Source organism: Hevea brasiliensis, chromosome 18 (genome assembly GCF_030052815.1).
Source record: "Hevea brasiliensis isolate MT/VB/25A 57/8 chromosome 18, ASM3005281v1, whole genome shotgun sequence".
NCBI lineage: Eukaryota > Viridiplantae > Streptophyta > Magnoliopsida > Malpighiales > Euphorbiaceae > Hevea > Hevea brasiliensis.
This window is the reverse complement of record NC_079510.1, coordinates 1,645,571-1,717,659: the sequence shown is the minus strand read 5'-3', so window position 1 is coordinate 1,717,659 and position 72,089 is coordinate 1,645,571. Positions and strand designations below refer to the sequence as shown.

At 32.1% G+C, this 72,089-nt stretch overlaps 4 protein-coding genes across 9 annotated transcripts in view; 3 read left to right on the top strand and 1 right to left on the bottom strand.

Moving 5' to 3' along the window:
- Positions 1–14,991, top strand: part of LOC131176076 (WAT1-related protein At4g19185-like) — a 16,671-nt gene extending 1,680 nt beyond the window's left edge. Inside the window, exons 1-7 of the mRNA XM_058141187.1 lie at positions 1–1,303; positions 10,385–10,631; positions 11,150–11,212; positions 11,326–11,442; positions 11,584–11,866; positions 14,655–14,810; positions 14,971–14,991. The exon at positions 1–1,303 is cut by the window's left edge and continues 1,680 nt beyond it. Coding sequence (XP_057997170.1) covers positions 10,414–10,631; positions 11,150–11,212; positions 11,326–11,442; positions 11,584–11,866; positions 14,655–14,810; positions 14,971–14,991 — 858 coding nt within the window. The 5' untranslated portion in view covers positions 1–1,303; positions 10,385–10,413. The remainder of the gene's footprint in view (positions 1,304–10,384; positions 10,632–11,149; positions 11,213–11,325; positions 11,443–11,583; positions 11,867–14,654; positions 14,811–14,970) is intronic.
- A 1,587-nt stretch (positions 14,992–16,578) lies between these two features.
- LOC131176075 (pentatricopeptide repeat-containing protein At4g20090-like) lies at positions 16,579–19,523 on the top strand. The gene is made up of 2 exons (XM_058141186.1): positions 16,579–16,715; positions 18,660–19,523. The coding sequence occupies exons 1-2, from the start codon at positions 16,579–16,581 to the stop codon at positions 19,423–19,425; spliced, it is 903 nt and encodes a 300-aa protein (XP_057997169.1). The 3' UTR covers positions 19,426–19,523.
- A 9,953-nt stretch (positions 19,524–29,476) lies between these two features.
- On the top strand, positions 29,477–44,812 carry LOC110671025 (WAT1-related protein At4g19185). 5 transcript variants are annotated; one of them, XM_058140331.1, is made up of 8 exons: positions 29,482–29,692; positions 29,788–30,026; positions 30,545–30,607; positions 30,721–30,837; positions 30,986–31,268; positions 34,449–34,604; positions 43,991–44,142; positions 44,380–44,812. In XM_058140331.1, exons 1-8 carry the CDS (start codon positions 29,648–29,650, stop codon positions 44,585–44,587), a joined length of 1,263 nt encoding a protein of 420 aa, XP_057996314.1. In that variant the 5' UTR covers positions 29,482–29,647; the 3' UTR covers positions 44,588–44,812. The 5 variants fall into 5 exon arrangements, with proteins under 5 accessions (XP_057996316.1, XP_057996314.1, XP_057996315.1 ...); XM_058140332.1 differs by having other exon boundaries at positions 29,487–29,688; XM_021833381.2 differs by having other exon boundaries at positions 29,487–29,688; positions 29,780–30,026.
- Positions 44,813–66,794: 21,982 nt separating this feature from the next.
- LOC110647617 (arabinosyltransferase XEG113) overlaps positions 66,795–72,089 on the bottom strand; it is a 12,997-nt gene continuing 7,702 nt past the window's right edge. Inside the window, exons 10-14 of one of the 2 annotated variants that reach the window (XM_058140428.1) lie at positions 71,643–71,756; positions 71,050–71,148; positions 70,296–70,415; positions 67,893–67,979; positions 66,795–67,371 (exon numbers count right to left, since the gene is read on the bottom strand). In XM_058140428.1, the coding sequence (XP_057996411.1) occupies positions 67,204–67,371; positions 67,893–67,979; positions 70,296–70,415; positions 71,050–71,148; positions 71,643–71,756 (588 nt within the window). In that variant the 3' untranslated portion in view covers positions 66,795–67,203. Of the gene's footprint in view, positions 67,372–67,892; positions 69,940–70,232; positions 70,416–71,049; positions 71,149–71,642; positions 71,757–72,089 lie in introns of those variants that run through there. The other variant, XM_058140429.1, reaches the window with a different exon arrangement.

Genomic DNA, 72,089 nt, shown 5'->3' with positions numbered 1-72,089 from the left:
CTACTCGTCTAACTAGAGAAGTTATACTCGATTTTATTTTGTCAAAAATTATAGATATGTGGCAGTCATAACATTTTATGCGGCTGTTTATTCTGCATCTCCTTACCTTTGTCTTGTTCATGCTGTATAGGTAATGCGCTATTTTAATTCATAGTTTTACCTCTATATACTGATAATTATCAGCCATAGCAGTGGTCTTTGTCTTCCATCCTTTCATGCATCCATCCCTTCATTTTTGTTGTTGTGATACTTGCAACAAAGGGATTGGGGAAACACAAGATTAAAGACAGCACGTTGAGAATAATTGCCCTGATTTAATATGGGGTTTACTTGATCTAGATTTACATATCTGACTTTAGTTTCAGCTTTGCTGGAAAATTTATCTTGATGTCTTTAGCCTTTAGGGGTCTTAATTTTTGTTCGAGTTTTAATTTTAGTCCTTGATGGTCTAGGATAATAGTATTTCTTCTTGTTCCTTTTTTTTTTTTTGGAGTGGGGCAATCTAAGGCTCCATATTGTAGTTGGGAGGCCAAAATACTAGTTTGAAATTGGTTTTTAGAAAAGCATCCATTTAGATGCTTTTGAAAAAACTGTTTGAAAAAATTATTTTGCTGATTTGAAATTTTTATGATTAAAATATGTCAAATTTAAATTGAAATTAAAGGCCCTTAATAAACATTTCTGAGATAGTGTTTTTCTCAACAATAGCTCAAATAGCAATGCTAAACAGACCTAAATCCTTAGATGATTAGTTGTGAAGTCTTTGCTTAAAGTTAAAGTTTTGGGATTAGTTTCAGTCAATAAATAAAATACCAATGATTATAATGCTCATAATGCAGTTTTGTTATTGAAAAAAATACCAGCAGTTATGTTTCGTGGATTGTGTGATGCAACTCTACCTTAAGATGTGATGCCCAAGGAAGTTTAGGTGCTAAAGCCTAAACTCGTTTATTTTGTCTGTTCTAGTGTTACCATGAACAGCCCTACAACCCTTTAATCCTTGTTTAATAAAGTAGTCCACCTAAATTCCTACTCATTTTGACCTTTAAGTAGCCTCAATACTCATTCATGCAAACTGTCTTATTGTCATGCTGATTGTGGGTTTCTTGGATTCTTTATCATTTCCAATATCAACTGTTTATGATTGCTAGCATAAATTCAGATTTCTGATCAAAGGTATGCAAAAGGAAGCTTATTTTTAATGAATTTATGGAGCTGTTGTTACACGATGGTAAAATCTCTATCATCCTGGCATATTGATCCAATGGGCAGTGAAGTAGTGAAATCACTGCTAATTTATGAGGTATGTTCATGAGTACCTATGGTTTGGGTTTTTCCCTTTTTTTTTTTTTTAGAGATTTGAAATTTTTTAAATATTTGAAATACTTCACATTTTAATTATAATATTTTATTCATTAAATTTTTAATTTTTTTCCAGTTATGTTTTTTCTATTATTCTAAGTGATTGAGGATTTTTAATTATTAAATGCTAGGTAAATTCTTTAATTAATTTTTTTTATAAATAATTTTTCTTTTGGCTTTAGTTTTATCAACTTGAATAGAGACTCATGGAAGAAGATAAAATTTTATTGGCTTTAGTTTTAATGATTAAGCCTTTATTTATTTCATAAAAAATAATTTATATGTAAAAAATATTTTTCGTAGATTTTTTTTTATGAAAATATTTTTAATAAAAATTTTTTTTTTTTGTCAAAGATAAATTATAAGCATACACAAGTTAGTGATAAAAATGAATCACTGTTAAAATCATAGCAATATTAATATAATTATTGTTCTCATATAATTCATGTTCACGCATTCTACAACCAATATAGGATTTCAAATGACTAGTTCACTGACAGATGGATCTGTCACTGTTTATTATTTGGTTGTTAATGATATGTATTTATATTATGTATGCATTAATGTTTTTATATTTTAATAAAATTTAAGGAAAATATTTTTTATTGATAATTTTTTAAGTGCTTATATTTTTTCAGAAAAATATTTTTCAAAACAAATGGAGTTTAAAGCTCAAAGATATTATTTTGCTAATGAATTAATTTCTCCTTTTATAATTAGTTCAATTTGCCATTAGTTAAAGGGAAAAATGAATATCTCTTTGCCCTTGGTCCTCCATGGACACATCATCCTCTTTCTTCCTTCAAACAAAATTATTCGCTAATTGAATCTAAACGTCTAATTATGCTTAAATTCCTTCTCCCTAAAAAAAAAAACCTGAAATTTCAATAACATGCTTAGTTGCTTACCTTTCATCCTTATATAAGCAGGAGGGCACTACTTTCACACAAATGATAATGAATCCCTAACTTGCACGCAACGGAATCAAAGAAAACAAATTGGATTCCTTTAGAACATGCAAGCCATGGACTTTTTTGTTTTTTTGGAGATTTTTTTTTTTAACCTAAATGATGTTGATTTGGGATTTTGAGAATCAAGTGTTTTGAAAAAGAAAGGATAAATTATCAAAAAATTTACGGTATTCATGGGTAGATTTAGCATGGGGCAATGGTGGCACTTGCTCCTATTGTCCCCATGAAATGCTTCATATCGTTAGCTTATTTTAAATGTTGGTGTATTCTATAGTCACTTGATTTAAAATAAAATAAATTTATTTTGTTATAAAAAATAAGGTAATTTAATAAAATTTTATAATTTATTTTATTAATTTTTTATAAAATAATACTTTTTTTTTTCGTAAAGTCATTAATTATAAAAAATTTATTAACTTAATAAAAAAAATTTCACATAAAGAAACATATAATTTTAATAATGTTAAAAAATTATAAATAAAGTTAAATAAAGTATACTTATTTAGCATTTTACATTTAACATCTTAATTAAAATTTAAAATGTTGAGAAAAATATAATAATTTAATATGTTGAAGAAATTTTATTTTTTTCTGATAAGTTAATAAATTTTTTATAATCTATTACTTTACGAAAAAAATTATTTTATAAAAATTTAATGAGATAAATTATAAAATTTTATTAAATTATTTTATTTTTTGTAACAAAATAGTTTTATTATAAAGTAACTATATAATTCACTTTTAATGTTGCTCCAATTAAATCTATTAATTTTGCTCTCATAATTAACTTTTTTTTTTTAAGTTGCTTATTTATTGTACTTAAAAGAAATATGAATCATTATTTTAATTTTAATTTAAATGCTATTAAAAATTAAAAAAAATAAATAGAATTATCACTAAATTAGATTAATTTATTCACTATAATAATTCAATTCATTAGTGACAATTCCCATCCTTAATTGAGAAAAGAAACTTGAAAAAAAAAAAACAATACTGTTAAATTCACTATGACATGATAATTTAAACAGTTAATTACAAAAACAATGATTAGCTTATTAGGTATATATGGTGGAATCAATAAACTGAAAATTTAATAATTTATAAAATATATAAAAAATTTCATAAAATTTATTATTTTTATTTTTAATATTTTTAATGTTTATTTTTATTCAAATACGCGTGTATATATAGTATCATAAGCTAAAATTTCTAGATCTCGCTGGGTATATTGATCCAATTTTCCATCTTCAAGATCTAATTAACCTAACATTTGTGTTTAATTGAACTTCAATGTCTAAGATGAGCGAACAAATTAATCTTTTTTTCTGAAAAAGAATAAATTTTGAGGATTTTTTTATTGTGGATTTTAGTTTAACGTGAGAAAAAAAAATTCAGTTAAAAAGAAATTTGTGATTAGATGACCTGCCAAACCAACATTTTTTTTTTCATTTGTTTGAGCTGCCAAACCAACATTATGTATTGATTTCAGAGGTCCCAATATAAAGATTGTTCTTAAGATCCTTGTTTGTCTTTTCTCACCCGTTAGGAAAAGAAGCGGCTCTATTTTCTCTAAATTCTAACTTCTGACGGGAGATTTCATAATGGTACTATCGTAGGGGGTCTACTTTATCGTGGCATGTATATGAGGTTATCTGAGGTTGGTATTCGGTTCAAATTAAATTAAATTTAATTATTAAAATTAAATTAAGTAAATTATTATATTTTAAAATTAAATTAAAATAAATAAAAAATTAAATCGAATTAAATCATTTTATTTTGATCGATTAAAATTATTCGGTTCGGTTTGAATCGGTTGATTTTGGGGATTTGATGAATTATTTAATTTATATTTTATTTTAAGTTATTTGATCTGATTTTGACATTGGTTTGAATTTAATAACTACTAATCAATGAAATTAAACAAAAAATATATATAATTACATATAATTTATAAATTTCCTATAAAATAAATTAATTTAAAAATTAATAAAATAATTCAATTCGATTCAATTCAATTGATTTTGATTCAGTTCAATAATTTTTTCTTCTCAAAAATCGAATCGAACTGAAATAATAGAAATTTTTAAAATATAAAATCAAATCAAACTGAATTATCTTAAAATTTAAATCAAATTATTGAATTAAAGCTGTTTAAACCAAATAATGTTCACCCCTATAGTTTTCCATAAACAGCTACTCTCTATACCTACCACCATGCATGGCAGCTAGACATGATTATTGAAGGAGAAAATCACCTTGTATATATCTTGGGGCATATTTGCATTACTGTTGGAGCTATTATTGAGAAAATTATTTTTTTAAATACATTAGTTAGGTTGTAACACCCCAAAATTTTATTATTTATGAGTATTTTTGGTATTTTAATTTTATTTTTTTTTTTTAATTTTTTTTTTTTTTTTTTTTTTTTTTTTTTTTTTTTTTTTTTTATATAATTTAAAAAAAAAATAAAAAAAAAAAAAAATTTTTTTTTTTTTTTTTTTTTTTTTTTTTTTTTTTTTTTTTTTTTTTTTTTTTTTTTTTTTTTATTTTTTTTTTGAAATAAAAAAATTTTTATTTCAAATCAAATCGGATCGACCGATCGGATTCGATTTCTTCCTTCTCTTTTTTCTTTTTCTCTCTCTCTTTTTTTCTCTTTCCTTTCTCTCTCTTTCTCTTCTTCTCTCTCTCTCTCCTCTTCTCTTCTCTCTCTCTGCGCGCGCCTCAGCCCTCCAACGCGCCGCACGCGCCCGGCCGGCCACCGCGCGCGGCCAAAAAAAGCGCGCGTGCCAACGCTTGCGCGCAGCCGCAAACTCCCCGCCAAATCGCGCCCATCCCCCGTCCATCCCCATCCCTTCCCTTGTCCACTGTCATCCTCTCGGTGAATCCTCCATATCCACCGACCATCGTGAGAGATTCCATGTTCAGATTTTTTTTTTTTTTTTTTGTTTTTTATTTTTTTTTTTTTTTTTTTTATTATTTTTGAAGCAAAATTAAGGAATCCCATCCAGCCACGAAACCGAACCGAAAGTGCCAATTTTAATTTTTCCATTTTTTTTTTTTAAATTTTTTTTTTCTTTTGGTTTTTTTTTTAATTTTTTAAGAAATGTTAGAAAAAAAAAAAAAAAAAATTAATAAAAAAAAAAAAAATAAATGAAAATTATATGTTCGATTCTTCGATAAATCGATCCTGGAGGTTTCGGCAATTTTCGAATCATGGACCTGGCGCATAAAAGTCTCCGAATTGACCGGGGACGGCTCTGGCCCCCCCAGCCCGGAGGCTAGGCCGCCTCAAGCTTTCCGGCAAAGGTAAACCAAAACCCTTTTTAAAATTTTTTTTGTGCTTTTCTTAAAAAAATTTTAAAAAAAATAAAATTAAATAAAAAAAAACAAAAATAAAAAAATTCTTTAAATTAATAATTAGTAATAAGCTTGCAAATATATAAGTTTTTTTTTTTTTCTTTTATTTTTATTGTTTTTTTTTTTCAAAAAATTCAATAAAAATTAAAAAATAATTTTTAAATTGATGGATTGATGATTGTGATGGATGATGGATTTGATGTGTGTGATATGATTTGTGATATGATATATATATTGTGATATATATTGTTTTTTTTTTTTTTTTTTTTTTTGAGGTAGTAGGGTAGGAGTCCTGTATAGGGGATTTTTGATTTTAGATTTTACGAGATTTTTTTTTATTTTTTTTTTTTTTTTTTTTATATTTTATATTTATATTTATTAAAATTGAAATAATGTAAAATTGTGAGCTTCTTCTTCCTCCTCCTTCCGCCCCGCAAATAATTTGTGTATCAGTAAATTTAATATTAATTAATTTATTAATATATTATTATATATTATTATATATGCATTATATCCATGCATATATTATATGCATATATATATGTAGTTAAAGTTAAGGCATGTTGCATTCATATTCATGCAATCATTAATCATGTTGTTGTTGTGTGTGTTGTTGAGTGTTGGCGCGCGTGTGCGCGTGTGTGTGTGTGGTGTATGGTATGGACTGGGGAGTCACAGCAGAGTCTTCAGTTGGGTTTTCCTTCGAGGGGTAGTCAGTGGTCAGTTCTTTTCTTCTTTCCCTCGATTTGGTTTTTTATTTAAAAGAAGTGCTTGTTCTTTTTTTGGCATTTGTGGATTTTTAAGAGAGTATGGGGATCGGCTCCTTTGAATTTTAATTTTTTAATTGAGATTTTTTTGAGAGAAAAATTTAATTTTTTTTTTTTTTTTTTTCCGTGGAAAATTGAATTTAAAATTTTATTTTGAGAATTAAAAAATTTATAAAATGATTTTTTTTTATTTTTTATTTTTATTTATGGGAATTTTAATCGTCCTCTTGGTTTCTCAATTCCGACCGGAAAGCGAAAGTAATCAATAAAATCGATTTCGAAATCGATCTACTGGAAACTTCTTCTCATTATTAGGCGCTTTCGTCCCTTCTCCTTCTTCTCTTCTCAACCTTCTCTCGCTTCTTCTCCTCTCTTTGATTTCTCCCGCTTCTTTTCAAATTTCTCAAAAAATTAAAGTTAAACCTAAAAATTATAAAAATTTGAAAATTAATTATTTTAAAACGCAATTTAAATACAAGAAAAATATATATCGCTAATTTTATTTTAAGTTTTTTTAAAATTTTCAAGTTTTGACTAAGATCAATAAAAAAAAACAAATTCCATTGGAAATTGAATGAAAGATGATTGGATGATTTGATTGATTTGCGAGCATGAGATGATGTGATTGATTGATTGGATTTTAGATTTTTTTTGCGTTTTATTTTATATTTTTTTTTTTTCTCGAGAGAACTGAGAAAGAGAGGAGGCAGGAGATTCGCGATTTTTTTTAGACTTTTTTTTTTATTTTTTTTTTTTTTTTTTTTTTTTAAATTTTTTTAAAATTAATTAATATAATTATAGCGTAAATGGATTGAAAATTTAATTAAATCGTCCAAAATAAAAATTTGTCGTCTAATTATTAATGTTAAATATTATTTTGTATTGAATATTTGATTAATATATTTTATTGAATTATATATATTATATTAACGAACATAAATCTGAAATATTAATATATTGCCGCATTCATTTTCATATGTTGTCTAATGCCATGAGTGTTGTTCGTATAAAAAGTGTAAGCAGCGCCTTGCTTTTCGTGTGTGTTTTGTGTGTAAAAAGGATTAAAAAAAAATGAAATAAGTAGGGTATTATTTTTGATCGATTTTTTTGAGGCTATTCTTTAGCTAGGCTTCGCGGGGGGAAGTTTATTTTTTTTTTTTTTAAAGCTTGAAGAAGTTTTGCAAAAATGATCAATAATAAAGATTACTAGAAATTTTCAAATATTGTGATGGATGATTGATTGATGCTACGGTGTGTGAGTGCTCCAAATTACCTTTTGATGCTATGATGTGAATATGATGTTGATGTTGCATTTCACTCTGAGGTGCATTAGTTATTCAGATAGTTATAGAGATTATGGTTAAAATTGATATTTTACTCTCGAGTCAAACGCTCCTGTTCAAAAATTTTGCCACGGGAGGATATTGGAGGATATTTTGTTCTGAGTTAACCTGCCTTTCTATCTCGCAGGTTGTTTATTAATATTTGTGTAATTTTAATTACTCCTAGAATTTTCGCATGTGTTAGCAGTAATTATTTGAATTTGGTCTGTAATATTATTATCATGTTGGACATGTAAACTTAATATTTTAAGTCTGTTTTGATGGATTGGATGAGGGAGCTGAGCTCCCATTTATTATTATGTTGATGAGTATGTGGAGGGTGAGCTGAGCTCCCCAATGGATTGTTTATATTGTTATGTCAGTCGGGTGAGTCAAAAACTCCCCGTTGGTAAGTCCATTTTATGGCGGACTGTCATCCGTTTGTTTTCTTGAAATTGGGCCCAAATGGGCCTCAGCATTGGGTAAATGAACAGTTAGGCTTACTACGGGCCTCGGGGGCTTTAGGCTGGCCCAGGTCCTAGTGCCGGTCCGGCCCATAGGTTGGGTCGTGACATAGGTAATATTAAAAAATAATTTAAAATTAAATTTGATAAGTTTTAGTTATAAGAATACTAAAAAAATAAAATAATTTTTTTTTAAACTGTTTTTTTACACAATATTTAAAATTATGCTTTTTATTCAGAAAAATAATTTTAAACCTTCAAACGCAATGCTAAACAGACACTAATTTCCTGAGCCTCGTTTACTATCCAACACACAAATAATGCAACATTAACATTTATTAATAGAAATTTTGTTTTTATTATAATTTAATTTCATTATTTTAAGTTCAAATTAATTAATAAATTTACAGTTGTATTTACTTTTGATACATTTCATTTAAAAAAAAAATTAACGCAAAAACACATTTACAAATTGAATATAACTATTGTAATAAATTATTATAATGAAATTGTAGTATACAAATCAATTTTATTATATAATTTTCCTTTATTTAAAGGTGAAAAGTTATACTAAACTCTAGTTAGTGTCATGTGTCTCTTTTTTTTTATAAGTAGATAGATACACACATGACTCGATTGTGTACAGCGTGCATGTGTGGTTTATATACGAACAAAGATCTTTTTAAAATTGTCATGTTTTTAATAAGCATTCATTTCCGTTATTGAGTTATGTGTATGCGTTTTCTATCTACTAACAAAAAATGGCATTTTTGAGTGAAAGCAAAAGTTCAGGCTGAATGTGCCAGTGTGGCTTCGCTTGAGGTCCATGAGTGAGTCAGGTGTGTCCAGTGGTTAGTCTTTCGAAATCCTACATCATGTGCGTATGTAACTTATATAAAAATAAAGACCTTGTTAAAAAAAAAAAAAATTGCCACGTGTCTCTTACAGCTTCCTCGAACCTAGTACTTTTTATCTTATACAATTAAAATCGAGACTTGATGAAAGTAAACTATCATCTCAATATACATCCTTATCTTATCTTATCTTTTAAGGACTTACCAGAAAATATAAATTTATTTAGTACGTTTAATAATATTAATGGATATGAATTATAATTTAAAAGTAAAAAAATATGTGAAAAAATTATTAAAATGAATAAAAAATTGAAAATAAAAGTCATGTCAATGTTTTTATTATATATAAACTTATTTTATAAATATATATCATTTTTGAAAGTCATAATTATTTTTTATGTTATTTACAATTATTTTGTCTTAAATAATTAAAAATTTTCATTTGTTAGGTCTTCAATTTGAGATGAAATGATGAAAAATATGTGAATTAGTAGTATAAGTAAGAATGGAAATTTTAAAAATTAAGATAATAATGTTAGATATATTATCTAATTATTGAATATTTTTTTATCAATATAATGTTTGCTAAAATTATTGAAAAATATTATAAATCATTGAAAAATTAATAAAAATAAAAAAATGGACTAAATTTGATAATAAGGGAAAATATTTAAATTATTTTTATTAATCGATGAATTTAATTATTTTAATTAAATTTATTACTAAAATTAAAATTAATATAAAAGGCTTAAGACATATTAGTAAAATTAAAAATTTTGAACAAAAAATATTGATGAAAATTTATTATTATTATTATTATTATTATTTTCATTTAACTTTTCTTTAAGTGCAAATTGCATTATAAAGCCAATGACAACATTATAAAAATAGTAGATGGCAATTCTATAAGGGTAAATTATTATTGGGTAGTTTAATTAAAATTTAATTATTTAGGGTTCGCGAAAGAACTAAAAACGTTGACTATGGGCTAAACCCAATTATTTTTCTTGCGAACTAGAAATGACCTAAAAATAATTTACCCGGAGAGATATGATATTTTTATATAGTAATAGATGGTGTTGAAATGAGTGGCCCAGCAGTTGGCTTGTAAATTAAGGATACCCAGATGGATATTGCCTTTTGTTACTGTTTTTGATGCAATCCCAACGCCAAACTCACCTTCTATTTGGACTTTGGTTGGTTGGTTCTTCTTTCCTTCTAATCTTCTGTTTCTTTGTTTCTTTCTTTTATATATAAATTTTCTTTCTTTGCTCTCCCAATCGCTAGTAATACAGTCTTTGGAGAGGAAGAAAGGGATGGCAGCATCTGCTGGAGGTGGTAGTGGAGGAGCAGCTCCGGATAAAGAGGCTGGGAAGGCTCATGTGGCCATGGCGATGGTGCAGCTATTCAATGGAGGATATCACGTTATTACCACAGTGGCTCTTAATGATGGGGTCAATCAGCTCGTTTTCTGTGTCTTTCGTGATCTGCTAGCTCTCTTAATCCTCGCCCCCGTGGCCTATATCCGTGAAAAGTAATCCAATTTTTTTGCCTTTTCCCCCCCTCTTCTGGGTTTGTCTTTATTTGTCACGCTTTGCCTTTGTATCTGTCTATCCATTTCTATACATGTTAGGAGAATTCTGACGAATGCAATAGTGATTCCAGTTTTGGTCTTTAATTTTTCAATTATAATTTTGGGATTTTGTTTTCTCAGTTGTCTTTAACTCTTGAAGACTTTTTGGTTTTTTGCCAATCATGGTTGGCCAACAAGTTCATGTGATAATTTTACATATTTTATATTATGCCACTCTACATACTGTTGCTCCTTCGCACTTTTGCAGTACAGTTTCAATGATGGTAGATAATATGGCTAGAACAAATCAAAATACCTATTTTATTACTGGACATTTGCTTCTTTTCCCCTTTGTTTTTTTACTTGTCAGATGGACGGCACAAGTTACATAATTTTTATGTTTTTCCTTCTGGTTGATAATTTCATATATGGATTGAAATGATGCAAATTCTTAAGACATTATGTTTTCCTTTTTGTAGAAGGATTCGACCTCCTATGACCAAACGCCTACTATTGTCATTCTTCTTCCTTGGGTTAACAGGGTGTGTTTATCTGAATCCATCTTTATTGATCTAGTTATAATATAAATCATTAATATTAATAGACTAGATACAACATCCTAGTAATCAATTTATTTGGTTTTGTTGTTTGGTAGGATATTTGGCAACCAGCTGTTATTTCTTCTTGGCCTTAGCTACACAAATCCAACTTATGCTGCTGCAATACAGCCTTCAATTCCTGTTTTTACTTTTGTCTTGGCTGTGATGATGGGGTAAGTCCAACAAATTCTCCCATGTGTATTTGTGGGTGTGTGATTTAGTTGTTGTTTTTGTGCTAAGTATGAATATGTGCAATGTATATTGTTTGTATGAATGCTTTTTGTTCAGTTTCTTATATGAACTTGTTCTTGCAGTACAGAAAGAGTGAATTTGTTAAGACTTGAAGGTCAAGTGAAGGTTGGGGGCACCCTTGTCTGTGTTTCTGGTGCAATATTGATGGTTCTGTTCCGAGGTCCGGCTGTCTTTGGATACAGTCATGTAGGCTCTGCAGCTAGCGAAATAAGTGCCAAGGGTCAACCAGAGCCTGCTGGATGGTTTTTCTCCAGCTTACTAAACATAGGACTGGAAGGTTGGCACCTTGGAGTTTTATGCTTAATAGGGAATTGTCTGTGCATGGCTGCTTTTCTGGCCATTCAGGTAAATGCTTATATGGTTATCCAGTGGGCTTGGAACTCAGAATTTGAAATGATAGAAATTATAAAACATTATAATTTAGAGATTATTTTGTTTTTTTTTTTAATTTTGAATTTTTTCAGATTTTTATGGTAAATGTTTTATTTTGGAAATATAGGGTATTTTAGCCCTTTTTAGGAATATTTAATTTCATCAGGGATCAATATTTTGAAGGTTTGCTTCTTATTAATGACTGGGTTAGAATCTTTCTGGTTGGCATTCCTAATCCTAGTAGTTGTAGGATTAGTTAGTAAATCTCTATAATTACCTACATAATAGTAACTAGAAACTCTCTTAGGTTTCTAATAATGGGATGCTGAGTACTTTGGTTCATTTGGAAGGCCTGAATGCTAGGTTTTCTCTTCCCTCTTTTCTCTGTTCTTCTCCCTTTCCTCTGCTGCTATAGTACTTTAGATTCTGTTTACGGAACCCTCTCAGCTCACCACATCATCCTTTCTAAACCTAATTTTAACTCAAGGCCATTTTATATTACTGCATCCTTACAAACTATACTCATCTCAACTATGCTTCTAGGTCATGCTGTACTACTCTCCTCCAAGTCAGTTTAGATCTACCCCTTCTTTTCTTTCTATCCTCTAACCTAATATGCTCTATTTGTCTAACTAGAGCCTCCGTATGTCTACGCTTCACATGACCAAACCACCTTAATCTCCATTCTCTCAATTTATCCTCAATTGACACCACTCTTACATTTTCTCTAATACTCTCATTACAGACTTTATCTAGTCTAGTACGGCCATTTATCCACCTTAACATTCTCATCTCTGCAACATTTATCTTAGACACATACGACTCCTTTAGTGCCTAACACTCACTTCCATATAACATGGCCTGTCATATGGCTTTACGTTAAAATTTTCCTTTTAACTTATTGGGAATCTTGCGATTACATAAAACTCATGTTGCACGTCTCCACTTCAACCATCCAGCTTTAATCCTACGACTAACATCCTCCTCGCATCCCCCATCTACTTGAAGGACTGAGCTGAGATATTTAAAGTGATTACTTTCGGACAGTACCACTCCATCCAAACTAATATGGCCGGTCGCATCCTTACAAACTATAAATTCTTAAATTCCTTCCCAGCATTGTGAATGATTAGTTGCTTGAAATTTGACTTATACGAAGCATTAACAGCATATTTTTGAATCTCTTATGTCATTTTCTGTTATCACTAGTGTTACCTTTCATTTTCTGAAGGCCTCATGAACTTGTACCTTAATGTTTTCAGGCAATCAACTTTATGTCTTCACAATTGTCTTTTCTTTTCCCTCAAGGCCATGGAACACCAAACTGAGCCCTATCTAGATTGCTTTTTTGAGTTCTTGGGTATCCAAGTGTGCTTGGCCCGTATTATCAACTTGATTTTCTCTCTAATTTGATTTTAACTTTTTAATAAGTTTGAGGTTGACATTCTTAAGAACCTCGTGCAGTGGGGTCCATTGTAAGATCTTTTGCTAGTTAGTCATCCTTCCATTCTTTTGTTTGTTTGGTTTACAATTAACATTTTTTAGGAGTGATGGAAAAGTTTATATGCCAGTTGGCTTAACTCAACTATTTATGTTGGAGCTCCGAAGGACTAGGCCACTGTGCTTGAATATCCTGTTATACTTATCTACAAGATATTGAAGAATGATTTCCTATAATGGCAAAAATGTTAGCGTTTTTCTAGTCATCATGGCGGAGGTGCATAGACAATTCGTGTGTCAATATGTTGTTTCGCTTCCATCATGTGCTAGCAGATAATACAATTTGTTATGGAAAAAAATTTGCAGAGACTAATGCGGGAGAGTTTAAGCAAGATGAATTTTAGTATAATGCTTTTGAAGCAGATGAAGATGTGCTGAACTCTATTTTATTTCATGCATTGCTGAAAGAACTGTAAGCGATTGTGCATATAAGTGTAAGAAGAATTCAATCTAGAACCATATGGAAACATGCATTAAATTCGTTTGGTCGACTTAAGTGGCTTGTAGAAATCTACATTGCATCAAAAGCCATGACAACTGTTGAAAGAATTTCTAGCCCATGGTAGCAATGGGACTCAGATTAAGAAGCCCACACTTGTTGATGCACAAGTTACTAGAAGTAGCGTTTGAGAAAAGCGGTGATTGCTTTTATTAGGTTTAAACTTAAAACTGTGAAATAAGCAAGTTGAATTTTTATTAGTGAAACTTGTTTAAAATTAAAATTCAGCGTTTTCTATATTTTAAGGCTTCAGTACAGCTTTCTTTGACATCTAATTTCTTTATGTATGATTTAGCAAGATAAATGAGTTTCTGATTGCTGACAGATGGTGCATGAGAAACAATCACATAACAGTACTAAAGATTGTACTTAAGGGAACTAACTGCTAAATGCTTTCCCAGAAGTTTAACCATGAATATAAATTGGCCACTTGGGTGTCGTACCTGGAGCAAGTTTTCCTTTCAGTTCTGATGCCTTTAATGTTATTTTCAAGAAATAAATAGGCTCTCAATGTTTTTTAATTTTTTTTATTTTTTAATATCAATTTGAATGTTTGTGCGTGCATAGAGTTGGTGCATGTGGATGCACACAATATTTAAATAATTGTCAATAAATTTCGTTAAGCCCTGGTAGTATCTCTTGATTAATCATGTTCAAGTCTCCCATCACTAGGAACCATTTTATTTATTAGTTTTATATAGTTTTATATACTGTGCTGTGATATGTTTATGATAATCAATTTGTCCTTTGGAAAACTTGCAGGCTCCACTTTTTACAAAATATCCTGCCAGCATTTCAATCACTGCATATTCATATGCATTTGGAGCTCTCTTGATGGTACTGACATCTTTCTTTATGACCAATGGAACAACAGAGTGGAGTCTGACACAATCTGAGCTTTGGGCAGTCATTTATGCTGTAAGTTTCATGTTATATTTACCCTTAATTCATGTGTGCTGTGGACACAAATTTATTTTCAATTTTCTAATTTCAACTTTACCCAAATATGGATAACTGTATGGTATCTTTTTACCCTTTTGAGATGAAGTTCAATGTTTTGGTTCATTGAACTTTTTAGGATACGAAATCTGAATGGTGATCATTATCTTAGTATGAGAGAATAACCTTTTCATTTTAGAGAATGTTGATCAGTGTTCTGATGGTTCAATACTAGCTAACAAGGTGGAAAATTGCTTTCCCATTTGTGCATCACATAGGTGTTCATTTATTTGCTTTTTTTTTTTTTGGGTAACTTTATCCAAGTTGTGCATTATTATCCATATATCATCATCTCAATGCATGTCAAGTTTCATCACCTAGTGTATTTCTTACCTTTCACATAATAGAGTGATTGAAGAAAATATAAATTTTACTTGTCAATCGTACATGTTTTGATAAAGAATGTTCTAGATTTAATGGTCCAAAATTTTCACTTCTAGTTTCTAAATTTATTTTATTTTATTTTGGTCAAAATGAGAGATGGAGGGAACATAGAGGGAGATAGTGAAAGGAGGAAATATGTTTGTTATTTGAACAAGGAGAACAATCCAACTTTTGCTTGAATTCCTAGGTAAATAAAACTGAACTCTTTACTTCTCAAATCCTCCATTACATCAACTTGTGGTTGCCTTTTTATCAGGTAGAATTCAATATTTGGTGTCTATTCCATAATGTTCTAGAAAATCTGGTTTTCCTTGTTTGTGGTTAAACTCTTTAAAGGAGCTAGTGAAGGAAGGGAAGAGAAGGAAATAACTCAAAGGGTTACAACTTTATTCTCATTAATTCTATAAAACAAAACATTACATATTTATATATAATAATCTCCTATATAACTACTCTACTTGAATATAAATCCTACTAGAATTACTCAAGTAATTAGGAATACAAATCAAATCTATTTAGGAATGAAAATCTTACACTAAATAGGAATATGTTAAATACAGATATTGACTTTTCTCAACACTCCCTCTTGATGAGATTCTCATTAAAGCCAATAACTCCCTTACAACTCCCTTCAAAAGCAAATTTAGAAACATCTACACAAAGGCACGAACACAAAAGACAAACCTCTCCAATGCGATGTCGGTGACGAAACATCAACACAATGCAACTGACTTTGTTACACATCCCTCTACGAAGGCAATGTTAAAAGAAGGATAAAAAAAAACAAAACAATATATGGATCTTTATCGAAACAGTTCATATGGCTGCAAGATGGTGACTGTCAAAACTTCAAACCTTCAAGGGAGTATGATATGGGACCAAACAGCAACGTAAACCAAAAACAAATAGGGTCACAAGGCTCTAAATGAAGAAAGCAAAACAGACTGAGTGATGATAATATGTCTCAAAGACTGAACTCAAAATCACCCAAAACACCCTCAAAATAGTTCTTGCAGTAACTCAAAAATCCTAGACACAACCAACAAAATAGAGCACCCCAAAACAAAATTACTGAAATTAACCAATTCTCACAAAAGCAAAACCAATGCAGCAGTAGAGCCCTTAAAACAGAATCACTACACCAAGGCTTAAAGTACTCAACAGATAGGCTTGAAGCATCTCCAAGAAGACACCAAAAAACATCACTAGATCAGTCTAAAGTCTCAAAATAAATAGATTCCCGAAGGATTATCTAAGAGCCAAACCTCAAAAGCATGTCAATGGTGCACCAAACCAAGCGAAAATGTATAAGGATGGAATGAGGATGTTGGTGTGGACGGGAAAATGTCAGGAGCACCTACACGCGCCGACACGTGAATCGGGAGTTAAAAGACAAAAGTTGCGTGTGTGGGCCATGCGCTTCACGAACTTTGGAGAAAGGTCGGTTGGTAGCCGATTTCTCTTCTTAGGGAGGCGTTGAGATAAACAAATCATCCAAGATAGCTGCCCTAGAAAGGCAGCAAGTGGGTAACGTAAACAAGGAGGAATTTCAAAACTTTACAGAATTTTAGCAAAGCTCTAATACCACGTTAATGTTTAAGAATTAGAAGTAAAAGAAAGAAAGAGAATCCGGGGTTGAAAGACAAAAGTTGTGGGCCATAGTTATTAAAGGCTCCAGGCGTAACAAGGCGCCAAGGAGTTCTGGAGCTTAGACGCAAGCATGCACCTGAATGAGGTGAGGCATGAAAATTAAAAAAATAAATAAATAAATGAAAATTCATGACCTTGTATGTAATTAACCGCATCATATTAATATAAATATTCAATTTCACCATATATAAATGTATAAACTTGCATCTGTTATCAATATACTTACATAAAATTACTACATGAATGGTATATTATGTATAAAATCATATTATAATTTGATGAAATCATTACGTTTACTTAAACTTATTTATATCCATATTATAATATATTAAAGGTATATGAAATCATTACATGTTTATTTGATGAAAATGAAGTGCTTAAAAAATTGTATTGGAAATTATCTAAACAAAAACTTAAAAAATTATTTCAACAAATAAATATTTTACATTATTAATTATTAATTTTTCTTTCTAGGAAAAAAAAATCTAGCACCAGCCACTGACAATTTTAAAGACCGAAGGCTAAAAAGAGAGCAGTAGAGTAGAATGAAGGAAAAAAAGTATGAACAGGGTTGGAGAGATGAGGCATGAAGGAAGAGGAGAAAAAGAAGCATGAACAAGGTTGGAGAGATGAGGTGTGACGGAAAGGGAAAAAAAAAAGCTTGAACAAGGCTAAAGAGAGATGAGGCGAGAAGGAAGAGAAGAGGAAAAAAAAATAACAAAAAAGGCAAACCTAGAGAGCAAATCTTTGAAATGGAGAAGCATGCGCTTATAACGTAAAAATTCATACTTTTAAATAGTTGATAAGTAAAAAAGTATATTAACAATAAATTAATAATTCCTATATAAAATAAACAATTAATTAACAAGACAAAAAGTAAAACTAATTAAATTAACAATAATAACAATTAAAAAGTAAACTAATTACAAACAAATTAACAATATGCATATTAATTAAACAATTAATTAACAAGAACAAAAAGTAAAATAATCAAATTAACAATAAATTAATAATTATTATATAAAATAAGCAATTAATAAGAACTAATGTCTGATTAACAAGATAAAAAGCAAAACTAATCAAATTAACAAGAATAATAAGTAAAAAGTAAACTAATTACTATTAAATTAACAATACTCATATTAAATTATCAACTAATTAACGAGTAAAATAATTAATTTAACAATACTCATATTAAATAATCAACTAATTAACGAGTAAAACAATTAATTTAACAATACCCATATTAAATAATAAACTAATTAACAAGTAAAATAATTAATTTAACAATACCCATAAAATTTAAACAATTAATTAATAAAAATAAAAAGTAAAATAATTAAATTAATAACTAATTAATAAAACCCAATCAGAGAGAAGGAGAAGGAAAAAAAAAAGAGGAAAACTGCTGCTGTGCCTACAGGATAACAGAGTAAACAGAGAAAGAAGCCAACCAGAGAGAAGGAGAAGGAAAGGGGGGGAAAAAAATAGAGGGAAACTGCTGCGTGAACTGTGAGGAAAGAAAAGAGTAGAAGAGGCAGAGAGATAGATAACAGAGTAAACAGAGGAGGAAGAAGAACATGAGAGAGAGAGAGAGAGAGAGAGACATACCTAGAGTCGCGACATAGAGAGGAAGAAGTTGCACCTCCTTTTTGTCGGCAGGTGAGTACTTTTAGGGTTTTATTATCTTTTTTGTCTTAAAAAATAAAAAAAGGTACTGCTGCATTGATGGAGGCAACGCCTCTCGCTTGCCTGGTGCCTTACCTTGCCTGCATATGATGCGTTTTTGACCACACTTGTTCAAGCCTCGCAAATAGATGAGGCTCTCAAGTTCCTCAATGTTATGAAGGGGAAGGCTTGCGTCCCAGGTTTGAAATTTTTCTCTAATACTCTTGATATGCTTTGTAAGCAGAATGATTATGTGAATTCTGTCCCATTGTGGGATATAATGCTGGACAGTGGGGTAGTGCCTAATTTGATTATGTACAATAGGATGATTAGCTTGCTTTGCAACAAGAGTGACATTGACAATGCATTTCGGTTGCTTGATGAGATGGTCTTCAATGGAGCTTTTCCAGATATTTTGACTTATAATATGATTTTTCATCGTCTGATAAAAGATAAAAAGGTTTCCCAAGTAGGCAAGTTCTTCTGTGAGATGATCAAGAATGAAATGCCCCCCACTTATCATGATTGCGCTGTAGCCATCACAGTGTTGATGGATGGTGATGATCCTGAAATGGCAATTGAGATATGGAACTACATGCTTGAGAACCATGTTTTGCCCCTTGAGCTTGATGAGAGCGCAAACATGCTTCTCATAGGCCTTTGTAATTTGGGTAGGTTATCGGAGGTGAGGAGGTTTGCAGAAGATATGCTTGATAGAAAAATTAAAATATATGAATCAACTATGTCAAAGTTGAAGACTACCTTTTATAAGGAGGGTACCAGTGCAAGGGACAGATTTGATAGCCTCTCAAGGAGATGGAGACCTTCCTAGATATGATTCTGTAAATTCCTTTTTGATCCATCTAGTGAAGCTTTCGTTGTGGTATATCTGTTACAGTCATTAATGGAAAAGCTTTGTTGTGAGCATAATCTTCCATGTCCTATTTCCTTTGCCTTGTCCTCTTCTAGTAATATGATCAATGCTCTCTTTTTCTCTCATTGTGATATCCTGGAATTTTGGTAACTTTCCAACCATAGTAATTGGTCCCCTCTTACTCCTTCCTTCTAGCCTCTCTCTGATATGCACATGCAAATGGCTTTTTAGTTTTAATTGCATGTTTTATTTTCCCTTCATGCATATTATTCCATTTCTTTTTAATATATGTTAGTTAAATTTTTTGGAAGCTTTTTGGCTGGTGTTATCAAGGCGAGAGGAGATACTAAGGCAATAAGGTATCCTATGGCCTTAGATGAGAGGTGAGGTGAGGGCCTTTTTGAAGAAGGCACCATAGCCTAAATTGTCTAAATTATATTTATATATGGATTTCTAACATAAAAATTCATACTTTTAACTAGTTTAACAACAAATTAACAACTAATTAACAATACCCATGTAACTTAAACAACAAATTATCAAATTATACATATAAAAGAAAACTTACCATGTTTTAGAGAATAAATTAACAATACTCATATAAAATTAAACATCAAATTAACAATACCCATATAAAAGTAAAAGACCAATATTGAATACCATAGAATTCAAGAAGAGAGAAGGAGAGAAAAAGAAGAACAAAAAAAGTAAAAAGAAAAAAGAAAGTGTGAATGGTACTACTCTGTTTTAGAGAAGACCAGAATAGAGGAGAAGAGGAAAAGAAAAAGAGGAAAGAAAAAGAAGAAGAGGAGAGAGAGAGAAAGACATACCCGTGTTGAAAGAGAGGAGCTGTTGTGTTTCTCCTTTTCTCATTTGCGCTAGGTAGCCAAGTAGGGTTTTAATTTTATATGGGTTAAAAGACAATTAAAAAGAATAATAAAAAAAAAAAATTTACCGTTCCTTCAAATCGGCATCGCCTTAGGGCCTTGGCGCCTATCGCCTCTTTCACTAGGGACGCTTGCACGGGGTGCAAGAGGATCGCCTCGCTTGCCTTTAACAATACTAATCCTAATTAAAATAAAAAGAAACAAATCCTAAATAGAAGGAAACTATTTAAGTGTTGGATGGAATAGGAAACTAAAATTAAAAGGAAATAAAAAAAAAAAAAAACGTAATTAGAATAAGAAACATTAAAACTGAATAAGAAAAATAAAAAAATAAAAAAAAAATAAAAATACAGCTTCTACATGAACATGCTCCTCATTATACTCCCCATTTGAAAAATAACTCATCCTCGAGTTAGAACAACTTGCAACAACCCAAAATTTTGTACTGTCAACTTCCATACCATTCTTCTCTACTTGAAATAAATTTTAAAGTATTGAAGAATTATGAACTTTTTTAGGGGAGCACACCTTATTAGTTTCTTAGTCGATATAATGGTGAACCGAGCAAGATTAGGTTGAGCAACTTTCAATTCTCCATCATATCCACAAAAACTCCTGAACAAATAAAATCAAAAGAAATAATAGAGGGTAAAGAGTTAGATAAATCTTTAGCTTCCATTAACTCCATGACTTGAGTTTCTTCACTCTCCATTGTTGCCTCCATGGATTGTCTTTCCTCAATTTCCATTGAAATCTCTAAGAAATGATAATTTTCATTCCCTATGACACATTCTTAAGCTCTTCTTCTTCAATCATAGTAGAAGGTAACTTGATCAAAGTTTCTAGTTCAGATTCTTCAAGATTAGACTCTTCCACTTTAAGTTGCATGTTTGAATCCCAAAGCTTCCTTTGTTCTTCACTTTTTCCTTTTTCCACCAATAAGGCCTTTGATTGGAACTTATTGAGAATTACGTACTTGAGAGTGTGAATATCAAACTAGCGAGCTACATATTGAACTGGGCTCAAAATTGGGATCCTCATCACCGAAATGGCCTAAGCCATTTTGGTTTGATTTGCCAATACTTGTATGCCTTTTAATTTTCTTGTACGGTGCCAATGTAGGACTTGTTCCTGCAAGTGATATTCTAACACTCTCCCTCAGGTGGTAACCGGGACATCCAATTGGCACTTAAAACCTAAAACTGAAATGCAGCCTCAACAATAGGAAATAGAACTAAAATTGACATGCTCTAATATCAAGTTGAGAATTATGGACCTAAGAGTGTGAATATCAAATGGCAGGCTAAACGTTGAAACTGGCTCCCCATCACCAAAATAACCTAAGCCTTTTTGGTGTGGTTTGCAAACACTTATATGCCTTTTAATTTTTTTGTACACTGATGATGTGAGACTTTTTCTCAAAAGTGATATTCCAACATTGTTTCTGTTGGAGTAAAATCTGCTCAACATCTAAAAGTATAAAATCTAGTTCCAACAAATACTTCATCATATATGAAGCAGGAGTTGGCTCTTTCCCTCCTTGCTTCTTGCTTCTTGCTTCTTGCTTTATTGTAGCTATTCCCACCAAGCAGAAGCACCACCTGTTCAACTGATAAGCCACCAATTTGACTCATTTTTCAAGGTGCTATGTCCACATGGTCAAAGAATCTATACACCTTTGTGATCCAATCTAAGAATTCTTCTATGTTGACATCTCCTTAAAAATTAGGAATGTCAGTTTTCAATCGATTTTTTCATACTTCCCATACGTACCTCTTCTCCTCACATTGCTGTTGATGCTTGGGATAGTCATGGAGGTCATAAACATCCTCCTCTTTCGAGTCTTCATTATAGGCATATTGTCTATGAGCAGAAATTGGTTAGTAAATAGGGTCACCATGAGCAGCACTATCTCTTGGCCTTCTAGTTTTTACTGAGTTCCTGTTTGCATTGATTCCCAAAGCACTAAGGCTATCTGCAATTTCTTTGAAGTGTCTCTTGATATGCTCACTTTTGAGATCCATCTATTGCTCCAGACGTTGTTCCAATCATTGCAATGTGTTGTCTCTAAGGTCAAGGGCTCTAGTTCCCCGATTACTGTCATGGGAAACTGATGTAATTGCCACCTCCGACAAGGTAAGCCATCTCGATTGGGGTGATTTCCTAACTCTCATATCACCTAACGCAGCATGAAGCTTACGGAAAGAACTCACACTCGTACACATTATACAAGTATTGAGGAAAAAAAACTGCAGAGTTTTATAAATCAAATCTCTAAAACTAGTAGGAAATTATCTAATTTCTAGATGGAATTGGAAATCAATATATATATAAAAACTTAATTAGAATAGGAAACATTAAAACTGAGTAGGAAAAATTAAAGAAATAAAAATAAAAATACTGCTTCCGCATGAACATGCTCCACATCAAATGTTCACGTATATTTTGGGATACATTAAAGAGGAGATGGAAATCATTCTAGATGTCATGCTGTATTTTCCTTATTATCTGCTCAGTGAAGTTATGCTCAACTCAACTCAACTCAACTAAGCCTTTATCTCAAAAATTTGGGGTCGGCTATATGGATTCTCTTTCTCCACTCTAAACGATTTTTTATTAAATTCTTGGAAACATGTAATGCTTTTAGGTCATGTTGTACTACTCTCCTCCAAGTCAGTTTACTTCTACCCCTTCTTTTCTTTCTATCCTCTAACTTAACATGCTCTACTCGTCTAACTGGAGAAGTTATACTCGATTTTATTTTGTCAAAAATTATAGATATGTGGCAGTCATAACATTTTATGTGGCTGTTTCTTCTGCATCTCCTTACCTTTGTCTTGTTCATGCTGTATAGGTAATGCGCTTTTTTAATTCATAGTTATACCTCTATATACTGATAATTATTAGCCATAGCAGTGGTCTTTGTCTTCTATCCTTTCATGCATCCATCCCTTCATTTTTGTTGTTGTGATACTTGCAACAAAGGGATTGGGGAAACACAAGATTAAAGACTCAGTGCGCTGAGAATAATTGCCCTGATTTAATATGGGGTTTACTTGATCTAGATTTACATATCTGACTTTAGTTTCAGCTTTGCTGGAAAATTTATCTTGATAGTCCTTTTTTTTTTTTTTTGGAGTGGGGCAATCTAAGGCTCCATATTGTAGTTGGGAGGCCAAAATACTAGTTTGAAATTGGTTTTTAGAAAAGCATCCATTTAGATGCTTTTGAAAAACTGTTTGAAAAAATTATTTTGCTGATTTGAAATTTTTATGATTCAAATATGTCAAATTTAAATTGAAATTAAAGGCCCTTAATAAACATTTCTGAGATAGTGTTTTTCTCAACAATAGCTCAAATAGCAATGCTAAACAGACCTAAATCCTTAGATGATTAGATGTGAAGTCTTTGCTTAAAGTTAAAGTTTTGGGATTAGTTTCAGTCTATAAATAAAATACCAATGATTATAATGCTCATAATGCAGTTTTGTTATTGAAAAAAATACCAGCAGTTATGTTTCGTGGATTGTGTGATGCAACTCTACCTTAAGATGTGATGCCCAAGGAAGTTTAGGTGCTAAAGCCTAAACTCGTTTATTTTTTCTGTTCTAGTGTTACTATGAACAGCCCTACAACCCTTTAATCCTTGTTTAATAAAGTAGTCCACCTAAATTCCTACTCATTTTGACCTTTAAGTAGCCTCAATACTCGTTCATGCAAACTGTCTTCTTGTCGTGCTGATTGTGGGTTTCTTGGATTCTTTATCATTTCCAATATCAACTGTTTATGATTGCTTGCATAAATTCAGATTTCTGATCAAAGGTATGCAAAAGGAAGCTTATTTTTAATGAATTTATGGAGCTGTTGTTACACGATGGTAAAATCTCTATAATCCTGGCATATTGATCCAATGGGCTGTGAAGTAGTGAAATCACTTCTAATTTATGAGGTATGTTCATGAGTACCTATGGTTTGGGTTTTTCCCCTTTTTTTTTTTTTTTTTTTTAGAGATTTGAAAATTTTTAAATATTTGAAATATTTCACATTTTAATTATAATATTTTATTCATTAAATTTTTAATTTTTTTCCAGTTATGTTTTTTCTATTATTCTAAGTGATTGAGGATTTTTAATTATTAAATGCTAGGTAAATTCTTTAATTAATTTTTTATAAATAATTTTTCTTTTGGATTTAGTTTTATCAACTTGAATAGAGACTCATGGAAGAAGATAAAATTTTATTGGCTTTAGTTTTAATGATTAAGCCTCTATTTATTTCATAAAAATTAATTTATACGTGAAAAATATATAATTTATATGTATAAAATATCTTTCGTAGATTTTTTTTATGAAAATAATTTTAATAAAAATATTTATTTTTGTTAAAGATAGATTATACGTATACACAAATTAGTGATAAGAATAAATCACTATTAAAATCATAGCAATATTAATATAATCATTATTCTCATATAATTTATGTTTACGCACTCCACAACTGCACTCCGCAACCGATATAGGATTTCAAATGACAAGTTCACTGATAGATGGACCTGTAACTGTTTATTATTTGGTTGTTAATAATTGTTAATAATATGTATTTATATTATGCATGAATGTTTTTATATTTTAATAAAATTTAAGGAAAATATTTTTTATTGATAATTTTTTAAGTGCTTATATTTTTTTAGAAAAATATTTTTCAAAACAAATGGAGTTTAAAGCTCAAAGATATTATTTTGCTAACGAACTAATTTCTCCTTTTATAATTAGTTCAATTTGCCATTAGTTAAAGGGAAAAATGAATATCTCTTTGCCCTTGGTCCTCCATGGACACATCATCCTCTTTCTTCCTTCAAACAAAATTATTCGCTAATTGAATCTAAACGTCTAATTATGCTTAAATTCCTTCTCCCTGCAAAAAAGAAAAAAGCTCAAATTTCAATAACATGGTTAGTTGCTTACCTTTCATCTTTATATAAACAGAAGGGCACTACTTTCACGCAAATGATAATGAATCCCTAACTTGCACGCAACGAAATAAAAAAAAACGAACCTTTAGAACATGCAAGCCATGGACTTTTTTTTTTTTTTTTTTGAGATTTTTGGTTTTTTTTTTTTTAACCTAAATGATGTTGATTTGGGATTTTGAGAATCAAGTGTTTTGAAAAAGAAAGGATAAATTATCAAAAAATTTACGGTATTCATGGGTAGATTTAGCATGGGGCAATGGTGGCGCTTGCTCCTATTGTCCCCATGAAATGCTTCATATAGTTAGCTTATTTTAAATGTTGGTGTACTCTATAGTCACTTGATTTAAAATAAAATAAATTTATTTTGTTATGAAAAATAAGGTAATTTAATAAAATTTTATAATTTATTTTATTAAAATTTTGTAAAATAATACTTTTTTTTTGTTCGTAAAGTCATTAATTAAAAAAAATTTATTAACTTAATAAAAAAAATTTCACATAAAGAAACATATAATTTTAATAATGTTAAAAAATTATAAATAAAATTAAATAAAGTATACTTATTTAGCATTTTACATTTAACATCTTAATTAAAATTTAAAATGTTGAGAAAAATATAATAATTTAATATGTTGAAGAAATTTTATTTTTTCGGATGAGTTAATAAATTTTTTCTAATTGATTACTTTACGAAAAAAATTATTTTATAAAAATTAATGAGATAAATTCTAAAATTTTATTAAATTGCTTTATTTTTTGTAATAAAATAATTTTATTATAAAGTAACTATATAATTCACTTTTAATGTTGCTCCAATTAAATCTATTAATTTTGCTCTCATAATTTACTTAATTTTTTTTAAGTTGCTTATTTATTTTACTTAAACGAAATATGATTCATTATTTTAATTTTGATTTAAATGCAATTAAAAATTTAAAAAATAAATAGAATTATCACTAAATTAGATTAATTTATTCACTATAATAATTCAATTCATTAGTGACAATTCCCATCCTTAATTGAGAAAAGAAACTTAAAAAAAAAAAAAGAACAATACTGTTAAATTCACTATGACATGATAATTTAAACAGTTAATTACAAAAACAATGAGTAGCTTATTAGGTATATACGGTGGAATCAATAAACTAAAAATTTAATAATTTATAAAATATATAAAAAATTTCATAAAATTTATTATTTTTAATATTTTTAATATTTATTTTTATTCAAATACGCGTGTATATATAGTATCATAAGCTAAAATTTATAGTTCTCGCTGGGTATATTGATCCAATTTTCCATCTTCAAGATCTAATTAACCTAACATTTGTGTTTAATTGAACTTCAATGTCTAAGATGAGCGAACAAATTAATCTTTTTTTCTGAAAAAGAAGAAATTTTGAGGATTTTTTATTGTGGATTTTAGTTTAAGGCGAGAAAAAAAAATTTAATTAAAAAGAAATTTCTGATTAGATGGCCTGCCAAACCAACATTTTTTTTTTTTTTTTTTTTTTTTTTTTACATTTGTTTGAGCTGCCAAACCAACATTAAGTATTGATTTCAGAGGTCCCAATGTAAAGATTGTTCTTAAGATCCTTGTTTGTCCTTTCTCACCCGTTAGGAAATGAAGCGGCTCTATTTTCTCTAAATTCTAACTTCTGACGGGAGATTTCACAATACTACTATCGTAGTGGGTCTACTTTATCGTGGCATGTATAGGTGGTTATTTAAGGTTGAATATTCGGTTTAAATTGTATTGAATTGAATTATTAAAATTAAATTAATTAAATTATTATATTTTAAAAATAAATCAAATTAAAATAAATAAAAAAATTGAATCAAATTGAATCATTTTATTTTGGGTTAGTTAGAATTATTCGGTTCGGTTTGAATCAGTTGGTTTTGGGGATTTGATGAATTATTTAATTTATACTTAATTTTAAGTTATTTAGTCTGATTTTAACCTTTGTTTGAACTTAATAACCATTAATCAATGAAATTAAACAATATATATAATTATATATAATTCATAAATTTTCTATAAAATAAATCAATTTAAAAATCAGTAAAATAATTCAATTCGATTCAATTCAATTGATTTTAATTCAGTTCAATTATTTTTTTTCTCTCCAAAATCGAATTGAACTGAAATAATTGAAATTTTTAAAATGTAAAATCGAATCAAATTGAATTATCTTAACATTTGAACCAAGTTATTAAATTAAAGTTGTTCAAACCGAATAGTGCTCACTCCTATAGCTGTCTATAAACAGCTACTCTCTATACCTACCACCATGCATGGCAGCAAGACATGATTATTGAAGGAGAAAATGACCTTGTATATATCTTGGGGCATATTTGCATTACTGTTGGAATTATTATTGAGAAAATTACTTTTTTAGATACACTAGTTAGAGAATATTAAAAAATAATTTAAAATTAAATTTGATAAATTTTAGTTATAAGAATATTAAAAAATAAAATAATTTTTTTAAATTATTTTTTAAAATAATATTTAAAATTATGCTTTTTATTCAGAAAAATAATTTTAAACGCAATACTAAACAGACACTAATTTCCTGAGCGTCGTTTACTGTCCCAACACACAAATAATGCAACATTAACATTTATTAATAGAAATTTTGTTTTTATTACAATTTAATTTCATTATTTTAAGTTCAAATTAATTAATAAATTTACAGTTGTATTTTCTTTTGATCCATTTCATTTAAAAAAAAAAAATTAACGCAAAAACACATTTACAAATTGAATATAACTATTGTAATAAGTTATTATAATGAAATTTTAGTATACATATCAATTTGATTATATAATTTTTTTTATTTGAGGGTGAAAAGTTATACTAAACTCTAGTTAGTTTCATGTGTCTTTTTTTTTTTTAATAGATAGATACACAGATGACTCGATTGTATACAGCGTGCGTGTGTGGTTTATATAAGAGTAAAAATATTAAAATTTCTAGGTTTTTAATAAGCGTTCATTTCCATTATTAAGTCGTGTATATGTGTGTTTTCTATCTACCGACAAAAAATGGTACTTTTGAGTGAAAAACAAAAGTTCAAGCTAAATGTGCCAGTGTGGCTCCGCTTGAGATCCGTGAATGAGTCAAGTGTGTCCAGTGACTGATCTTTCAGGATTTTATATCGATTAAAGACTGTGTGCGTATGTGACTTATATAAAAACGAAGAACTTGTTAAAAAAAAAAAATTACCACGTGTCTCTTGCAGCTTCCTCCAACCTAGTGCTTTTTATCTTATACAATTAAAATCAAGACTTGATGAAAGTAAACTATCATCTCAATATACATCCTTATATTATCTTATCTTTTAAGGACTTACCATTAAATATAAATTTTATTTAGTTAATTCAAAAACAATTATAAAAACAATAACATAGTACTTTTAATAATATTAATGGATATGAATTATAATTTAAAAGCAAAAAAATATGTGAAAAAATTATTAAAATGAATAAAAAATTGAAAATAAAAGTCATGTCAACGTTTTTATTATATATAAACTTATTATATATATATATATATATATATATATATATATATATATAATTTTGAAAGTCATAATTATTTTTTTTATGTTATTTACAATTATTTTGTCTTAAATAATTAAATTTTTTTCATTTGTTATGTCTTCAATTTGAGATGAAATGATGAAAAATATGTGAATTAGTAGTATAAGTAAGAATGGAAATTTTAAAAATTAAGATAATAATGTTAGATATATTATTTAATTATTGAATATTTTTTTTATCAATATAATGTTTGCTAAAATTATTGCAAATATTATAAATCATTGAAAAATTAATAAAAATAAAAAATGGACTAAAATTGATAATAAGGGAAAAGATTTAAATTATTTTTATTAATTGATGAATTTAATTATTTTAATTAAATTTATTACTAAAATTAAAATTAATATAAAAGGATTAAGACATATTAGTAAAATTAAAAATTTTGAATAAAAATATTTTGATTTTTTTTTCATTTAACTTTTCTTTAAGTGCAAATTGCATTACAAAGCCAATGACAACATTATAAAAATAGTAGATGGCAATTCTATAAGGGTAAATTATTATTAGGTAGTTTAATAAAAAGGGTTCGCGAAAAACTAAAAACGTTGACTATGGGCTAAACCCAATTATTTTTCTTGCGAACTAGAAATGACCTAAAAATAGTTTACCTGGAGAGATATGATATTTTTATACGTTAATAGATGGTGATGAACAGAAATTGGCTTGGAAATTAAGGATACCCAGATGGATATTTCCGTTTGTTACTGTTTTTGATGCGATCCCAACACCAAACTCACCTTCTATTTGGGCTTTGGTTGGTTGGTTCTTCTTTCCTTCTAATCTTCTGTTTCTTTGTTTCTTTCTTTTGTATATAAATTTTCTTTCTTTACTCTCCCAATATCTAGTAATACAGTCTTTGGAGAGAAAGAAAGGGATGGCAGCATCTGCTGGAGGTGGTGGTGGAGGAGCAGCTCTGGATAAAGAGGCTGGGAAGGCTCATGTCGCCATGGCGATGGTGCAGCTATTCAATGGAGGATATCACGTTATTACCAAAGTGGCTCTTAATGATGGGGTCAATCAGCTCGTTTTCTGTGTCTTTCGTGACCTGCTAGCTCTCTTAATCCTCGCCCCCGTGGCCTATATCCGTGAAAAGTAATCCAATTTTTTTGCCTTTTCCCCCCCTCTTCTGGGTTTGTCTTTATTTATCATGCTTTGCCTTTGTATCTGTCTATCCGTTTCTATACATGTTAGGAGAATTCTGACGAATGCAATGGTGATTCCAGTTTTGGTCTTTAATTTTTCAATTATAATTTTGGGATTTTGTTTTCTCAGTTGTCTTTCACTCTTAAAGACTTTTTTGGTTTTTGCCAATCATGGTTTGCCAACAAGTTCATGTGATAATTTTGCTTATTTTATATCATGCCACTCAACATACTGTTGCTCCTTCGCACTTCTGCAGTACAGTTTCAATGATGGTAGCATAATATGGCTAGAACAAATCAAAATACCTATTTTATTACTGGGCATTGCTGCTTTTCCCCTTTGTTTATTTAGTTGTCTGGTGGACAGCACAAGTTACATAATTTTTATGTTTTTCCTTCTGGTTGATAATTTCATATATGGATTGAAATGATGCAAATTCTTAAGACATTATGTTTTCCTTTTTGTAGAAGGATTCGACCTCCTATGACTAAACGCCTACTCTTGTCATTCTTCTTCCTTGGGTTAACAGGGTGTGTTTATCTGAATCCATCTTTATTGATCTAGTTATAATATAAATCATTAATATTAATAGACTTGATACAACATCCTAGTAATCAATTTATTTGGTTTTGTTGTTTGGTAGGATATTTGGCAACCAGCTGTTATTTCTTCTTGGCCTTAGCTACACAAATCCAACTTACGCTGCTGCAATACAGCCTTCAATTCCTGTTTTTACTTTTGTCTTGGCTGTGATGATGGGGTAAGTCCAACAAATTCTTCCTTTCTATATGTGTATTTGTGGGTGTGTGATTTAGTTGTTGTTTTTGTGCTAAGTATGAACATGTGCAATCCATATTGTTTGTATGAATGTTTTTTGTTCAGTTTCTTATATGAACTTGTTCTTGCAGTACAGAAAGAGTGAATTTGTTAAGACTTGAAGGTCAAGTGAAGGTTGGGGGCACCCTTGTCTGTGTTTCTGGTGCAATATTGATGGTTCTGTTCCGAGGTCCAGCTGTCATTGGATACAGTCATGTAGGCTCTGCAGCTAGCGAAATAAGTGCCAAGGGTCAACCAGAGCCTGTTGGATGGTTTTTCTCTAGCTTACTAAACATAGGACTGGAAGGTTGGCACCTTGGAGTTTTATGCTTAATTGGGAATTGTATGTGCATGGCTGCTTTTCTGGCCATTCAGGTAAATGCTTATATGGTTATCCAGTGGGCATGGAACTTAGAATTTGAAATGATAGAAATCATAAAACATTATAATTTAGGGATTATTTTGTTTATTTTTAATTATGAATTTTTTCAGATTTTTATGGTAAATGTTTTATTTTGGAAATATAGGGTAATTTAGCCCTTTTTAGGAATATTTAATTTCATCAGGGATTTTCATATTTTGAAGGTTTGCTTCTTATTTAAGACTGGGTTGGAATCTTTCTGGTTGGCATTCCTAATCCTAGTAGTTGTAGGATTAGTTAGTAAATCTCTATAATTACCTACATAATAGTAACTAGAAACTTTCTTAGGTTTCTGATAATGGGATGCTGAGTACTTTGGTTCATTTGGAAGGCCTGTATGCTAGGTTTTCTCTTCCGTCTTTTCTCTGTTCTTCTCCCTTTCCTCTGCTGCTATAGTACTTCAGATTCTGCTCACGGAACTCTCTCAGCTCACCACTTCATCCTTTCTAAACCTAATTTTAACTCAAGGCCATTTTATATTGCTGCGTCCTTACAAACTATAAATTCTTAAATTCTTTCCCAGCACTATGAATAATTAGTTGCTTGAAATTTGCCTTATACGAAGCATTAACAGCAGATTTTTGAATCTCTTATGTCATTTTCAGTTATCACTAGTGTTACCTTGCATTTTCTGAAGGCCTCATGAACTTTTACATTACTGTTTTCAGGCAACCAACTTGATGTCTTCACAATTGTCTTTTCTTTTCCCTCAAGGCCATGGAACACCAAACTGAGCCCTATCTAGATTGCTTTTCTGAGTTCTTGGGTATCCAAGTGTGCTTGACCCGCATTATCAACTTGATTTTCTCTCTAATTTGATTTTAACTTTTTAATAAGTTTTAGTTTGACATTCTTAAGAACCTTGTGCAGTGGGGTCCATTGTAAGATCTTTTGCTAGTTAATCACCCTTCCATTCTTTTGTTTGTTTGGTTTACAATTAACATTTTTTAGGAGTGATGGAAAAGTTTATATGCCAGTTGGCTTAACTCAACTATTTATGTTGGAGCTCCCAAGGACTAGGCCACTGTGCTTGAATATCCTGTTATACTTATCTACAAGGTATTGAAGAATGATTTCCCATAATGTCAAAAATGTTGTGTTTTTCTAGTCATCATGGCGGAGGCACATAGACAATTCATGTGTCAATATGTTGTTTCGCTTCCAACATGTGCTAGCAGATAATACAATTTGTTATGGGAAAAATTTGCAGAGACTAATGTGGGAGAGTTTAAGCAAGATGAATTTTAGTATAATGCTTTTAAAGCAGATGAAGATGTGCTGAACTCTATTTTATTTCATGCATTGCTGAAAGAACCATAAGCAATTGTGTATTTAAGTGTAAGAAGAATTAAATCTAGAACCATATGGAAACATGCATTAAATTCATTTGGTCAACTTAAGTGGCTAGTAGAAATCTACATTGCATCAAAAGCCATGACAACTGTTGGAAGAATTTCTGGCCCATGGTGGCAATGGAACTCAGATTAAGAAGCCCACACTTGTTGATGCACAAGTTACATGAAGTAGCGTTTGAGAAAAGCAGTGATTGCTTGTATTAGGTGTAACGGTGAGGCTCCAACTACTAGAGGAATTGTCCGCTTTGGCTATAAGCCTCACGGTTTTGTCCCATAGATAGAATGGAGAACTTCCCAGGAGGTCACCCATCCTAGGATTTCTCTCAAGCGAGCACGCTTAACCCTGGAGTTCTTCCAACTCTCCAGGCCATTCCACCAAAAGGCGCCTCTGTGATTAGTTTTCCCATTTTATATATCATTACTTTTTGAACCCAAGACCAACTCCATGCTTTGCCGATGTGGGATTTGCCTAAGGGACCTTTCTACCCTCCCTTTCGGGACTCAGCGTCCTCGTTGAGGTTTGCCCCACCATCGCTCAAGAGGACACGCGAGCAGCTCTGATACTAATTGGCTTGCCACTAGAAAGGGAAGTCGAATTTACTATTAAAGGTCTCTTAGGCAAATCCCACATCGGCAAAGCACGGAGTTAGTCTTGGGTTCAAAAAGTAATGATATATAAAATGGGAAAACTAATCACAGAGGCGCCTTTTGGTGGAATGGCGTGGAGAGTTGGAAGAACTCCAGGGTTAAGCGTGCTCAACTCAACTCAGCTCAACTCAACTCAACTCAACTCAATTCAACTAAGCCTTTATCCCAAAAATTTGAGGTCGGCTATATGGATTCGCTTTTTCCACTCTGAACGATTTTGGGTTAAATCCTCAGAAATGTGTAATACTTCTAGGTCATGTTGTACTACTCTCCTCCAAGTCAATTTAGGTCTACCCTTTTTTTTCTTTCTATCCTCTAACCTAATGTGCTTTACTTGTCTAACTGGAGCCTCCGTATGTCTACGCTTCACATGACCAAACCACCTCAATCTCAGGGTTAAGCGTGCTCGCTTGAGAGAAATCCTAGGATGGGTGACTTCCTTGGAAGTTCTCCATTCTACCTATGGGACAAAACCGTGAGGCTTATGGCTAAAGCGGACAATTCCTCTAGTGGTTGGAGCCCTACCGTTACATTAGGTTTAAACTTTAAACTGTGAAATAAGCAAGTTGAATTTTTATTGGTGAAACTTGTTTAAAATTAAAATTCAGCGTTTTCTATATTTTAAGGCTTCAGTACAGCTTTCATTGACATCTAATTTCTTTATGTATGATTTGGCAAGATAAATGAGATTCTGATTGCTGACAGATGGTGCATGAGAAACAATCACATAACAATACTAAAGAGTGTACTTAAGGGAACTAACTGCTAAATGCTTTCCCAGAAGTTTAACCATGAATCTAAATTGGCCACTTGGTGTCGTACCTGGAGCAAGTTTTCCTTTCAGTCCTGATGCCTTTAATGTTATTTTCAAGAAATAAATTGGCTCTCAGTGTTTTTTAATTTTTTTTTTATTTTTGAATATCAATTTGAATGTTTGTGTGCATAGAGTTGGTGCATGTGGATGCACACAATATTTAAATAATCGTCAATAAATTTCGTTAAGCCCTGGTGGTATTTCTTGATTAATCATGTTCAAGTCTCCCATCACTAGGAACCATTTTATTTATTAGTTTTATATACTGTGCTGTGATATGTTTATGATATTCAATTTGTCGTTTGGAAAACTTGCAGGCTCCACTTTTTACAAAATATCCTGCCAGCATTTCAATCACTGCATATTCATATGCATTTGGAGCTCTCTTGATGGTACTGACAGCTTTCTTTATGACCAATGGAACAACAGAGTGGAGTCTGACGCAATCTGAGCTTTGGGCAGTCATTTATGCTGTAAGTTTCATGTTATATTTACCCTTAATTCATGTGTGCTGTGGACACAAATTTATTTTCAATTTTCTAATTTCAACTTTACCCAACTATGGATAACTGTATGGTATCTTTTTACCCTTTTGAGATGAAGTTCAATGTTTTGGTTAATTGAACTTTTTAGGATATGAAATCTGAATGGTGATAATTATCTTAGTATGAGAGAATACCCTTTTCATTTTAGAGAATGTTGATTAGTGTTTTGAAAGGAAAATTTTACCGTACAGCCATACGACCGGCTATGTTATATGGTAATGAGTGTTGGGCACTGAAAGGGTCGTATGCATCTAAGATAAGAGTTGTAGAGATGAGAATGTTAAGGTGGATGAGTGGCCATACTAGACTAGATAAAGTCCGTAATGAGAGTATTAGAGAAAAGGTAGGAGTGGTGCCAATTGAAGATAAGTTGAGAGAAGGGAGATTGAGGTGGTTTGGTCATGTGAAGCGTAGACATACGGAGGCTCCAGTTAGACAAGTAGAGCACATTAGGTTAGAGGATAGAAAGAAAAAAAGGGGTAGACCTAAATTGACTTGGAGGAGAGTAGTACAACATGACCTAGAAGCATTAGACATTTCTGAGGATGTAACCCAAAATCGTTCGGACTGGAGAAAGCGAATCCATATAGCCGACCCCAAATTTTTGGAATAAAGGCTTAGTTGAGTTGAGTTGAGTTTGTCAAAATGAGAGATGGAGGGAACATAGAGGGAGATAGTGAAAGGAGGAAATATGTTTGTTATTTGAACAAGGAGAACAATCCAACTTTTGCTTGAATTCCTAGGTAAATAAAACTGAACTCTTTACTTCCTTTGTTATCTCTCTCAAATCCTCCATTACATCAACTTGTGGTTGCCTTTTTATTAGGTAGAATTCAATATTTGGTGTCTATTCTGTAGTGTTCTAGAAAATCTGCTTTTTCTTGTTTGAGGTTAAACTTTTTAAAGGAGCTAGAGAAGGAAATGACTCAAAGGTTACAACTTTATTCTCATTAATTCTATAAAATAAAAGATTACATATTTATATATAATGATCTCCTATAACTACTCTACTTATTTAGGAATATAAATCCTACTATAATTACTCAAGTAATTAGGAATACAAATCAAATCTATTTAGGAATGCAAATCTTACACTAAATTGGAATTTTCTAAGTATAGATATTGACTTTTCACAACACTTCTTCTTGATGAGATTCTCATTAAAGCCAATAACTCCCTTACAACTTCCTCCAAAAGCAAATTTAGAAACATCTACACAAAGGCACGAACACAAAAGACAAACCCTCTGCAATGCGATGTCGGTGACGAAACATCAAAACAATGCAACTCACTTTGTTACACATCCCTCTACAAAGGCAAAGTTAAAAGAGGGGGAAAAAAAAGAAACAATATATGGATCTTTATTGAAACAGCTCATATGGCTGCAAGATAGTGACTGTCAAAACTTCAAACCTTCAATGGAGTATGAAATGGGACCAAACAGCAACATAAACCAAAAACAAGTAGGGTCACAAGGCTCTAAATGAATAAAGCAAAACAGACGAGGGATGATATGTCTTAAAGACTCAACTCAAAATCACCCAAAACACCCTCAAAATAGTTCTTGCTGTAGCTCAAAAATCCTAGACACAACCAACAAAATAGAGCACCCCTAAAAAAAATTGCTGAAATTAACCAATTCTCACAGAAGCAAAACCAATGCGGTAGTAGAGCCCTTAAAACAGAACCACTACACAAAGGCTTAAAGTACTCAACAGATAGGTTTGAAGCATCTCCAAGAAGGCACCAAACAACATCACTAGATCAGTCTAAAGTCTCAAAATAAATAGATTCCGGAAGGAGTATCTAAGAGCCAAACCTCAAAAGTATGTCAATGGTGCACCAAACCAAGCAAAAATGTATAAGGATGGAATGAGGATGTTGGGGCAGACGGGAAGATGCCAAGCGCACCTACACGCGCCGACACGTGAATCGGGAGTTGAAAGACAAACATTTTGTGTGTGGGCTACGTGCTTCATGAACATTGGAGAAAGGTTGGTCAGTAGCTGATTTCTCTTCTTAGGGAGGCGTTGAGATAAACAAATCACCCAAGATAGCTGCCCTAGAAAGGCAGCAGGTGGGTAACGTAAACAAGGATGAAATTTCAAAAATTTACAGAATTTTAGCAAAGCTCTAATACCATGTTAATGTTTAAGAATTAGAAGTAGAAGAAAGAAAGAGAATCCGGGATTGAAAGACAAAAGTTGTGGGCCATAGTTATTAAAGGCTCCAGGTGTAACAAGGCACCAAGGAGTCCTGCATCTTAGGTGCAAGCGTGCGCCTAAGTGAGGTGAGGCACGGAAATTAAAAAAATAAACTCAACTCAACTCAACTAAGCCTTTATTCCAAAAATTTGGGGTCAGCTATATGGATTCGCTTTTTCCACTCTGAACGAAAATTAAAAAATAAACAAAAATTAAATAAATGAAAATTCATGACCGTCTATGTAATTAACCACATCATTTTATGTGATCGCAAGATTCCCAATAAGTTGAAAGGAAAATTTTTACCGTACAGCCATACGACCGGCCATGTTATATGGTAGTGAGTGTTGGACAATGAAGAAGTCGTATGTGTTTAAGATAAGAGTTGCGGAGATGAGAATGTTAAGGTGGATAAGTGGTCATACTAGATTAGACAAAGTTCGTAATGAGAATATTAGAGAAAATGTAAGAGTAGTGCCAATTGAGGATAAGTTGAGAGAAGGGAGATTGAGGTGGTTTGGTCATGTGAAGCGTAGACATGCGGAGACTCTAGTTAGACAAGTAGAGCACATTAGGTTAGAGGATAGAAAGAAAAGAAGGGGTAGACCTAAATTGATTTGGAGGAGAATAGTACAACATGACCTAGAAGCATTATACATTTCTAAGGATTTAACCCAAAATCGTTTAGAGTGGAGAAAGAGAATCCATATAGCCGACCCCAAATTTTTTGGATAAAGACTTAGTTGAGTTGAGTTGTATAATATGATTTTATATATAATATACCATTCATGTAGTAATTTTATGTAAGTTCATATTATAATTTGATGAAATCATTACATTTGCTTAAACTTATTTATATTCATATTATAATATATTAAAGGTATATGAAATCATTACATGCTTATTTAATGAAAATGAATTGCTTAAAAAATTTTATTGGAAATTATCTAAACAAAAACTTAAAATTATATCAACAAAATGTTAATAAATATTTTACATTATTAATTATTAATTTTTCAACTCAACTCAACTAAGCCTTTATCCCAAAAATCTGGGGTCGGCTATATGGATTCGCTTTTTCCACTCTAAACGATTTTGGGTTAAATCCTCAGAAATGTGTAATGCTTCTAAGTCATGCTGTACTACTCTCCTCCAAGTCAATTTAGGTCTACCCCTTTTTTTCTTTCTATCCTCTAGCCTAATGTGCTCTACTTGTCTAACTGGAGCCTCCGTATGTCTACGCTTCACATGACCAAACCACCTCAATCTCCCTTCTCTCAACTTATCTTCAATTGGCACCACTCCTACCTTTTCTCTAATACTTTCATTACGGACTTTATCTAGTCTAGTATGACCACTCATCCACCTTAACATTCTCATCTCTGCAACTCTTATCTTAGATGCATACAACTCTTTTCAAAGGCCCAACACTCACTACCATATAGCATAGCCTGGTCGTATGGTCAGATTAAAATTTTCCTTTTAATTTATTGAGAATCTTACGATCACATAAAACTCCCGTGGCACGTCTCCACTTCAACCATCCTGCTTTAATCCTATGACTAACATCCTCCTCACATCCCCCATCTACTTGAAGGACTGAGCCTAGATATTTAAAGTGATTACTTTGGGACAGTGCCACTCCATTCAAACTAACTCCTTCCCTATCACCGCTTGGCCTTCACCGAACTTGCAATGCATGTATTCTGCCTTCGTTCTACTTAACTTAAAACCCTTTGACTATAGAGTACTTCTCCAAAGTTCTAGCTTCCTATTGACTCATTCTTGTGTCTCATCTATCAGAACAATATCATCCGCAAACATCATGCACCAAGGAATACTCTCTTGTATATGTTTCACGGTTCATCTAAAACTAATGTAAAAAGGTAAGGGCTTATGGCTGATCCTTGGTGTAATCCAATTGAGATCGGAAAATCTCTTGTGTCCCCTCCCACTGTGCGCACAATAGTAGTTGCTCCTTCATACATATCTTTCAATACTTGTATGTACCTAATAGATACCCTCTTTTGTTCTAACGCATTCCATAAGACCTCTCTTGGAACACTATCATAAGCCTTCTCCAAATCAATAAAAACCATGTGTAGATCTTTCTTCCCATCTCTATATTTCTCCATCAAGCTTCTAATGAGAAAGATCGCTTCCATAGTTGAACGACTGTGCATGAAACCAAATTGATTGAGAGAGATAGAAGTATCATGACGTAGTCGATGCTCCACAACTCTCTCCCACAACTTCATAGTATGGCTCATGAGTTTAATTCCCCTATAGTTTGAGCAACTCTGTATGTCTCCCTTATTTTTAAAAATAGGTACTAAAATACTCTTCCTCCATTCGCATTTTCTTTGAGTTTAGAATCTTATTAAATAATTTAGTTAACCATGCCACTCCCATATCTCCCAAATACTTCCACACTTCAATTGGTATTTCATCGGGTCCACAGGCTTTACCTACTTTCATTCTCTTAAGTGCTTCCTTTACTTCTAAAGATCTAATCCTTCTAGTATAATTTACGTTCTTTTCTATTGTTCTATAATTTATATTCACGCTATTTCCATTTTGACTATTATTAAAGAGATCATTAAAATAATTTCTCCATCTTTCTTTAATGTCCTCATCTTTCACCAACACTTTTCCTTCTTTATCCTTAATGCACCTAACTTGATTGAGATCTTGACATTTCCTTTCTCTACTCCTTGCTAATCTATAAATATCTTTCTCCCCTTCTTTAGTTCCAAGTTTCTCATATAACTTTTCAAAGGCACGTGCTCTTGCTTGGCTAATCCTTTTTGCCTCTTTCTTTGCTATCTTATACTGTTCATATGCCTCATTATTATCACATTTAGGTAATTTCTTATACCATTCCCTTTTTCTCTTCACTGCCTTTTGTACTTCCTCATTCCACCACCATCTCTCTTTTGAGGGTGGTCCATGTCCTTTAGACTCCCCAAGTACTTTTCTAGCTACTTCTCTAATCTTTGATGCCATCTGTATCCACATATCATTGGCCTCCATATCTAGCTTCCATACTTGGACTCAAGAAGCTCATTTTTGAACTTCACTTGCTTTACTCCTTTGAACTCCCACCACTTTGTTCGAGCTACACTATTTCTTCTGACCTTACTTGAATTGTTCCTAAACTTGACATCCAAGACCACCAACCTATGTTGACTTGTTAAAGCCTCTCCTGGAATGACCTTGCAATCATTGCATAGAGCTCTATTTGTCTTCCTGGTTAAGAGGAAGTCGATTTGACTTCTATGTTGCCCACTTTTGAAAGTCACTAAATGTGACTCTCTTTTTATAAAGTAGGTATTTGCTAGTATTAGGTCGTATGCCATAGCAAAATCCAGGATGCTTTTTCCCTCCTCATTTCGACTGCCAAAACCAAAACCTCCATGAACATTCTCATAACCTTGCCTATCACTTCCTACATGTCCATTCAAATCTCCACCAATGAAAACATTCTCTTCATTCGGTATGCTTTGCATTAAATCATCCATATCTTCCCAAAACCTTTGTTTCCTCTCCCTGTCTAGTCCTATTTGTGGGGCATAAGCACTAACTATATTTATTGTTTCTCCGTCTATTACTAGCTTTACTAGTATAATTCTATCTCCTACTCTTTTCACAGCTACTACTGCGTCTTTCAATGTCCTGTCTATGATTATACCCACTCCGTTCTTGTTTCTCTCCTTTCCGGTAAACCACAATTTGTACCCTGAATTACCCACTTCCTTACTTTTCTCTCCTACCCATTTAGTCTCCTGAATGCAAGCAATATTCACCCTTCTCCTTTCCAAGGTATCCACAAGCTCCATTAATTTTCCTGTAAGTGATCCAACATTCCAAGTACCAACCCTGATCCTCCTCCTATCCTGCTCCTTCCTAATTGGTCTCCTTCTATGATATCTTCTATTATTTTCTATGTCTATCTTGTGTTCTGTTCCACTATTTGTTCTATTATCTGTCCTATGGACTAACTTCTTTACCCACACCCGTCCATGATGTGGGAACCCTTGCTCACTTAACACCACACCCGGGCGCCGGCATGGCGCGTCGCTTTCGGTGAACGCCCTACACCCTTGCATATTTATCACTACACCCGGGCTCCGATGTAGCGCGTCGTTAGTAGAGGACGCCCCAACGTTTATATCATTTGAATCCATATCATAGGGTGTGACGAAATTTTTACGCTGGTTGTCACCTACCGCAACCCTCCTCCTTTATCCGGGCTTGGGACCGGCTAAGCGCAAACTACTTAGGCGGAGTTTAATTATTAATTTTTCCTTCTAATTTATTGTCCAAACACTCAGTCTCAAATATGAAACATCCACCCATTGAATTTAGCACAATAATAAAAAATATAAGGCTCAAAATGGGAACATAATAGTAGAAATCAATCACAGTTGGTTGGAGAAAAAAAACCCACAGCTGGAGAAAGCAGCATGAAGAGTAGGAAAAAAAAATCCAACACCAAGCCACTGAAAATTTTAAAGACCGAAGGCTAGAAAGAGAGCAGCAGAGTAGAATGAAGGAAACAAAGTATGAACAGGGTTGGAGAGATGAGGCATGAAGGAAGAGAAGAGAAAAAAGAAGCATGATCAAGGTTGTAGAGATGAGGTGTGACGGAAAGGGAAAAAAAAAAAGCTTGAACAAGGGCTAAAGAGAGATGAGGCGAGAAGGAAGAGAAGAGGAAAACAAAAAATAAAAAAAATGCAAACCTAGAGAGTAAATCTTTGAAGTGGAGAAGCATGCAGCAACAAATAAAGGATCCTTCTCCTCTTCTTTCTTCTTTGTCTTTTTCTTCTTCTTCTTCATCGTCAAAGGGTCTGGGTTGGCTTGGCTTTGTGTTGCGATAATTCAAAAAAAAAAAAGGATGTGGGCTTATTTTTAAAAGCCTTAGCTTGACCTCACTCAAGCACGCCTAGGCGCGCCTAATGCCTCCCTGTGCCTCACTGTGCCTCTTTGAGCCTGGGTGAGGTTGCTCGCCTTTCCCTAAATGAGGCGCTACACCTAGAGCCTCAGGTGCGCCTTTGAGAACAGTGGTGTGGGCCACGCGCTTCACAAACTTTGGAGAAAGGCCGGTTGGCAGCCAAGTTCTCTTCTTAGGGGGGCTTTGAGATAAACAAATCACCCTAGATGGGTGCGCTAGAAAGGTAGCAGGTGGGTAACGTGAACAAGGACGAAATTTCAAAATTTTCCAGAATTTTAGCAAAGCTTTGATACCATGTTAATATTTAAGAATTAGAAGTAGAAGAAAGAAAAAGAAGGAAATAGCTCAAAGGGTTACATCTTTATTCTCATTAATTCTATAAAATAAAAGATTACATATTTATATATAATAATCTCCTATAATTACTCCACTTAATTAGGAATATAAATCCTACTATAATTAGTCTACTAATTAGGAGAAATCATATCTATTTAGGAATGTAAATCCTATTCTAAATAGGAATATAACTAAATACAAATATTAACTTTCTGACATGTATGATGCATTTTGTGTTCCTCCCTATATGTCTAGCCCAAGTCTAATCGTGATCAAAATCCATTTTGGCAGTTGGCAAGAAGGACCTCTTTACAGCTATTATTCTTCCTTGCCATTCTGGTAGTGGGAAACTTATGGTCCATTCAGTACCCTTGTTGGTTTGGTGGTTTTATTTTCTTTGAAACATAAAACTGCTTTGATTTTTGGTTTATGGTTTTCAATAAACAGTTATTTTTCCACTTTCATTCTCTCTCTTCATCTTATCCTCATCTCTCAAGTGCATCTCAAGGTCATCATTTTATCCTTTTCCCTGGTATCAACAAAGCCTCTATTTCCTTCTCTAGGTATCTATGGCTGCCACTTTCCCACTATTTACAAACACTAGAAACCACAAAGCCATCACTCAAACCAATTCATCACGATCAATTTTCAACAGCAGTGGACCATGCTCATTAATCACCATAGATCCACTCATGCATGTCTTTAATGATCACCCAAATCCAGAGAAACAAAAATAGGAATTAAAATTTCAATCAATCTCTTTGCCCTGCAACGCAAAAAAAAAAAAAAAAGAGCTCAGTGCTAGTTGATGGTCGAATCTGGTGTAGATGTGAAGAAAGAAGAAATCAATATGAGCAATTGACTGTTAATCTACGTTGTAAGAGAGCTATTATTGGCTGCTGGTGATGGTTGAGAGAGAGGGAGCATTGATAGTGAGAAAGCAATAGAGCTGAGGATTAAAATTTTGGGCTTTGAGAAATAAATGAGATTTTACTGAACTCGATTTGCATTTTTAAACAAGAAACCGTAAAGTTACTGAACTTAATGTAGTTTTTGTAGGGTTATTCAGTAATTTTTTATTTTATTTCTTTATATAAGGTTGTACCTTCAAAAGGTTTATTTTGGCTTTGGTTGAATTAACTATTTTTGCTGTAAAACAATAGGGTTCTACATCTTAAAAAAAAATCATCTACTTTGCGAGATAAAACTGATGGAGTAGTAGAATGCTACCCTATTCCAACACCCTCCTCTGAGTCTTTATGGATTAGAGAATCTGTATGAGATAAATTGAACTGAAAAATGAAAGCAGAGATCCACTGGACTACTGAGAGGGAGACGAACAATTTCAAAACAATAAGAAAATCTGTTACCCTTTTCCTGGACTTGTATCTTTGCAGTTGCAATTTTTTGTATCTTGAATGTCAAATGTGTTGTACTCTATGCTTTTCTTTTGTGGAAACCAACATTTTACTTGATGGTCTAAACTAGTTTAGGTGTCATGGCTAGTAACACGATCTAGTTTTTGCAGGTTCATCAACTTTAACCTGGACCAAAAAGTTGGACATCAGTAGCCAATCCTCATAGATAATGACTTTTTCCTCATTCTTGTTGACAAGTGATTTTCATTCAATTATATAGATAATATGCCATAAAATAATTCCCTTTCACCCTGTGGCATACCATCACAAAATGATAAAAGTGATAATATCTCTCTAAACCTCTGCTTGAAATTCTTTTTGTACAAATAAGGTGTGCTCAATGAATTATATCCAGCACTAAAAGTTTAATTGCATTTTTATCTGACATCACTATTTTCTCAGGGAATTGTAAATTCTGCTCTTAATTATGGACTCCTTACATGGTCCAATAAGATCTTGGGGCCTGCTTTGGTTGCACTTTACAATCCACTTCAACCTGCAGCTTCTGCCTTACTGTCAAGAATTTTTCTTGGAAGCCCCATTTATTTGGGAAGGTTTTACTCTTTTCACTTGAAAATTTTGCACGCAATTTGTATATTTACTCATATGCGTACATATCCACACTTGATGCTGTGATATGCATAATTGGTTTGTAAATGGTCATATTTGTATTTTCTCATAAAACATAATTTTGTTCTTAAAAAAAAATTTGAATAATCTTCTGGAAATCTTCAATAGCACCTGAAGCTGGTATGAGAAAGCCTAACTCTCTGTTTTTCATGTGGTAACAGCATCTTGGGGGGATGCCTCATCGTTGCTGGTCTTTATTTGGTAACTTGGGCGTCCTATAGAGAAAGACAGGCAATTGCTGGGATTATTCCTCATGTTTTTTCCCGGGATTCTGAACCACTCATTCACAAAGATCCATCAGTTAACAAGGGTGCATACCGGAGAGGACAACTGTCCCCAGGGTCCTCCTTGCCAAAATCCACAGATTAAGCAGGCAAACAATGAAATGTAGTGTAAAATTTTGTTCTTTTTGAAAATCCCCTTTTTTGTGATAAGAAAATAACTTCATGTATTATGTACCCTCTGTTCAAAAATACACATCGCAGAGAAAGCAGTGTAGTACATAATATTCTGTGCTTTTCTTTTGATCTAACATTCATTCTAAGAAATGAATTGAAAAAGAAAAGAAAAAGGAACTAAGTTTTTATGGCTTTATATCCTTTGGTGCTTTTATGGCTTTATATCCTTTTGTGCAGTAGTGTGGGTAAGAGTTATCTTGGCCGCTTGATTATGGCAGCTAATTTCTGAATTTGGTTCCCAGTGCCTGCTTATACGCCGAAAGACGTGATAAATGGTGAACTTTTGAGATATCTCATGCTGCCTATAATGGGGCTTTGCAAAATTTTGAAAGACTTGAATCAGGATAGCTAGGAAGCAAAACCCAGAGAAGCTGCAAGCTAATAGACACTCAGGAAGCAAAACCTGTGGATGCTAAAGGAAATTGCCCTTCTAATATAGCTAATCACAATCTGGTTCTTTGGTGTTCTGAGTTTGGTAGCAGCTTTTTGCTAGTGGTGACAATGGCAATCGTGGCATAATTTATGTTCTTGCCAAGTCTTGCATCAATTCCTTTGTAATCATGAAATTGCAAAACTTTTGTAATCTTTTGTGTGTGTGTGTGTATATATATATGGATAACATGGAAAGGGAAATATGTCTGTCTTCATTAAAACAGTGAATTACAAGTTAGTTTTCATGATTTGTCAAAAATCACATAACCAGTTACTCTGTTTTTAATTTGAAACAAGTCAATTTTATATATTATTTCATTAATAAAACAGTTTTTTGTTTAAATTTGACCTAATTTATCATTAATTATAAATTAAATGACTAAAATACCTTTAACCCTACTTTCAATTTGAAATAATTACATTCATCAACTTGTGTTTTGTTAAATTGTATATTTAAAATATATAATTATTTAAATATAAATTTTGAATGGATGAACCATTTTGTTAATAAAACACAATTTGAGCGACAAATGATTTAAATTAAAAGTAGAATTGAAGCGAGAAGAAAAATAAATGTGACCAGAGATGGAGGTGATGGGGAAGCTGCAATTTACAGTTGCTATTTGGAGGAAGTTAAGGTATGAACTTTTAAAATCATGAGTTTTGAAAGGAAGCTCAGAGGAGAATGTTTGTGGGATGAGAATGGTGGCTAGACGGGAAGTACTGCTTTCGGCTGTGTAAGTTTCAGCTTGTCATTCCTTTGCTTGAAGCTGAGGTTGAGGCTTCTATTTTTACAGTAAAGCAGACAATGGAAGCTGGCATTCTGGATATTAGTTTGGAGTCCGAATCTCTCAGTTTAGTGAAGTAAATGCAGTGCTACCTTTGAGTGTGTTCATACTGTTGAAGCAGTGGGTGTAGAATAGACTTTGAGGCGTGATGAATCACTATCTTTAAGGTGTTAATTGCCCCCACTAGATTACTGCAAGGTTATAGCAATATAACTCCAGGATACAACAAAGCCTGAAATCTGCAGACAGCAACTCCTGAAGATTTCCCCTAAGAACTCTTTATATGAACTGAATTTAGAGAGACTAGAAGAAAAGAAGAAGAAGTAGAAGTAGTATATATAACTCATCTATATTTATAAAGAATGAAAAGTCATGGCACATTTTCTAGATGACACATCTGTTTATCAAAAGATACTTATACAAATAGTTGTGACTATTTATATAAACATATCTGTTTATTAACAGACACCTATATAAATAGTTATGACTTTTTGTATAAAATAGACATGTCTGTTTATTAACAGACACATCTACTTGTTAATAAACACATCTGTTCGTAATTTATTTATGAAAATTACAATATGATAATTATTTTATTTCACACATATACTTGTCAAGTGCCATAATAGAATAATATATATTGAATTATATATATATAATTCTATATATATTTCACTCTTGCCATTTCTTCACTTTCTTATATTTTAACAATATAGGAATTCTTTCTTTCTATACTATCTAACATACAAGCTATTTATAACAATCCCCCACTTAGCTTGTATTGTTAGATTCCATTGTTTCATGCATAATGAAAAGTATCTTTCGATTTAAACTTTTCCTTAGTGTAAGTATTTCAAAGTTCTAAAGAAATCATGGTGGCCTTAGCTTAAACCTAGATTTCTATTAAATAGAACTGTAAATACTATACACATGAATTAATTAGTTCGACTTAAAAAGTTCACTAAAATTTTAGCACGAATATGGCATTGTGCTACTTCCTGTTTTCATGAACATTTAAAAAAGTTATTCTCACTTATGTTGAAGCGGCACCACTTCCTATGTTCATATAGATAAAGTTTACTTTGTAATAATTTTAAACTTCATTAAAAGTATAAATACTCATCCTCATTCCATTAACTTAGTACACTAAGTACTTAATTATAACATTTACTAATGACTTGTTGTTACCCTTTAAACTTTATTTAGTAATAATACTATAAAGTAGGGTTCCCATCATTAGTAAATTTAATGGAATATTTTTAATCTTAATCCAGCACATGTATTTTTTATCATATCTCTCGAGAGCCCTTTTGTAAACGGATCTGCCAGATTATTACAAGACTTGACATAAGTAATAGTAATAATTCCATCAGAGATTAATTGTCTCACATACTCATGTCTTAAGCTAATATGTCTAGACTCTCCATTATAAATTTTATTATAAGCTCTAGACATTGTTGCGTGACTATCACAATGTAAGGAAATAGCAGGCATCGGTTGTGGCCACAACTTGATATCTAGTAAAAAATTTCTCAGTCATTTTGCCTCCTTACCAGCTGCTGCTAGAGCTATAAATTCTAATTCCATTGTAGAATGGGTTTTACAAGTTTGTTTCTTTGATGCCCAAGAAATAGCACATCCTCCTAAGGTAAAAACCCAACCGGAAGTTGATTGATTATCATTAATACTAGTTATCCAGTTAGTATCTGTATAACCTTCTAACACAATTGAAAATTTATTATAAAATAAACCAAAGTTTATAGTTCTTTTTAAATAACCAAGAACTCTTGAAATTGCTTTCCAATGTTCAATACTAGGCTTACTAGTGTATCTTGATAATTTACATACTGCAAAAGCAATATCAGGTCTAGTGCAATGCGTAGCATACATTAAGCTATCAATTGCACTAGCATACTCAATTTGAGCAACCGCCCTGCCAGAATTTTCAGTTAATTTGGAAGAAACATCATATGGAGTTTTTGCTTCTTTGACTTTTAAATGATTAAATTTATTTAATATTTTCTCAATATAATGAGATTGGTAAAGAGCAAAACCCCCACTATGTTTTTTTACTTTGATACTTAAGATTGTATCTACCTCTTTTAAATCTTTCATTTTAAATTTTGAGATTAGATACTTCTTTGTATCATTCACACCTTCCATATTTGTTCCAATTATAAGCATTTCATCAACATAAAGACAAATTATCACACCAAAATGATCTGTAAACTTGGAATAAATACATTTATCAGCACTATTATGTTTAAAGCCATATTCCAAAATTACAGAATCAAATTTCTCATGCCATTGTTTCGGTGCTTGTTTTAAACTATATAAAGATTTAATTAATTTACAAACTTTTCTTTCATTCCCTGGTAAAACAAATCCTTCTGGTTGCTCCATATATACTTCTTCTTCTAAGTCACCATTTAGAAAGGCTGTCTTAACATCCATTTGATGTACATATAAATTATATATTGATGCTAAAGATAAAAGTACTCTAATAGATGTTATTCTAGCCACTGGTGCATATGTATCAAAGTAGTCAATTCCTTCTTTTTGTTTAAAACCCTTTGCAACCAATCTAGCTTTAAAAGTTTGAATCGATCCATCTGTGTTATATTTTCTTCTGAAAACCCATTTACATCCTATTGGTTTGGAACCAGGTGGCAAATCAACTAGAACCCATGTATTATTAAATAATAATGAATCCATTTCATCATTGATTGCCTCTTTCCAAAAGGCCACATCCCTTGTATTCATTGCCTCTTGAAACGTTTTAGGATCATCTTCTACATTTAACAAAATTGGTATTTTGTTAAGTACAATTGACCTATTGCCTTCTACTAGAAAAACAATAGCCTGAGAAGATATAAAATCTGGATGTAAATTCTTTTCTTTTCTAATACGTTGACTTCTTTTAATTTTATTAGAAGAATCTAACTTTCTTTTATTGCTAGAAGTCGATTCAAAATTAATATCAATACTAGAACCATTGCTTTGACTTGAACTATTCATGGGCTCATGTATAGGGTCATTATGAAATTTATTTTCAATAAATTCAACATCCCTAGATTCTAAAATTATATTTAAGTCTAAATTTAAAATTCTATAAGCTTTGGAATTTTCGGCATAACCAACAAAAACTCCTTTCAAAGTTCTAGGACCTAATTTAGTCCTTTTAGGATCTGGAACTCTATAATATGCTAAACAGCCCCATACTCTTGAAGGAACGAAAGCATGAAAAATACAAGTTTATACCATTGAATTCAAAAATTTTCACCTAGGGTCACATGCATCATGCAAGATTTATTTTTATCTATTTGATTTCAATAATAAACAACATATTAAAACTCTTTTAATATGTTTTTGGATCTGTATTTGTCATTTAAAATTTTAAAATTAATCAGATTAATTTTAGAACCCTAGATTAAATCAAGAACGATTACACTAACCTCTTGATGCACTGCAGCGTGTCTGCGCCTTTGAGATTCATCTTCAGGACACCAAATGTTGTCCCTCTAGCTTGTCCACATCAAGAACACCTATGGCAGCCCTTGAACAGCTTCTAAAGCTTTTTCTATTAATTAGAAATTCAAGTTCTACCTTTTAAGAGATTAAAGATGTAAACAGGACATTAGAAACAATTTCTAGTGTTCTTAATTCAAGAGATTGATGGCTAATCTCTTTGAATTGATGAGAGATGAAGAAGAATAGATGGAGAACCTCAAAATGGCATGACAAAGGAGAGGAGTGGCTGCTGGTTGCTTTTCTTTTTCATAACAACACTTATATAGCTAGGTTAACACATTAAACCCTTGCCACATGTCACCCTTTGATTAGCTCTAGGTTTAAGTGACCCAATCACATTGTGCCAAGTGTCAAACCTATATTTAATCTTAATTTTAATCATCTTACATGATTAAAAAACATTTGGCAAGCTTATGTGTAATCCTATGTGTCACCATCTCATGGTGCCACGTGTCACACTGTGAAATGACCAAAATGCCCCTGTGTCTTAATTTTGAGTTCTTAACCCAAAATAATTATTTTTTTTCTTCTTCTTCTAATTTATATCAAATATAAATTAATTAATTAATCTCTATTAATTAATTTCTCATAAATTCATATTTAAACACTTTAAATATAAATTTAACTTATACTATACATCCAATAATCTAGATTTGGTTTCAAGTCATACTAGGGACTTTGCAATCTAATTGCAAACCAAACCTATTTAATTAATCAATTAATCTCTTTAATTAATTAATTAAATCATATTTAATTAGGTGATAACTTGTGTATGTGTGTGACTTACTAGGCTCATCACTAATTGGCAATGAGACATGATATCAACTCTTAATATCATCAGAACTCTTTCTTACCATAAATGATTTCTCTAAATCATTTTATGAACCTCATAGACCATGGTTAACACCTAGCATAGCATGCCATGGCCACCCAATTAGTAATAAGGTTTACCTTAAATGAACCTATAATCATATGTTACCATGCACTAGAATCTCTTTGTTACAAAATTCCAACTCAAGCTAGAGTCATGGTTTATGTCAAACTCCATTTGCTATAAATATTATGTTCTCTTTTAATTCCAGTTCTTGATTAAAAAGATTTTCTCATCAGAAACTCTTTTCTGAATAAATCTATCTGTCCTGGCCAGGAACTTGAAACATCAAGAACAATTAAATGAACATAGGATTTTAACTCTATTTACTTAGAGGAACAGATTCCATCTTGATCAACACCTACCTCCATATATAACTGGTAGGAGCCAACACATGCCCATATACCCATATATAGTACAAGTATGAAAGCAGTATCAAACTCAAACTACCTATATACAAGATAACTGTACTATCTCAGGTCTAAAGATTATATGCACTGATATAATTTATGACAAAACATTGACAAGAGTAAACTCCATATGCTTGTCATAAGTGTCACTGGTTCGGCCTACTTATCATTTATAAGTGCCTATAATGTTTGTTATATGGCATGAGACTCACCATTCCATCTTATTTATATCTCATATAAATAACTTGAGAACAAATATGAATACAATCTTTCTGGATAAGTCATGTCCTTATTATGAAGTATCCTCGATTGTGAACCTATTTATGATACTTTGTGCTAGAAATATTGTCACTCATATTCTTAACAACTTAAGAATAATGTTTCTAACAAAATATCAATGGACCTTTTCTATTACACATAAATATATTATGTAAATGGAAAAGTGGAAATGCCTTTTATTAATAAAATATGTACAAGATACATACTAAATGATATGCTCTAGGGCATACTACTAACAATCTCCCACTAGCACTAGAGCCATTCATTACAATATCTTAGACCCATCTTCTCAAGATGTCGGTCTAACTGTGCTTGTGACAAAGGCTTAGTAAATGGATCAGCTGGATTTTCAGCTGATGCTATTTTCTGCATGGCTATATCGCCTTGTCCAACTATTTCTCTGATAACGTGGTAGCGCCTTTCTATGTGTTTGGATTTTTGGTGAGACCTTGGTTCCTTAGCCTGTATGACTGTTCCATTGTTGTCACAGTGTAGTGGAACTGCTGACTCAATGGAAGGAACTACTGTAAGTTCTGTCACAAACTTCTTTATCCAAACAGCTTCCTTTGCAAAGATCTAATGCAAAGAATATACTCAGCCTCTGTAGTGGAATCTACAGTCGTGCTCTGTTTGGAACTCTTCCAACTGACTGCACCTCCATTACAAATGAACACATATCCAGAGGTAGACTTTCTATCATCGATATCTGATTGGAAATCAGAATCAGTATAACCATCCAATTGCAAGTCTCCACCTCCATAAATCAAGAATAAATCCTTAGTTCTTCTCAAGTACTTAAGGATATTCTTGATAGCTATCAAGTGTTCCAAACCTGGATTGGATTGATACCTGCTAGTCAAACTAACAGCATATGCAATATCCGGCCTAGTACACAATACTGCATACATTAAACTTCCAATAGCCGAAGTATATGAAATCCTGTCCATCTTATCTCTTTTTTCAGGTGTCTTTGGAGACATCTCTTTAGAAAGGTGGATACCATGTCTCACTGGTAACAATCCTCTCTTGGAATCAAGCATTTTAAACCTCTTTAACACCTTTTCCAAGTATAGACTTTGGGATAAACCGATTATTCTTTTTGCTCTATCTCTATAGATGCGAATCCCAAGAATATAGGTTGCCTCCCCTAAGTCTTTCATGGAGAGTATATTTGACAACCATACCTTTATAGTTGTTAATATACCTGTGTCATTACCCATCAACAGTATGTCATCCACATATAAGACAAGGAAAGTGATAGCACTGTCACTAACCTTCTTATATACACATGGCTCATCCTCATTTTTGATAAAACCAAAGGATTTAATGGCTTCATCAAAACGGATGTTCCAACTCCTCGAAGCTTGTTTCAACCCATAAATGGATCGCTTTAGCTTGCATACCTTGGAACCATCTTGGGACTCAAAACCCCTAGGTTGTTCTATGAAAATTTTTTCTTCAATGTATCCATTGAGAAAAGCCGTTTTGACATCCATTTGCCAAATCTCATAATCATAGTATGCAGCTATTGCTAATAAAATCCTAATTGATTTAAGCATGGCAACAGGCGAGAAAGTCTCCTCATAGTCGATTCCTTGCCTTTGGCGAAACCCTTTCGCTACTAGCCTTGCCTTATAGGTCTCTACCTTTCCATCAGAACCAATTTTCTTGTTGAAAACCCATTTGTTCCCTATAGGTACAATACCTTCAGGTGGGTCAACAAGATCCCAAACTTGATTCTTATACATGGAATCAATCTCGGATTTCATAGCATCAATCCATTTTGAAGAGTCTATATCTGATATAGCTTCTTCATAGGTAAGTGGATCATCTCCATGATCTACTTCTTTATGAGTAGACAACTCTTGTTCTTCTTCATGAAGAAAACCATATCTCACTGGTGAGTGAGATACCCTGGTTGTTCTACGAGGAACAACTGTAGATGTTTCATCAACAAGTATAGGTTGACTAGATGGATCTATATCCATCTAATCTGTTGGTTGGTCAGAATTCTCCAATTCTAACTCTATTTGCCTTCCTTTGCCTCCTTCTTGAACAAACTGTTGTTCAAGAAATGTGGAATCTCTACTTATCACAACCTTTTGTGAAGTAGGCAAATAAAAATAATATCCAAAACTATCTTTTGGATATCCAACAAATCGACCTTTTTCTGATCTGGTCTCCAATTTATCAGTGTTCAGCTTTTTGATATAAACTGGACAACCCCAAATCTTAACATGCTTAAGACTTGGTTTTCTTCCATGCCATATCTCATAAGGTGTGGAAGAAACTGATTTTGATGGAATCCTATTCAGAATATACAAAGCTGATTCTAATGCAAATCTCCAAAAGAAGATTGGCATATCAGTATAGCTCATCATACTACGTACCATATCCAATAGGGTATGATTTCTCCTTTCAGATACACCATTCAGCTGTGGCATTCCTGGAAGAGTCAGCTGAGAAACAATGCCATGCTCTCTCAAGTATTCATCAAATTCAGTACTCAAATATTCACCTCCACGATCTGATCGAAGAGCTTTAATACTCTTTCCTGTTTGATTTTCTACTTCAGATTTAAATTCTTTAAACTTTTCAAAGGATTCATGTTTGTATTTCATCAAATACAAATACCCAAATCTTGATTTATCATCAGTAAAGGTAATAAAATAATGAAAGCCCCCTCTAGCCATTTCTTTAAATGGACCACATACATCACTATGTATTAGCTCCAAAATATTTTCAGCTCTTAGCCCTTGTCCAACAAAGGGTGATCTAGTCATTTTGCCCTGAAGGCAAGATTCACAAGTTGGAGTAGGCTCAGAGCCCAATGAGGATAAAATCTCCATTTTCTCCAGTTTTGCAATCCTATCTTCTGCAACATGACATAACCTTAAGTGCCAAATATATTTTGAACTTGAGTTATTTTTCACCATGGCATTGCATTCTTTTAGATCACTTGCATTCAATTTGTGTTTGTCATTATTATCCAAATAATAAAGACCATCATTCATATAACCTGAACCAATATATTTATTTCCAAAATAAATATTGCAAACATCATCTGTGAACTGAAATTCATAGCCATTTTTAGTCAAACTAGATATAGAAATGATGTTCTTAAAAGCATCAGGTACATATAAAATATTATCCAAACACAAAACATGTCCAAACATGTAAAAAGATTTAGATCCTATGGCTAAAGCTTCAACAGTTGAGCCATTGCCAATCCGGACTCTAACATATTGAGAACGCAAGCTGCTACTATTTGCTAGTTCCTGCATATCATTAGAAATGTGAAAACTGGCACCAGTATCTAAAACCCAAGCTGTAGATGAACTATGAGTACGATCAGAATCTAAATAACAAGATATGGACATACCTTCCGAAGGTGTATCCTTCTTGTCCTTCAGAGAAGCAAGATACTCTGGGCAGTTCCTTTTCCAGTGCCCATCTTTCTGGCAGTGGAAACACTTTCCTTTGCCTCCTTCAGCTTTAGTCTTTCCTTTCTGTTTAGCTATTTTCTTAGAAGGACCAGGAATCTGAGGTTTCTTTTTCTTATTGCCCTTCTTCTTGTTGGACTTTCCAGTAGAAGAAGATGCAATCAAAGCTACCTCTTTTCCTTTATTGCCCGGCATATTCTTTTGGGCAATAACCAGCATGTTGAGTAAACTAGCTAAGGTGCATTCTTGTTTAGTCATATGAAAATTTGTCACAAAATTCCCAAAAGACTCAGGAAGGGACTGAAGGATCAAATCTGTCTGTAGTTGGAAATCCATGTTGAAGTCAAGATGTTCCAACTGCTCAATCAGCCGAATCATCTTGTGGACATGATCCCCAACATTCTGTCCCTCAGACATCCTCATATGGAATAGCTGTCTAGATATCTCATACCTAGCATTCCTGCTGTGCTCACCATACAACTCTTGTAGGTGAAGGAGGATCTCACTCGCACTCAACATGTTCTCATGCTGCTTTTGTAACTCATTACTCATGGAAGCAAGCATGTAACAGTTAGCTCTCATATCATGCTCCTTCCACTTGTCCAAAGTTTCATGTTCCTCTTGAGTGGCCTCTGAAAGTAAGGGACCAAGAACATTTGAATCCAGAACATGTCCTATATGTTCAAGGTTCAGGACAAGTTTCAAATTTCTTAGCCAATCAGACAGATTAGGTCCTGTCAACCTATTGCGATCAAGTATGCTTGCAAGGATATTGGATGGTGGTAGTTGTTCTGTGCTCATTTTTATCAGAAAATTAACTGCAGAAAATAATTAGATTAATTAGTAAATGTATCATGTAATTAACCAAAATGATTATGGTCTTTTAATCAAATTGGTCCTCCCACTAACTTAGCGAATCCAACACTTCCAAAGTAGAAAACAGAAATCCTAGTTGGATGGATTTCTAGTGGGTGATTGAATTCTTATAATTCTATTGATCATCCTCAGGTACATCCGTTATTGGAATTACAATAAACTATAAGTGAGCAACTCCTTGCCCATCACATCTCATGTGAGATTCAATCCTTTACCTAGCTCCTAATGCTCAAAATCTCAGGTACATCCATTATTGACTTATCTTGCATTAGTTAAGTTGATCCCATTGAGCCAGTAATTATGCAAATAATTTTAATGTCCTCAGGTACATCCAATATTGGCCACCAAACTATTTACATATTTACAACATCTCATGCTTAACAATTATTCTTAGGAAAATCTCTTAAATTAATTGCATCTTATGCAACTATTTAAAATTTCTTAAAATAATTGCCCCAATGGAGGGCCTATGTTATAATTACTTTAATTATAGCATTTCCAACTTAATCATTTGTTTGGAAGATTTTATAGTCATCCTAATTACTATTAAGGTCTCACTTTGCACATTATCCATTTAGCATGCATATATCATATAATTGCATACATTCCCATACATCTCATGCATTCATGGATAAGCAGTAAATATGGTATGATCATGAACTTTCTAAGGGATTCAATTCTGAGCCACCAAGAATTGAATCAGGGCATTCCTAGGTGCATTTCATTCATTCATTTTACAAGAGTTGCTGAAGGAGTACATAATCAACACTTGATCTTGAATTCCTCCCACTGGTCCCACCAATGCTCTTAACCTCCTTGAACTTCTTGCAATCCAATTACATAGTAATCCTTGGCATACCAAGGCGAATTTACAAGAACTTAAATAAATGAAATTACAACCCAAAATTATTACAAACTTAATAATACATGCCCAAAATAAATTAAAATAAATTAATTAATTTACAATCCCAAAGAAACATAAAAGAAATAAATCCAATCACATTGGTCTTTTATAGTCCATGATCATCCATCATGCATATCACTATTTAACAATTAAATAAAATATACATACTTAAATTAAATTGAATATCTCATATTCAACTTAAAAATTCAGATTTGAATATGATTCAAATAAATTTAAAAATTCAGATTTGAATCTCATTTAAACAAATTTAAAAATTCAGATTTGAATCACATTCAAACAACCTTAAAAATTCATATTTGAATCACATTCAAACATTTTTTAAAAAATCAGATTTGAATCACATTCAAACATTTTTTTAAAAATCATATCTGAATTTTATTCAATCAATTTTAAAAAATTAGATATAAATATGATTCAAACAACTTTAAAAATTCAGATTTGAATCACATTCAAACAACTTTTAAAATTCAGATTTGAATCATAATTTAATTGTGTGATAAAATTTCTAATTAAACAATTTAATTAGACATAAAATGGATCTTAGATCATACAATAATTGCACATTCACCATGTATTTACCTTTGCACACCATTGTGGTGCATCAACCATGTGTACCATGGTGTTCATCATTTGTGCCGCCACCTTGGCTTTGCAACCAGCAATGAACTTTTGATCTCATGATCAAACACACAATTAAATCATATAAACATCAATCTAAATGGCAAATATAGTGGCTCTGATACCAATTGAAGGAACGGAAGCGTAAAAAATACAAGTTTATACCATTGAATTCAAAAATTTTCACCTAGGGTCACATGCATCATGCAAGATTTATTTTTATCTATTTGATTTCAATAATAAACAACATATTAAAACTGTTTTAATATGTTTTTGGATCTGTATTTGCCATTTAAGATTTTAAAATTAATCAGATTAATTTTAGAACCCTAGATTAAATCAAGAACGATTACACTAACCTCTTGATGCACTCGCAATGTGCGCGCTTTGAGATTCGTCTTCAGGACACCAAATGTTGTCCCTCTAGCTTGTCCACACCAAGAACACCTATGGCAGCCCTTGAACAGCTTCTAAAGCTTTTTCTATTAATTAGAAATTCAAGTTCTGCCTTTTAAGAGATTAAAGATGTAAACAGGACACTATAAACAATTTCTAGTGTTCTTAATTCAAGAGATTGATGGCTAATCTCTTTGAATTGATGAGAGATGAAGAAGAATAGATGGAGAACCTCAAAATGGCGTGACAAAGGAGAGGAGTGGCTGCTGGTTGCTTTTCTTTTTCATAACAACACTTATATAGCTAGGTTAACACAGTAAACCCTTGCCATATGTCACCCTTTGATTAGCTCTAGGTTTAAGTGACCTAATCACATTGTGCCAAGTGTCAAACCTCTATTTAATCTTAATTTTAATCATCTTACATTATTAAAAAACATTTGGCAAGCTTATGTGTAATCCCATGTGTCACCATCTCAAGGTACCACGTGTCACACTGTGAAATGACCAAAATGCCCCTGTGTCTTAATTTTGAGTTCTTAACCCAAAATAATTTTTTTTTCTTCTTCTAATTTATATCAAATATAAATTAATTAATTAATCTCTATTAATTAATTTCTCATTAATTCATATTTAAACACTTTAAATATAAATTTAACTTATATTATACATCCAATAATCTATATTTGGTTTCAAGTCATGCTAGGGACTTTGCAATCTAATTGCAAACCAAACCTATTTAATTAATCAATTAAACTCTTTAATTAATTAATTAAATCATATTTAATTAGGTGATAACTTGTGTATGTGTGTGACTTACCGGGCTCATCACTAATTGGCAATGAGACATGATATCAACTCTTAATATCATCAGAACTCTTTCTTACCATAAATGATTTCTCTAAATCATTTTATGAACCTCATAAACCATGGTTAACACCTAGCATAGCATGCCATGGCCACCCAATTAGTAATAAGGTTTACCTTAAATGAACCTATAATCATATGTTACCATGCACTAGAATCTCTCTGTTACAAAATTCTAACTCAAGCTGGAGTCATGGTTTATGTCAAACTCTATTTGCTATGAATATTATGTTCTCTTTTAATTCCAGTTCTTGATTAAAAAGATTTTCTCATCAGAAACTTTTTTCTGAATAAATCTATCTGTCCTGGCCAGGAACTTGAAACATCAAGAACAATTAAATGAATATAGGATTTTAACTCTATTTACTTAGAGGAACAGATTCCATGTAACACCCCAAAAATTTTAAATTTTATTATTTGATGAGTATTATTGATATTTTAGTTTTATTTAAATTTTAAGAAATTATTTGAGATTTTTCGGATTTTAAAAATCGGGTTCGATTTTTCGAAAATATAAACTTTAATGATTTTTAAAAATTAATTTAAAGACCACGTGGCAAAATTAAAAATATATTTGGAGTCTACGAATTTTTCTGAGTTTTCTGAAATTTTTTCGGAATTTTTGGACCTTGTTTTCGGTCTCGAGGCAGAGTAAAAATTCAAAATTTTGTATCCTGAATCAAACCGGACCGGATCGGACCGGTCGAATCAGACCGGTCGAATCAGACCGGCCTTTTCTTTTTCTTCTTCACTTCCCCGCGCGCGTCCGACCTCCTCCCCTTCTCTCTCTCTTTTCTCTCTCCTCCCTCCTCCCCTTGCCGCGCCGCCACCTTCCCTGCCTCCCCACCTCGCCGGCACTGCCTCGACCCTCCCCATGGCCGCCGAACGCAGGAAGCGGCTCGAAGCAACTCGCGATGTGAGCGACCGTTCACCTTCTCGGCCAAAATCCGACCGATCCGGCCACCAATCAAACCGGGTCTTGTGTCTAAACTCATCTACTCGTAGAGAGCTTTCCATAGACACCAAGAACACCGAAATCCATCGAGCGGTTTGTTCAATTTTTGCCCGGGAAGTTTTAGCCCATTTTGACTTTTGGGCTAGATTTCTCAGAAACCGTAAACCCCACGAGAAAACCGAGAGTACTAGAGCGCTCCACTCGTCGAGAGCTTCGCGGCGACATAAATTTCGAATTTTTTCGACACCGTTTTTCGGTGGGTCCCACGAAACTTCGCAGTGTTTTTCCAAGCATTTAATGAGCTTAGAAAATTCTGAAAAATTTATGTACTAAGCCCCGTGTTATGGGCTTCGTGTAGGTATCTTCAATTCGCGGAAATTCGACAGTTGTCAGTGCTGAATTTCCGCCGATAAACGTTCTGGAAAAGTCTCCGAATTTGATCGAGGTTTTGGCTACCCCCCCATTGTCAGATGTCCCGAGCGCATCCTCGAAGTCAGAATTGGCAAAGGTAAACCCGAACCTTGCTTTTTCATAATTTTCTAGTGCTTAAATAGGATTAAAAATCCATAAAATATTCGTGGTAGCTTAGAAAATTATGATTCTTTTTGCAATAGCTTAGTAATATTGCTAAGGACATGTGGGCAAAGTTTTAGAATTTTTAGAGTGATTTGGGCGCTTTGCAAAAATGATCAATTATAAGGACTAAATTGAAATTTTACATATTGTAATGGATGATTGATTTGATGGGCCCAGGAGGGGCTGTGTGATGTGATTGAGTTGTGAATATATGGATTGTGGATATAGAAGTGTGTTTTGAGCCCTTTTGCAGGTTGGGTAGGTCCTAGGTATGGGGGAGACTCTGCCGGATTTTCGGCACGACTTAGAACGTATTTAGTCTTTTTCTTTGTTTGTATTGAGTCAAATTTATTAAATGATTGTAATAAAATTGTCGTGTGAGTGGATGACCTTCTTCCTCCGCCACAAACGGTGACCGTTGTCAAGTCTGTGAGTAAAATATTAATTTTAATTGTAATTTCACTATTATTATATGTTCAAGCATGCCCATGCATCACTTATATGCATATATCTATGTAGATAAACTTTAGGCACGATTTATGTTGCATTCATAACTGTGAAAGTGCCATGTATGTTGTTGTGGTAATTTGGAGCAGTGTGCGTGCATTGGCGTGCGTGTGATGTGGTGTGGACTATGGATAGGACGGGTAGACACGGCTTGAGATCTTTCTTTGGGACCGGTCCTTGGGGTAGACACGGCTTGAGTTCTTCATTTGGGACCCGATTTGGTTATTAAGTGGAAGTCCGAGAAATGAGTTCTTCGGCACGCTTGGAATTAAGAGAGTCAGATAGGGGATCAGCTCCCATATATATATATGATTGATATTCTGGGTGCGTGAGTGCTCCAAATTACCTTTTTGCTGTTATGATGTGAAAATATTGTTGCTGTTGCATTTCACTCCACAGGTTGTATTAGTTCTAGATAGTTATAGAGATTATGGTTAAAATTGATATTTTACTCTCTGAGTCGAACGCTCACTCCTGTTCAATATTTTTCCAGGCCACAGGAGGATATTTTTGAGGTTAACCTGCTTTCTCCCTCGCAGGTCGATTACTTATGTTTGTATAAACTTGTTAAATCTTAGAATTTCCGCATGTGTTAGAAATGTTTATTTGATTTGGGTCTATAAACTAAATTATTATTTTGGACCTGTAAACTTAATATTCTATGCATGTTTGATGGATTGGATGAGGGAGCTGAGCTCCCATTTATTTTTATGCTGATAAGTATGTGGAGGGTGAGCTGAGCTCCCCAATTGAGTATTTACTGTGTTTACAGGTAGGGTGAGTCAAAAACTCCCCGTTGGTAGGTCCATTTTATGGTCGGACTCTGTCCGGTTGATTTCTTGAAATTGGGCCCAAATGGGCCTTAGAGTTGGGTTAATGAATAGTTAGGCTTACTACGGGCCTCGAGGGCTTTAGGCTGGCCCAGGTCCTAGTGCCGGTCCGGCCCATAAGTTGGGTCGTGACATTCCATCTTGATCAACACCTACCTCCATATATAACTAGTAGGAGCCAACACATGCCCATATACCCATACATAGTACAAGTATGAAAGCAGTATCAAACTCAAACTACCTATATACAAGATAACTGTGCTATCTCAGGTCTAAAGATTATATGCACTGATATGATTTATGATAAAATATTGACAAGAGTAAACTCCATGTGCTTGTCATAAGTGTCACTGGTTCGGCTTACTTATCATTTATAAGTGCCTATCATGTTTGTTATATGGCATGAGACTCACCATTCCATCTTATTTATATCTCATATAAATAACTTGGGAACAAACATGAATACAATCTTTCTGGATAAGTCATGTCCTTATTATGAAGTATCCTCGATTGTAAACCTATTTATGATATTTTGTGCTAGAAATATTGTTACTTATATTCTTAACAACTTAAGAATAATATTTCTAACAAAATATCACTGGACTTTTTCTATTACACATAAATATATTATGTAAACGGAAAAGTGAAAATGCCTTTTATTAATAAAATATGTACAAGATACATATTAAATGATATGCTCTAGGGCATACTACTAACAACTCTTAGATAGTTCAAGTTAGGTTTTCTATTTTTCCATAATTCATATGGAGAAATCTTAAATTTTCTAGAGGGAATTCTATTATGTAAGTGACAAGCAGTAAGGAAAACTTCTCCCCATAAGTTTGTTGGCAAATTAGATTTCACAAGCATATAATTAAGCATATCTACTAAGGTTCTATTCTTTCTTTCTACCAACAGTTTTGTTGTGGTGTATAAGGTGCACTAATTTGATGTATAATTCCATTTTCTTTACAAAATGAAGAAAATTCAATAGAAAAATACTCACCACCTCTGTCACTTCTCAAAATTTTGATTTTTTTGCCTTTTTGATTCTCAACTTCAGATTTATAAATCTGAAACATTTGGAATGCTTGATCTTTATTTTTCATTAAATAAACATAAGTATATTTGGAGAAATCATCTATGAAAGTTATAAAATGTCTATTTTCTCCTTTAGTCAATATTCCATTTAATTCACAAATATCAGAATGCACAAGTTCTAATAACTTAAAAGATCTTTCAACTTTTGGAAAAGATTTCTTAATCGTTTTTGCTTGTATACAGATTTCACAAGATTTTTTATTATCATCTATATATGAAATTAAACCATGTTTAGCAATAAATTTTAAAGATTTAAAACTAATATGTGCTAAACGATCATGCCATACAGATAAAGATGACTCAACAGTATAAACAGAAATATTCATATTATTATTAATACTGAGTTTAAGCATTCCATCACATGAGTAACCTTTTCCCACAAATAGTCCATTTATGGACATAATTATTTTATCGGACTCCAGAACAGCCTTATAACCTTTATTACACAATAGACTAGCAGACACAAGATTTTTCCTTATTTCTGGCACATACAACACATTTACTAATAATAGTTTCTTTCTAGAAGTGAAGTTTAATTCAACACTTCCTTTTCCCACCACTTTAGCAGAATCATGATTGCCCATTAGAACTTTCTGCCTATTTACAACTTCTTCATAATTTTTAAATTGAGTCTTATCATTACAAACATGAACAGTAGCCCCAGAATCATACCACCAATCATTGGATTTGGTTGTTGTAGCCATATTGAGTTCTGTTATCATTCCAATATGCAAATCTGATATCATTGCAATCAATTCAGTAGTTTGTTTAACTATATTTACTTTATTGGAATTTTAAGCACTATTATTCGTATATTCTTTCTTATGTTTCCTTAGAAACCTGCATTCACGTTTGTAATGCCCTTTCTTACCACAATTGTAACAAGTTCTTCCTTTCTTTGATTTGCTGTTGCTGCCATAACTAGTACTGTTGTCTGCTGCTTTAGAAAACTTTCTCTTACTTCCAGAATTTCTCTTGTGAAAATTCTGACTTCCTTGCACAAAATTAACTTTTGTAGTAGATTCAGAAATAAATTTCTTATCACGATTTCTTGTCTCTTCTTCAATGCGCAAGTGTTTCTGAATCTGTTCAAGAGAAAAATCTTCCGTGGTATGCAGTAATTTCTTCCTATAATCATTCCAACTAGGAGGAAGTTTTGCTATTATTCCTCCTACTTGCAACGATTCAGGAACTATCACTTTCAAATCTTTAAGTTTTGAAAAAAGGACATGTAACTCATGGACTTGATCCATAACAGATATATTATCAACCATTAGGAATTCAAAATATTTCATGATGAGAAATTTATCCACACCTTGTTTTTCTGAGTTGTATTTGAACTCCAGTGATTTCCAGATTTCCATCGGAGACTTGACAGAAGTAAATAGATCATATAGCCTATCTGACAAGTTGTTAAGAATATGACCTCTGCATAGCGATTAATCTTCTTCACGTTTGTCTCGATCTGCTTTCACTTGTTCAGAATCTTCTGGAGTTGATGGTGAAATAGCACGCAGACTTGGATCAAGTATATAAGAAATCTTCAATGTGGTGAGTAAGAATAGCATTTTGTTTTTCCAGCGAACATAGTTTGTCCCATCAAAACGATCAAGTTTCACAAACTCTTGATTCATCACAGAAACAGCCTTGGACTCCATTGCGATTAATACCTTAAAATTGTTGAGGCAGTGGGTGTAGAATAGGTTTTGATGTGTGATGAATCACTATCTTTAAGGTATTAATTGCCCCCACTAGATTGCTGCAAGGTTATAGCAATATACTTCCAGGATACAACAAAGTCTGAAATCTGCAGCCAGCAACTCCTGAAGATTTCCCTTAAGAACTCTTTATATGAACTAAATTTAGAGAGACTAGAAGAAAAGAAGAAGAAGTAGAAGTAGTATATATCTGAATTGAAAAACTCATCCATATTTATAAAGAATGAAAAGTCATGGTACATTTTCTAGATGACACATCTGTTTATCAAAAGATACCTATACAAATAGTTGTGACTATTTATATAGACATATCTGTTTATTAACAGATACCTATATAAATAGTTATGACTTTTTGTATAGAATAGACATATCTGTTTATTAACAGACACATCTACTTGTTAATAAACACATCTTTTCGTAATTTATTTACGAAAATTATAATATGATAATTATTTTATTTCACACATATACTTGTCAAGTGCCATAATAGAATAATATATATTGAATTATATATATATAATTCTATACATATTTCACTCTTGCCATTCCTTCACTTTCTTATATTTTAACAATATAGGAATTCTTTCTCAATATACTATCTAACATACAAGCTATTTATAAAACATACCACCTTACGTGAGGCAAATGGAGTTACTCATTCTTTGGCTAAACTAGTTCTTTACTTAAATGATGAGGAAGTTGTGGGGATGGAAGAGGTGCCTCTATCCACCAAGAACTTGGTCCTTAGGAAAATGACTGCGCTTTAGTTTCTTTTATTAAGTTCCATTTTCTTTAAAAAAAATAAAAGTTACCCAAAATAATAAAAAATAAACCCAAGATCTTGCACTTTCCCTTGGCCCATAGGTGAGTTTGGGAAATAATTCACTATTAATTTTTTTTAATATGATCATTTTATATAGAGTCAAAGTTTTGAAGTTTATTGAACATTGAATTGAAAGAAATAATTGTTTAAATATATATTGTATAGTTATAAAACTATTTAATTTGACTACTGTTTTTTTTTTTTTATAGAAGACGTAGTTAAAGTAATTAATTTTTTATTAATTTTAATGAAGATTGGAAGTATTGAGTTAAATTTTAATAAATTTTAGACCTATAAATTATGAAGTATGAAGTGTGATAAAAGTTATACATGCTGCCTGAGTAGAAACTAATTTTTAAAAAAATAAAAAAAAAAATTAATAGGTCTTAAATGATTTGATGATAACTCATGATGTGGGAAATGTTTTGAATCTAAAGCTCCGTTTGTTTCACGGAAAATAACTTATATACAAAAAATATTTTTCATAAAAAATATTTTTTTTTATTAAAATATTTTTTATTATTTGATTGTGATGCTAAATTAATTATATTTATTTATTTTATATATGTATAAGTATATTCACATTTTAATAAGAACTTTAAAGTTCAAAAAACTGAAAATGACTTTCTCTTTTGAAAAATAAAAGTCATTTTCCTTAAAAATGACTTAGTTTTCCTTTAACCAAAAAATTATTTTTCGTTGACCCATTTTTCTTACTGCTCTCAAATACCAAAAAATACGAAAAATGTTTTTCAGGAAAATATTTTTTGTGAAACAAACCGAGCCTAAGATTTCATTTGTTTCATAAAAAATAATTTATATATAAAAAATATTTTCTAAAAAACTATTTTTCATGAAAATATTTTTTTAGTTAAAATATTAAATTAATAGTGTGTTTATTTCATATATGTTACTTTTACATTTTAATAAAATCATCAAAATTTAGAAAATAAAAAATATCTTTCAATTTTTAAAAAAAGAAAGTCATTTTCCCTAAAATTAACTTCGTTTTCTCTTTAGTTAAGAATATATTTTCTCTTGATCTATTTTATTGAGTGCCCCAAACATTAAAAAATATAAAAATATATATATTTCTAAAAGAATATTTTTCATAAAATAAATGAAACCTAAAATTATATTTGAGATGCAATCTATATGTATATATATGAGATATGGTTAAAATTTGGAGAAAATCTATTTTGTTAAAATTTTAAAAATAAATTTTAATATATACATGCTGCAAATTGAAAATCAATGTAGGAAAGCAAGTAGGCTCCAAAAACAAAATCATTTTTAGGTTTCGTTTGTTTTACGAAAAATGTTTTTTATATTTTTTAGCATTTAAAATATTAAAAAAAATTAGTTAATGGAAAATATTTTTTTGGTCAAAGTGAAAACTAATTCATTTGTAAGAAAAATGGCTTATATTTTTTTCAAAAATAAGTCATGCTCCATTTTCTAAACTTTGATAATTTTATTAAAATGTAAACATGCTTATACATACATGAAATAAATATATATCATTAATTTAATATTGCAACCAAACAACAGAAAATATTTTTTATGAAAAATATTTTCTATATTCAAATTATTTTCCGTGAAACAAATGAAATCTTAGTATTTAAAAGTATTGGTATAATCTAAAAATTCATATACAATGTATTTGATCTGTTGAATAGCCTGTAATTTAATTTGAGATTAATTAGAGCATCTAATAATTTACAGTGAATTTTTAAGGATATACCATTAGTTTTGATATTAAGTACAGATTAAACAAAGTATGGCTAAAATTGATGAAGTGAGAAGTCATGATATTAGAAAATTATTGGATTAGAGAAAATAATGGAAGATAGTGCTATAATAAATCGCCATAGCTAAAAGATATATCATTTATCTGGTAGCAATAGTGGCGCCACATGTAATATAGTGGGTTAAATGACTCAATAGTTTTTTTTTATACATTATTAACCTTGACCTTATAAAATAATTAAATTAAAAAAAAAAGTTTAAAAAGCCAATTAGAAAGAGTCTGAATTAATGAAATGAACAAATAGTTTTGAGTTGAATGCGATAATAGCAAAGAGTCTGCAAAAAATGACCCAAGGTTTATAAAAAGAGAAATATATATATATATATTTACATTTCTACAACAGAAACAGAACTCTCAATGCAATTAAACCATGCAAACAACCTATTAAAGCAGGTATTCTCTTTCCTTATAACTACAAATTTCATTTCTTTATTCATATTGTAAAAAAGATGACAAAAAATTCTTAAAAAAAAAAAATGAGAGTAAATAAAAACTGAGTTTCCTCTAATGTTACAGTGATTACAGGAAATATATGTCCTCCCTTCCCCTACTGAGTCCTCAATGTTTGACTACAAATGTGGGGTTCAGTCTTCTCCATATCCATAAACCCTAATACAGATCTTGGTTTAATCTGTGTTAGGAACTAAAACACCTTCGTAGATCCTCTTTTAAGATTCATCTATCTCTTCTTTCTAAACTAGCTCCAGACATTCTCCTTTATTTTTTGTCTGCATCTCTTGTATTTCAATAAATATGTGCTTGAGGTTAGGCCTTACCAAGGTGGGTGGTCCTGCTCTGGAGTCTCTGGTGGTATTGGTTTCCAGTCAGGTTTCTCATCCCAGTACATGTCATAATATATATGTCCAGGGGTGTGATTCTCCACGCAACACCATATGCCAACGTACCTTTTCACACGGTTCCTAAATTTTTCTTCTCTTTTCTGAGCACAAATTTACCATAGCATTAGCACGTGAACGACAAAGCACATTGTACACTTCAAATTTTAGAAAAAATTACAAAAAAAAAAAAAATCCCTGAAATTTGGCATAATTAAGGTTTCATCATTCTCTTATTATTATTATTATTATTATTATTATTATTTTAGTGATAACATTTCTCACAGTCATTAGCATCTACTTGTTTGAAGGATACAATAGTTATGACGTAATCTCATAAGAAAGAGGAAGGGGGGTTGTTTGTATTGTTCTTTCAAAATGCGGCTCCCTCTGATTCAATGATCTATTAATGTCCACTTAATGAAAGAACACAAGAACGACTGTTCATTTGTACTTGAAGGACCATATAAAAGAAAAGAACATGACAAAATTACATTCAAAAAGCAGGGAAACAAAAAGCTTGCCAATAGCTTCCATAAGAAAAGAAAAGAACAGATATATATATATATATATATATATATATATATATATATATATATATATATATATATATATAAACACTTACCTTGTCAGTAAAACCTAGGAAAGCATCTTGCATTGAAGAGAATTGAATAACTTTGACTTCCTTGAAGGATGAGAATACGGCCTTGATCTGCATGTTACTAGTATAATTAAAATGGCAAGGAAAATCCACAGGGAGGTGAACATTATAATTTGAATTTCTGGTAAATGATTATGTTAAAGCCGAACAGCATAAAAGCTATTGAATAAACTAAACTAAAGACTTAACAATGACCAACCCTTAAAACTAAATGAAACCAAATTAAAACACAAATTCAAAGAGCACCAGGAAAAGTGGAAAATTATCATCCCAGTTTTTGAGAAGGATGAGGTTACTCTACTTTCATTCACCAATTGCCAATTCTCAAAAGACTCCTCCACTATCCCCACATGCTATCTCAAAATTATACAATTTTGCAAGTTAAGGCCAAATTTTAAGGATCATATGAAAATTCAGAGTACTGGTAAATTCCAGAAGAAAAGGTTATGCAAAAAAATAGACCAATAAATGGATCATTAAAAATGCATCACTCTTCCAGGGGAAACCAAGAAGAAATCATACTACAAAATCAGGTAAGAGGGAAGCTCATAATCTTGGCCTTAGAAAATGCATGAGATTCATATCTCAGGATCATTAGAAACCTCTCCGTAGGCAGAATATCAAAACTATTTCACCAAGTCAGAAGTCTCAGCATGGCGTTGTCATTCATAGGTTTTAACCAAAAACATTTACAGCTCAGGATAACTAAGCTCCTCTGCCAAGGAAATACCAAAACGCATTCACCATGCCAGGAATTTAAGCCCCCTGATATTCTTCCAATAATAGATTTTGACAAAACCACTAAAAACGACACCATACCACTGTGGAAACCAGTTGTTTTTATCTCTTACATTTCAGAAATTTGTATGTGGTAATAAAACAATTACAGCCACACAAATAAACTCAAAATAATAGCATATTTCTGTTCAAGATATGCTTGGAAACCTTGGCTATAGAAAACAGTCATTATACAACTTAACAGCAGCCGCATAACAACATTTGCAACTCCCTCTACGTTTCACTCTATTTCATTATGGGGATTTTAAATTCACAACCAAAACCATTATAGGCCATTTCTTTGGTGATTATGGTCATTAAGAGACCAATATTTTTGCCTTCTGTTGGGAAAACCAACATTCTTACCTCTCCAGCTCACATAACAAGTTCTCAAGAGGACTTTTGCAGCTGCTTTGCATTATTTCAAGTGTCTTTTCAAGTCAAAACTTTATTTTCCACTAGATTTCTCATTAGATCTTAACATTCCTTGACTTGGCTCAAAATTTATTAGCTAAATAAGCTACCTTTTTTTTCTTATTGGTTTCCTCGTAAATTTGTATCCAACTGAGTTATTTTAGATGTTAAAAGTACCAACAAGTTGCATTTTTCAGTTTATGCTAGCTATACTATTTGTTTGAGTCATCTTGCTAATTTATTAGTAATGCTGCCTGAGACATTACTCTTTTGCCACTGACACCCCAATTTAATGACCACAGCTGGGATTGCAATATGAAACCATGTTGGAAACATGACAACCACTGGGGCAGTGGGCCTTTACCAAACAATATGCACATCAAGAAATTAGGTAGATAAAGGCAATCCAATAGAACATGATACCTTTCATTCTTTAAGGAACTGGAGAATATCTTGATGACTATGCAGAGAAAAAACAATGGTGCAGTAAAATGAATATTATTAGGCGGCACAGGATCTCAATGACGGGCTCCATCCTTACAGTAAAATCCCAAACAACTAAACATCAAATGCATACCTAATCCACTATCATAACCCAGCACTCAAATACTCCAAGTTACTAAAGAGTCAAAGCACTCAGGTATGATACTTTATTTAAAACATACACACACACACACAAAAACCTTCACTTTAATTGTTTCCTTAATTTGCTAGTTAGTTTCTATTGATATAGGCCCCACCTAATAAAGACAAAGAAATTCATCAAAGTTCCTGAGATAAAGCTGAGTAACTATGGTATGAGAAAGCATCTTGGAAGAACCTATTAGGAATCGAAATATGTGATAGTTGATAATAGATTAAGCTTGTAGGAAATTTTCAAATACCACTTCACTTGCATTGTTTCCTTAATTTGCTTGTTAGTTTCTATTGATATAAGCCCCATCTATTAAAGACAAAGAAATTCATCAAAATTTCACTTGCATTGTTTCCTTAATTTGCTTGTTAGTTTCTATTGATATAAGCTCCATCTATTAAAGACAAAGAAATTCATCAAAATTCCTAAGATAGAAAATAGGTTTAGTAAGCATGGCACGAGAAAGCACTTGGAAGAACCTATTAGGAATTGAAATATGTGATAGTTGCCAATAGATTAAGCTAGTGGAAATTTTCAAATACCATTTCTTCTTTGCTGTGATTTGGAAATCTGAGTACCCCTGATGAACTCGTTTTGTTTGATGCAAAACAATCTTGAGTTCCTTCTTGACAAAGGTGGACATCAAGCCATGACTCCTTCAACTATACATATCCAAAGGAAAGTTACCATAAGTAATGTGAATCAAGAAAAGGGGTGTTAAATAACCTGATTAAGTACATCAGTTAAACTTTACTGTTCTTAATTCTACAAGTGTGTCTGGTTAGTACATTTACTTTTTAACATGCAACATTTGAAGCATATTCACAAAATGTTATGTTTTTTCACACTGAAAGAAATAATATATAGAAAAAAAAAAAAACTTGCTTCATGTATTTTACTAATGACAATGTTTTTCTCAACTGCCAAACCAATCACTACTATGTTCATCACCTAACATAATCACATCATCACACCACCATCATGGCCAGCATCAGAACAGTTACCCCATTGGCATCACCATATTCCATTACCATAGCCAACAGCATCGGCATAACAACCATGACCCCATTAACATGACAAAGTGCCATTATCAATACCATCATCACTACCACTTTTATTGTCTTAGTCATTTAATAATTTTCCTATGGAAAAACATCATTAAATCCATGATTATTTTAATTCACAATTTCAACATTTATAAGTGCCAACAGTTCAGTTGTATTCCAGCTCCTGAACTTTCAATTTCATCAAACACCACCAAACTGTTTAAAATTAATGTAACCATTAGTCATTTACTTGTTTGGGCAAGGAAGGATTGTCCAAAAACGAGTACTCTCTGATACTGATACCAGGGCCAAATTCCTCCTCTGGCAGCTGTTTTAACATCACATTCACCTGCAAGTAATGTGCATTCCTTAATTTAAGACTAATCATGCAAAATCAAAATATGATGATGTCTTGCTCATTATTTGTTTTCTTGTAATTTTACACCTTTGTATGAAAATTTATAAACAAGCAGCAAGCTCAAGTTTTTTTTTTTTTTTAATATCCAACAAAAATAAATATTTTTTGGATAGGCAATAAAATTTTTCTCAATGGTCTGAAAATAAAGAGTTTAGTTCAATTTCAATTCTCTTCGCTCAGTCCTTTGTTTGGAATCCCTTAAAACTAATAGAATTCGATCCACAAGAAAGAAATAAATGATGACTGATTAAAAAAAAAAAAAAGCCAGACTTCGCCAAAAATACAATCAAATTAGTTGATTTTATGGAAAGGTGCTTCAAAAGTTTTTCCATGCCAAAAAGGATACCAACATTATCACAAGCTGTGTTAATGTTCACTTAAAATAGATAATAGTAATTTAAACAGAATAAGAAAATAAAAAATACCTCAAAAACATGGTCCAAAGGGCAGATAAAAGGTTGTCTAGTCATAGTTCCCTTCAGAACTCCAGGATGGGAAAACCATAGCCTATCCAATCTGCACCATAATGGAGGCATGACCTGAATTTACACTCAAAAACAGAGAAAAAGAGATCAAGATATAAACTTCTTAAGCATTTTCTAGCTATGCAGATTAGTTAATTAATTTATACAGTAAACCAAATATATGCATATCACCAATCTAATCATGGCATTCAACCTAAACTCAAATTTGAACCAAAGAAAATTATGTTGGCTCAAGTTAGCAGGCCAGATTTTGGTGGCTCATTCTTAAATCCATTTTAAACCAAAGGAGAATATTTGTTAGCCTCTGTTCTTGTTATCCCAATGGCATTAGAATCCTGGTAATTCCTATGAGCACTTATACAGTGTTGTCAAAAGCGCAAGGCCCTA

Excerpts from the sequence above, each read along its gene's own strand:
- LOC131176075 (XM_058141186.1), top strand. The coding sequence starts at position 16,579 with ATGTATAAGGATGGAATGAGGATGTTGGTGTGGACGGGAAAATGTCAG. Across the intron at positions 16,716-18,659 it reads TTCACGAACTTTGGAGAAAG|GCAACGCCTCTCGCTTGCCT; the intron begins GTCGGTTGGTAG and ends GCATTGATGGAG.
- LOC110671025 (XM_058140331.1), top strand. The coding sequence starts at position 29,648 with ATGCGATCCCAACACCAAACTCACCTTCTATTTGGGCTTTGGTTG. Across the intron at positions 30,027-30,544 it reads GTGGCCTATATCCGTGAAAA|AAGGATTCGACCTCCTATGA; the intron begins GTAATCCAATTT and ends TCCTTTTTGTAG. Across the intron at positions 31,269-34,448 it reads CTGCTTTTCTGGCCATTCAG|GCTCCACTTTTTACAAAATA; the intron begins GTAAATGCTTAT and ends GAAAACTTGCAG.